At 41.3% G+C, this 72089-nt stretch overlaps 1 protein-coding gene and 1 long non-coding RNA gene across 4 annotated transcripts in view; both read right to left on the bottom strand.

The window, feature by feature from the left end:
- The window catches only part of LOC138412415 (uncharacterized), a 4101-nt gene extending 3645 nt beyond the window's left edge, over positions 1–456 (bottom strand). Inside the window, exon 1 of the long non-coding RNA XR_011244805.1 lies at positions 1–456. This exon is cut by the window's left edge and continues 1725 nt beyond it. This is a non-coding gene — a long non-coding RNA (uncharacterized lncRNA).
- An 18986-nt stretch (positions 457–19442) lies between these two features.
- Positions 19443–59442, bottom strand: bcl11ba (BCL11 transcription factor B a). 3 transcript variants are annotated; one of them, XM_020103058.2, is made up of 4 exons: positions 58569–59290; positions 50494–50961; positions 22932–24797; positions 20211–20784 (listed from the first exon to the last, which is right to left on the bottom strand). In XM_020103058.2, the coding sequence occupies exons 1-4, from the start codon at positions 58621–58623 to the stop codon at positions 20708–20710; spliced, it is 2466 nt and encodes an 821-aa protein (XP_019958617.1). In that variant the 5' UTR covers positions 58624–59290; the 3' UTR covers positions 20211–20707. The 3 variants fall into 3 exon arrangements, with proteins under 3 accessions (XP_019958618.1, XP_069391794.1, XP_019958617.1); XM_020103059.2 differs by having other exon boundaries at positions 19443–24797; positions 58569–59442; XM_069535693.1 differs by lacking the exon at positions 58569–59290 and adding an exon at positions 57236–57349 and having other exon boundaries at positions 19443–24797.
- Between the last annotated feature and the right edge of the window lie 12647 nt (positions 59443–72089).

The following is a 72089-nucleotide window of genomic DNA, read 5'->3' as shown; positions in this document are numbered from 1 at the left end:
TTCATATCAATGATGAATCCTCCGTACATACCAAAGTTTGTCACAGAGTCCCACAAGGTTCTGTGTTAGGACCACTTCTATTTAGTTTATATATGATTCCTTTAGGGAACATATATTATTATATTTTAGGAATCACTCCATTAATTTTCATTTTTATGCCGATGACACCCAATTATACTTATCGATCAAGCCAAATGAAACCAATCAGTTAACTAAACTTCAAGAATGTCTTAAGGATATAAAAAGTTGGATGACCTACAATTTTCTGATGCTAAATTCAGACAAGACTGAAGTTCTTGTAATTGGACCCAAAAACTTTAGAAACTCTCTTTCTAGAGACTTAGTTACTTAGACGGGATCACCCTGGCCTCCAGCTCCACCGTTAAGAATCTCGGAGTTGTTTTTGATCAGGATCTGTCCTTTAATGTCCGTATAAAACAAATTTCAAAGACTGCTTTCTTCGTAACATCGCCAAAATTAGACGCATTCTTTCTCAAGCAGATGCAGAAAAACTAGTCCACGCATTTGTTACTTCTAGGCTGGACTATTGCAACTCTTTGTTATCAGGTTGCTCCAATAAGTCTCTTAGGACTTTGCAGCTAATTCAGAATGCTGCTGCACGTGTTCTAACAGGAACCAAGATCAGAGATCACATCTCTCCCATTTGGGCTTCTTTACGGCTTCTTTACATTGGCTACCGGTTAAATCCAGAATAGAATTTAAAATTATCCTCCTCACATACAAAGCTCTTCATGGGCAAGCACCATAACTTAAAGAGCTCATAGTACCCTACTACCCCTCCAGAACACTATGCTCTCAGAATGCTGGGTTCCTTGTGGTTCCCATAGTCTCCAAAAGTAGATTGGGAGCCAGAGCTTTCAGTTATCAAGCTCCTCTTCTGTGGAACAAACTACCATTTTGAGTTTGCGAGGCACACATGGTCAACACTTTTAAGAGTAGACTTAAGACTTTCCTCTTTGAGCTTATAGTTAGGGCTGGCTCAGGTCAGCCCTTAGTTATGCTGCTATAGGATTAGACTGCCGGAGGACACCCCCCCCTGTGGATCATAAAAAGAACATTTATAATCAAAAAAACCTTGATCTTCCTGCTGGGGCCTATATACATAAATGCTACAATCTCCTTCAACCTTCAGTCTTCTCTTGTCGTTAATTAACACATACTTTCCTAATGATAATGTGCTCGACAGATCTAAAATTCTGCCATGACCATCATCCCCGTGGGCTCTAAGCTTCCCTTCACCAATGTTTTCTCCTGTACACTGGCATGGGAGCTGAACTGATTTCCCCAAGGTCACTTCAACCCTAACTCTTGTCAAGAGATTTGTTTTGGTGTGACCCTTTTCCGAACTGGTCTTGGACTCCTTTGTCTAACTGAATGTCTTGCAGTGGAATCATAGCCCTTTGTAAGCACATACTGGCATTGGCAGCTACAAAACAGAGAGCAACAGCAGCGCAGTAGAGAACTCCTCGACCTCTCCACCTTCAACTCTCAGGCCTCTTAATGAGTCTGAAGCTAAACCTGTGCCTCCAGTTCCACAGGCTCTCAGAAAAGCAGCTTCTGATGAGGATGATGATGAAGATACAGTCAGCATTGTGGAGATTGGCTACCCCATGCTGATCGAGCAGCTGAAGGCCCACAGGTGTTTGGAGCTCTACATGGTTTACTCTGAAAAGTACTTGAAGAAAACGACAGAGGGTGGGGGTGGCAATATATATATATAGTGGTATGTGTGACCAGCACTGTACCTCACAATATAATGGCCCTAGCTTCCAGCTACAGCTATAGGGCTATCAGAACTGACATTCAGTTCCTTTTAAACCTATGACTTTGTTTCTATATAGAATTGCTAAAGCTTTCTATATTTAGCTCAACTATTTCACACACTATATAAACTATTAAATATGATATACATATATACTAAATACACTATTATTCATCAGTGGTGAGAGGAGATCACAGGCTTAAGCAGGGCAAAAACAACTGACTGTACATGAAAAGGACTTTTACAGTGGTAATATAGTCTTGTAAGGGTGTGTCTATACAGCATTTTTTTTTAGCAACGGTGTCTGTTTACGGTTGTCATAGGCCCACTTACAGAAAAGGTGCTGCACCAAGCATCTGTCAGAGCTACCTTTTGTGCTCCTATTTTAAAATCTCTTTTCAACTTTTAAGAAGGCATTGGTTTTGTCACAGAAGTTTGTTTTTCTTGTAACCCTGGGAACCAGGAAAATGGAGAATGTTGAAGTTGTAGCTGTGTCTGTCAGGGCTGAGCAGTATGATGTCAGACAGAAATAATAGAATAAATAATATTTGTAGGATCACATCGTGTTGTAAACTGTTGTTAAAACATTTGACAGATTGACATTGAAACTGTGGCAAAAGATAATTTGTAATGGTGATCCGATATCAGTGTGTCCTTAGTATGTCTTCAACCTGTACTCAGAGCCATTACTTATGATTGGATTTAATGAGTGGAGGCTCAGATTGTGCAGCTACTGTAGCATCATCCATAGAAAATATTGGCCAAACATCTTCCAGTTGGTGTTCATGGTAAAAAAAAAAGCCAGGTAAAATGAAAATGAATCAAAAACGGGATACAACTACAATATCCAAGGCACATTCAATTTGAATTTGAGTAAATCGTGGTGTTATGCTTGTCAAAATATTGTCATGGAAACAGCCTACACCATAAGATGTGGGCCTGAAGTTGAATTAACTGTTATTTTTTGGTTCATTTTGAAAACTTAAAGAAACAAAACATCCTTTACAAACAGTTCAGGACAAACACATGTACGAATTAATCCATGATCTATTGGTTGGTCCATCTCTCTATCCAACTGTCTAGACCAACCTCAGCAGCACTGCCAGATTGATATGAAATAAGCAGCGGGTGTTTGTGGTCCCCTGAGAATGATTCATAATGAGTTTGATGACATGGCAATGTGAGGCGGAAATTTGTGTTCAAACTCTTTCATACATACTTTAATCACTGCCATGCTTTCAATTTGTAGGGTAGACATTTTAGCATGGCTGTTAATTCAAACTATGAAATATTAAAAAACAAAACCTATTCTGTTAAACTTATCCATTTGTATTCGATACATGTTTTAACACCAACAACTGTCTAAACCTCATCCATGTTGACAACTTAGAGAGACGTCCCACCTTTTCAGAAACAATCCATCAAAAAGGAAATGGAAAGAAAATGGGATGAGAATAAATAAGTAGAGGAAGAGAGGAAGAGGAAGAAAAAAGATGAGAGGAGGAGGAGAAGGAGAGCTATTTATCAGTCTAATTATGAGAGACAGATCAGAGGCCCCAGTGCATAGTGGGATGGTCTGAGTCAGGGAAAAGACTCTGGTCGGTCGCACTGAATATTTATAGAAAGAACAGAGAGGGGTGGAAGCATTTTATTAGCAGACTAATGGTGGATGTGAGTAAACCTCTTTTCCAATATCTGGGTTGCTCTGACCTCTCTCATCTCCGTGGCCTCTTTTGAATAGAACAGCCCTCAGATAAGCTGGACCACTGTAGGGCGACCTTCTCAGATTTCAATATCAGACACCCAATTTTAACCCTCTGTGCACCAGGGCGCAGAGTATAGGAAGAATTGAGATCTGGATGCAATTCGAATAAAGATTAATGTGGTTCAACACTCACATTTGCAAGATCCTTTGATTTGCTGTCCAAACATGAAATAATAAAAAACACATGTAGTTTTTATTTCTTCTGTTAATCTTTATGAACTGCAAAAATTTAAATAAAATATTCAACAGAAAAATTATGAAAGGTGAGGCTTAATTTAGTGACCTAAATACAGAAAATACATGAAGTGCAGTCAATAGAAAACAATTTGTTAAGATAAAGCATTCAACAATTGCCTGCAGGCATATATAAAAGCAATATATTACTAAAAACAATAAAATAAAGCAATAAAAAAAACATGTTAAATGGTTTTTATAATATCAATTGTGAGAATTGTCCCTCCATTGACTTTATCCCATCATTGAATGAAACAGCCCAACATTTAGTAACCAAATCAGGAACAATATTTTTCATTATATTTATCAATTAGAATGATTTGCCTTATTTAACATTGGTTTTGCTGGATGTCTATATACGATTTATGAGACATGAATAAAGGAGGAGATGATTCTGGCAAAGTGGTTAAAGCAGTCATCCAAGTATTTCCCCCTCAGAAAAGAAAGCTGCCCTTAAATCAACCTGAAAACTGTCTGGTCTTGTTGGGCTGGAATGTGGCAGTTACAACCAGACCTGATGGCACGTAGCACTCAACAAAACAGAGAGAGAGGCAGACAGAGGTGAGAGAAGACACAGAGAGGGAGAGAGAGAGAGAGGCTTGTGGGAACTTTCCCTTTGATAGCATGTTCAGTATGTAAAAATACCACAGAGCATTCGCCGAACTGCCCTTTTTCTTTTAATCTCGCTACACAGGAATATTGCAGTAAGCGCTAAATCTGATCACCAGCCCAGATTTCGTAAAGGTCAACTCCTGGAGAGTGAAGGCAAAGAAAGGGAGAGAGGCAGAGAGAGTGGAAAATATGTGATCATAATTTATTGCTCAGACAATGAAAGGCAAAAAAAGATGTTACCATTAAATGTACACACACACACGCACACATACTTTTATATATATATAGGGTTATGGTTAGGGGGTTAGGCTTTTATTTATGTGAGAGTCTATAAAGAAAGAGACTTTTATAGTGTTTACTAGTGTTGAAAATTGCACAGCAATGACTGAGAATGTAAATGCAACAGTTTGTCCACACATACAATGGGAGGGACACTGACAGCTAGACATAGATAGAACCAAAGTGGTCTAACTAGATAATGCTAACTTTGTAAGACAATTTTCTTTTCTATTTGTTGTTCTAATGTTATGCTTTTAATGTTAAATTGCCCATGACGTCACCTGCCAGTTAAAGTGTGTTTTAATGCTTGACACACAAGCATCCAGTTAATGTGATTTTGCTCTAATTCTCAGCATTGTTTGTGTATAAAAGTGATATTAAACCAGTCTTAAAACAAATCAATACTGTCAGCCTAACTTTAGCAATATCCCTCCCTATTAGGCTCATGAACAAGCAAGCTGGTCTGGTGTCATTAATGAAAACAAATGAAGTACATTGGATTAGTTCCTTTGTCAGGAGAGTCACACAAATACATTTGCAGCACATGGTTAATAGTCCACGCAAGCATATCTGGATACCATCAGAAGAAAATGTGTAATGAACAGAGGTGGATAATAACTATTTAGATTTATGGTTTAATTTTGAGGCACTGGCCATTTCCATTTTATGCTACTTTACTCCCACAAAACCTCAAATGGAAAAAACGCAGGGCCGTAATCGATTCTGATGAAGATGATAAGGAAGCAGTTTAAGAAGCCACTGCCAGCTAATGCTTTGGATGGACTACTTGCCCAGATCACACACTGCACTTCCCCTGTTACCCCAAAGAGAGACTGTTGCATTTAAGACAATCTCAGCTCTTACCCTGTCACACCCATTGATTTAGTGCACTCCTGTCTTAAAACCCATAATGTGCATATTGATCAGGCTGACTGGCAGAGTTCTTCATTGGGGCAGTTCTTGTCTTCAGCCTGTTTGCAACCACAAGCCCCCCCCCCCCCCCCCCCCCCCCCCCCCCCCCCCCCCCCCCCCCCCCCCAACAACCTGGTTTGTCCCAAAAACTCTTACCATTACCCGAAGTAGGGTTTCAATAAAGATCAGGCTCTTTCCTTACCTCTTTAGAGACAATATGATTGTGCTATTGGCTTCCTGCCCAGAGCTACACTACCATCTAGTTGGCTTTACAACCTTTCTCACCCTGAGAGAGGCAATGGAGGAATATATCATGGCTGTTGGTGTACAAATTGTTTGTGAAAGCATACAAATGTGACTTCTATCACTATCACTGACAGCAGGCAGGTTAGGGGTTTGCTAACTTCTACTGCTGCTTCATCAGAATGTGGTCAATGATCCTCTGACACCTATAACTTTATCTTTTGTCCCGTTAATCTGGACCTGTTCATTTTTACACCAGTTCAGATCCAGCCTAATCCCTCAAGGTCGAAAGAGGTCGATGCCTCTGTCAATGGGGCAGGAGCTGTTCTTTCACATCATTCTGACTCTGATCATAAGATCAATCCCTGTGCTTTCTTTTCACCTGTCACCTGCAAGGAGAAACGATGACAAGGACCAACCACAATAACCTGTCACATCTTCAGTCAGCAAAAATGTTCAACTCTATACAGGCATGATAGGTTTTTCAGTCAATTTAACTTCACCTTTTTGTCCAGGTTCTATAAACATTGACAACCTAGTTCAACACCAACCCTGAACCCATACTGCCTACATCCTGTGTAGTTGCTGCAGTAACAGTGGAAATTTAAGCAATGGTAAAAGAGGCACACAAATACTAAGAGGACAATCAAAATGATCCATTTGATTGTGTCTTTGTTGTAGCCTCACAGCTCCCATTTTGCTGCTCACCCTGGAGGAAATTACTGTCCTTTCAGTCTATGCCAGAAGTAAAGTGTCACTCCATTCCCCAGCAGGAATGTTGCAACCTCTATTCACTTCACATAGTAGCTCTTGATTCTGTTACTGACCTTCCCCTCTCACAAGAAAATGCAGTAAAACCCTTGTAAACTAACAGATGTTTGTGCAGTGTGACAGGTAACTTGCCGCCGGGGTCCTCCATCTTCCCTGACTGTAATATGTTTTATATAAATATATATCAAATTTAAATTCAGTTGTATTTCAGACATTTCTGAAATAGAAAGTTAATCAGTTTGTGTTGCAGCTGTATATGTGCTTTTAAAACAACCTTGAATGCCTTTAATATCTACTGTTTATTGTAAACTAACAGCAGCTGTCACTTAGGATATTCCACATCACTCCATAGAGTCTGAAAAATGCTGAACTGAACAAGGTGGCCCCTAAGTCTAGAGTATGAACATTGTTATTAATTGCATCCCCTTTTTGTGATAATGATCCTCCAGAATTCTAAATGTCCTTTCATGTACTTACAGGGATAGTTCACAGAAAAATCATTATCACTCATTATCTACTCACCACTATGCCGATGGATTGGTGTGTGAAGTGTTTGAGTCCGCAAAACACTTCTGGAGTCGCAGGGGTAAACTTTGTTGCTGCAGAGTCCAATACAATTTAAGTCAATGGTGACCTATACATACCTCCATACTGCTCGTGTGGTGTCATCCAAGCAAGATATTCATATTTGAATTAAAACAAGGTAATTGACACTGTGTATTAAGCCTAAAGGTCCACTGGAAGCTAGCAGACATAGCTAGATGATAGTGTATCCGTGGGTCCATGAATGCACCACGTAGGAAGATATCAGCGGACATTTAGCAGCTACTTACAGGGCTAGTTGGCAAACACACCAATCAGAGAATACAGGTGCTAGCCAGCTAGCTAACTGGACAATCAGTTCCCACAATAATAAATAAATATATTTGTAATATTGACTTCTGTGCCATAGCTGTCTGGAAACCTTTATTGCGGAGTAGTTTATAGTCCTGCAGGGAAGAGTTATGTAGCTTCTGGTTTCCATCTCGCAAGAAGGAAGCACTTTTTAATTAGTTTGGTAAAAGGTTTAGGCCTAAGTCTATGTATCAAATTTCATTATTTTTTACCTTAACACTTATGCACCCACAGAACTTGTTGACTGCAAAACTCAGGAATAAAGTAAATTCTGCACGCTTTTGTTGCTGATATGATCAGGCATTTAAAATGATTTTAAATAAATTCAAAGGTTTATTACGGTTTTCCCACTAGGGGATTGAGAGTATTCTCAAAGGGGTTGTGGTTGTGGCATTGGGGGCCAGTAGATGTTCGAAAGCTAGTCTGAGAAGAATATGATAGGAGGATGTTTCTTGTTAACAGTATTGTTTGATTGCTGGCTTGTTTGCATATATGTTTGAGGCTTGCCATTAGTCAACAAAATGAATTTATGGAGCAGGATTTCTTGTGATTTTTTTCTGTCTTTCCAATCAGACCAAGTGATCCTTTCACCCGTCTCCAACCCTCAGGCCTCAGCTACATAATTGCTGTGGTTTTACCGCAATATAAAAGATATATCCAAGATTATAGAGAGGGAGAGATCGCAATGCAGTTTTTTAATTGAGGACCTTTACTTGGCGCACCTGTATTTTTCAACAATAAATCCTCCTCTATCCAATGGCGTACACCTTGCAGCGTTTCTCCCTCCCCATTTGACCTCAATTTGTGGACTTCATAAAAAGGTGGACAGATATCTGGCCCTGTGGTCTGGGAGGCAATTACTAATGTTACCACTTCTCCTTGGGGAGGGGAGATACAATGCCTCAGCCAGCACTCCTGTTTGGAGACGGGCCAGTTATTTCCTGTGGAAACGGGCAGCATTAACCTCCTGGATGTAGAGCCATTCGGTTGTAAATTAGCAACTAATTAGAAAGCACTCATCATCTTCCGGAGACACTGCAGATTAAAAACACATCAACAAATGACAGAGACGAAAAAGAGCCACAGTGGATGTGTTTTTATTGTTGGTATAAATTGCAATGTTTGGAGCGTATTCCTTTCTGTTCTTTTTCTTTGATAATTGACAGGTATCACATTGAGTCATTACTTTGGACATAATAAAATATCTTAAATAAAAATAACATTATAGTGCAGCTGATACTAAGTTGAATGGGAGACAAATTAAGATGTGTGTTCATTGAAAACAGTATATTTATTCTTATTTAGAGGCAGGGAAGTTAAATGAATTTAGTGTTTACAGGTTGAGATATGTTTGATCTTATAAGCACCGATCTTATTTTAAAACTTTGAGGGAATAATCGCGTGTATGACAGAAGTGTTACATTAAAAATACACGTACAATTCACACCCTCTCAGCCTGTTGAGATGCAGTGGATTTCTGCTGTGGGGGTTGCCCTGCTGTGTGTGTTTGTGTGTGTGTGTGTATGTGTGTGTGTGCGTGCCTGTGCATGCGCATGTGTTGGGGAACAAACACTAGTAATAGTTCACCCAAAAATGAAAATTCACTCATTATCTACTCACCACTATAAGGGGTGGGTGAATTGTCCATAGAATACTTTTGGAGTTTCAGGGGCAAACAGCGTTACAGCCAAGTCCAATACAACTGAAGTAAATAGTGATCGATTCTACAAATGTACAAAAACAACTGGATTGTAAGGACCAGAACTTTGCCCAGATGACGCAGACACCCGGTGGGCCAATCAAGATGCATCATCTCTTTAAGTGTCTCCAGATCGGACTGGTGGCATAGCCTTTCTGGCCTTTCAAAGTTTGAAATTTTGACCTTTAATTAAGAGACTCCCTACTAGGCCAATCAGTGGATTGTCTGAAACGTCAGAGCACAGCGGTAAGCTATACCGTCAGTCTTGGTTTTGTCAAAATCTAAGCAGCATTCTCAGATCATTTGTGTTAAAATGTTTGACATTTAATCAGAGCGCCTCATTAGGTCAATCAGTATAGTTTTTATGTCAACCTCATGCACAGTCTTTCCAAACTTCCACTAAACTTTCTTTTTTTTTTTACATCATATACAACAGAAAGGCAAATGTTCTCTCAGGCTACTATATTTTACTTTGAAATGAAAAAACTAAAAGAAAACAAATATATCTCGGTGAAAAGGCAGTGCCATACATGTAGAAGGAGAAGACGAAGTCCACCACTTTGGTCAAGACGGAAACATTCAAACAACTATTGCATGTATTGCAATGTGATAGTGAAACAGTGAAGGTTGCAGCTCTGGATCCTGAGAACTGCAGAGAACTAAGAAGCTGAATCCTCATTCAGAAGTGGTGAAGGAGCCTTGTGGAGCTGATTGAACCAGAAAAATTGTTGCAGTGTCAGTTTGTCTTGAAGAAAATTGGCAGAGTAAAAAAATCATATGTAACAAGACAGTTAAACCATCACCAACACTACCGTCTTACATCAGATAACAAAGAGATAGTGTGATATATCAGCTATAATGTTAAAACCTCCTGTTTGATATTATGTATGTCTGCCTCCACCATCAAAACTGTTCTAACCCTTTAAGACTTCTGAAGACCTCTGAAGATGTGCCGTTGTATCACTCACCAAGATGTTAGCAGTGGAGTCAAAGTATGTTCATAAATGATGTCACAGCTCATATCTCATTTTATGTGCATTTATAAAATGTGAAATAACATTTGCAACTGTGGAAAATGTACATGTGCTCAGGAATATAATTTGCACATTTTAATTAATTAATTTTTGTTTCTGTCACTGCTGCTCACATGGTTTTTCCTGGTTACTAGAGATTAGTTAATGTCAAGCTGAAGCAAAGCTTCTTTAGTGCCTCTACCTTTATCAACAACTACTGTTACTGTTACATTTTGGACAGACATTCATGTTCCCCAATAATGAATATTGAAGATTTTTTTACTATTACCTGATTTCTTATCAGTTCAACCAGTTTTTAACTGTGGGCATGCCATGCAATTTAAAAGATAAATGGACTGTATTTGCATAGTGCTTTTCTGGTCATGCCTACCAGATAGTGCTCACAAGTCACATTCACCCATTCACACACTCATACAGCTTCTGTGTGCAGTGCTTTTTTATCACATCCTTCATACACTGCCGTTAAAGCCATCAGGGGCAATTTGGAGGATCAGTGTCTGCAGACCGGAGGAACCCACTCTGCCTCCTCAGTCACAGCCTTCCCAGTGTAGCGTATGCATTCGTGTCACTATATGAGGATGAAGACTAATGAAGCATTCTACTTGGTAGCTAATGCACTTGAAGCTACAAAGAGCTGTACTCAACTGCAGAAGATGACTTGATAATTGTCTTGGCTGTGAACAAGCAAAACTACTTGCAAAACAGTAGATACACTGTTGGGGTTATGCAGTATTTTGCTGGTTTTGCAGGACATATGGAATAAATACAAAATAAAGTGACAAAGTGCTCCGACAATTTGCAAGTATTTTGGTTGTTCATTGCCACGAATTGTCATATTTTTGATTATGCTCTGACTTTTCATCTAGCACCATCTTCAGGTCAATATTTTAATTTGTATGAATGGGCTGTAAAATAATGACAATTAAAAGAACCATTTCTATATGATCTTTATACACAGAGATGCATGATGTGGAAATGCCTTTTGTCCCCTGTGCTGTATAAAAATGTGCTATAACACCAGCCAAGAACACAATATATATTGATCATAAACATGAGTGCATTTGTGTGTGTGTTTGTGTGTGTGTGTGTGTGTGTGTGTGTGTGTGTGTGTGTGAGACCAGCTGGCAAAGGCCTTTGTACAACCTTTCATATTGTCTTAAAGGTCCAGTGTATAAGATTTTGGCAGAAATTGAAAATAAAATAATCCTAGTGATGTTGTCGCTAGTGTGTTTCATCTAACTTGTACAAATTATTGTTTTTTTCACCCTAGACTGGGCCCTTTATATTTAAAAACTTTATATTTACACGGGGAGAGGGTCCTCTCTATGGAGGCTGCCATGTTTTTTACCATAGCCCAAACTGGACAAACTAAACAAATTATTTTTTTAAATAAATGTAATGCACAAGAGACGAGACATTCTCAGGAGGGGCTGTTTGTGAGATCACAAATGTCAGGGTGAGGACTGGACCCTCTCCAGAGTTTCTCTGGCCAGGCTGTGAAGAATGAGCCCATGTGATAACACAGGGATTCACGGCGAGCAAGTCGGTGTGTTGATGACGTCTCTAACACGCAACAGACGTAAAACTGAAAAAAATGTCTCAAAAAAACACAAAAACCTTAGGATGAAAAAACGTACCATACACAAACAAGACACCGACAAAAATGTCAAGAGAGCTTTTGGTGATAAGGGCAGACGTCCATGTTGATGTGCTGTAAACAAAAACATGTGATCTCTGCAGTGGAATTAATACATTACACCCTTCCTCTATGCTGAGAGAGTGAGAGTAGTTATCTCTCTCTCTCTAAGGTCCCCTATGTTTCAAAACGTTCACAAAATACACGTAAATTCACACAAGTAGAAGATTCAAATGATTCTGGGATAACAAGTTGATCAGTTGAATGTGACTCCTGTCCGTGTGTTTGGGTTCTCTTGTAGAGTAGGATTTAACATAAGGAGGTTATGGGTGGCACAAGCTATCATCTCTGTCTGTTAAAGAAGATGCATCATGTATCTGCCTGGACACATTACCCTTCCATTTTCTTCACACTGAGGACAAAAAGAAGGAAAGGTCTCTCTCTCTCTCACACACACACACACACACACACACACACACACACACACACACACACTGTTATCAGAGGAGTCCTGGTCGACCTGTCAAGGCTCGCTGATGGAGGCAGCCAATTGCAGTAGCCCCCCTCCCACCTCCTGATGTAAATAACCTCCCCATTATGGCGTGTGTATGGGATGGGGTACATGTAGAGGAGGGTGTGGAGGTATGAGAAGGGGTAGAAGATGTCTGCTATTGTGAGACTATAGGACAGGGAGGATGGAGATGGGCGAGAGAGATTAGAGGAGACAGTGGAAGAGTGAGCGAGAAATAATGCAGAATGATAGAAAGAAGCAATCTAAAACAGACAAGGAGGGTGACAGGTGTGTGTGTGTGTGTGTGAGTGCGTGTGTGTGCGCCCACGCATGTTGATTCTATTGTTACCAGCTACACCAGTGACGTACGGAAGTTACGGAAGCCACTGGCCAGAAATCCATTCCACAGACCATCTTGTGTTAAGTCTGGACTCTTTTTCAACATGAAGTTGCAAATCTTGCACTATTTGTCAAGCTAACCTCACTGCACTTGACGCAGGCTTCTAGCCCATGTATCACAGTTTTGTCTTTATTAATGTTGCATCAGAAGGGATGCTTATTTTTTTTTGCAGTTGATCAGTTTTAGTTCATTAATCATACTCCCAGATAAGTGGATATTCCAGATATAAGGGTTAGTCATAAATGTATATAAATGAATGTTTATTAACTGTAAGGGCAATGTTTCTAATTAGTTATCTATGTTGCATTCATGACGGAAAAGCAATCAGCAAGAGAATGTGGAATTCTGCGTTCTAATTTCCAAAGGTCTTTAAATAGTGGTCCCAAAGCTCTCAGTTTTAGAGGCTAAAAAACTCAGGAGTTGTGTGGACAGATAAATGTGTGGACATTGCCTAAGCCTGTGTGGCATATTCTCTATCCATGCTACACCTGTGCTGCACTTTACAGAAAACAAAACCTATAACCTCACGATAGATATAAGTTATTCACTGAATACTGTATTATACTGATCAGTTATTATCAGAGGACTCACAGTGTGGTTCTGTGGTACATTCAGTCACGTGAGCTGCTTTCGACACGCACTGAACTCTGCAGTTCCTCAGTATTTCTTCCTCAGGAGGTGCATGTGTGAACGCTAATGTCTGTTGTGAGACGCTCCACAGTCTCTGTGGTCTTTCTCTGCCTGGCCTCCTAGTATAATGTCTGTAGAAATCCTCGAGAATCCGATGTGTGAACACAGCAGGGGATCCCCGGCAAGACTCACCGGTGACATTAAGTGAGTGAGGGGGGGTTGATGACACGGGATAGACAGAAAAATTAAAAAAACAAATATCTCCTGGTGAAAAAGCAGTCACACATGGAAGATGTTCTAAGAGTTTGTGGTGATAACAGCTGAAACCAGTTAATATCTGAGTTAAAACGTCACTTCCTGTCTCTGCCAGCTGCACCCGACGGCTCCACCTCTCGCCTGAATGTGTAGGATTCGTTGCTAAGGTGAACTTATCCGTGCAGAGAACCTCCTGCTGGGTTGTGCATGTGCAAAAGGCAAAATTTGGGTAAACTACGTAGCCAATTCTCCGGATTTTACTTGCAGGACATGTCTGAAAATGGTTATAGAGAACCTGAAACACAATGGTTTGATGCCGTTCTTGCCTTTTGTTTGAAGGCTTCATTTCTATAATCATGGCCAGTGTGTGAAATAAAGGCTGTGAAACAAGGCTGGAGCTTTGTGATAATGGTGCTGATTGTGTCACTCATGCTTCACCTCGCTCTCACTGTCTCTCTTGGCCCATAATCTGTTTTCCCCTGTAACCTTTTCTCTATTTCAAAGCAAAAGGGGAACAAATTGCCTTCAGTGGTCAGATCTATCTGATCCTATGTCTTCATTGGCTTTAATGTAAGCAGATTCCCAATCAGCAAGGATGAATCCAATCAAGGCGAAGGGGGAGGGGCAACAATCCAGGGCACTTTTCCATTGACTGCTGCAGGGCCAGGAGATTAGAGGACAGAGGCAGGGAGGGGAGGGGGGTAAGAGAGGCACCGCAACTACGATAAAGGAGAAGCCTTTCATTCAGCGATGCAACACTAAATCACACATGCATTCATCACCTTCACCTCCATTTGTCTCCCCCCTCCAACACAACTCCTCATGTATAAAGAGATGCAAATTTCCCTCCTCCTTCTCTATTCACTTCTTTTTTTTTTATTATTTCTACCATATGGACGCCAACAAGGATGGGAGGGGGCATAGTGTTTCTACAAATCAGCATGACTACTGGTTGATTTATCCTCAAACTTTCCTCCCTCCCTCCCTCCTCTTTCTTCCATCTCCTCATCCCTCTACCACCAACGCCCAGTGACGGCTCTCCTTCCTCTCTTCTCTCTCCTATTTCCAAAGCTTAACTTCATTGTCTCAAGCTCCACTCCGCTTTCATCTTAAGACAAAGATTTATGTAAATCTTTGGGCCCGACGTTAATGCGGAGCGCCGTGTGAGAAATAGCATCCCCAAATCGTGGCATTGTTGTTGAAAATGACAAGGCAGGCCCGTTAATCCTACAATGCGATCATCCAAATGTGTCATAATGCTGTGTGTAGGCAGGCAAATCTGAATATCAAAAAGACGGCACGCACCTCTTATAAGGCGCCTTCAGTACTTCCACAGCTAGCACTCTACGTCCCTCCATCTCCCTCTTTCTCTCCGTTTCTTTTTAAAGAACTCACAGGAATCAAACACAAAGTGTCACAATCTAAAGTTTGTGGCAGAGCAAAAACAAAAACTCACCATCATATTTGGCTTTTCTTTATTATTTAGCCTGTTTTCTACCGCATATGAAAGATTCGATTCATTCAGATAATTACAAACTTCATCTGTGGAATTGTCTAAGTGGCTGCGATTATGAGTTGAAATAAATCAGCGGCTTCTGCTTTGTCACAAAGATGTATTTATTTCAGAAACAGCAATAGGGGGCTTTGTAGAGGAACAATATGCAGATACAAAGACAAACAAAGAGCTGTATCAACACGTTGAGTTAAGTCGCCACATGCACGGAGATTTTAGCTAAGAGTCACTCACCTCTTATTCCTTTATTAGGAATCAAAACAAGAGGCAGAGCTGCTCCGTCCTCTTGTTCACGTGCGGAGCAGCACTATGGGATCAAAATGAACAAGCACAAGTACAGCACAAGTCTGATGGGAATTCATTTTCCAGTGGAAGTGAAGCAGTGACCGAGGAGATGATATGGGCTTTTTTGGAAAGAGCCATGAAACAGGCATGCCAATCCATTAGACTTGGACAAGGCTGCTGAATGATAATGTTAATAATTAGCAGCCATGTCGAAGGACTCATTTCTGATTGGGCGTGAAACCTGCGATGATTAAACGCCCGGCCCCTGCCCCTCTATCCTTTCCCTCCTGGCTTTACCTCCTGACATGTGACACCTACTCGTCTGACCCCTTCTCTCTTTCTCATCCAAACCGCCTCCAACCCCCTCCCTCTGTCATTCCTCTGTCATCCAGTCAGGGAGGAGCCCTGCAGGGGGATTTTGTCAGGGAGAATAGCGGCGTTGATCTTGAAGGTTTAAGACCCTACTGTACCTGTCAACAGTGTGGCTTTGGTGCTGACGACCAGCGGCTTAAGTCATTTGAAGTTGCTTTTTTTAATGAGTAGGGGAGGAGGTGCAGCGAATGCTGACAGCCAGTCAGGGTCTTGAAATAATTCCATACCTCTGAATAACCAGAGGTGTCTGTCTGACTTAATCCCCCCCCCCCCCCTTCTCTTTCTCTCTCACACACACACACACACACACACACACACACACACACACACTTTAAGGTAGTGGAAATAAAAGCAGATTGCAGGGCTAATAATGAGGAAGTGATGGCAGAGGGGGGGAAATCTTCATCCTGACATTATGTGAACTGACTCAATGAATCAAGTCAACCAGGATATATTTCTTATTTGAAAAATGTTAATCAGTCATTACGCATGGTCACCTTTTATGATATCGGCATTACTGAGATCCAAATGGATCCAATTACCTGCAATTATACTTTTGTAAATTTAATATTTTAAGGTCCAGTGTGTAAGATTTAGGTAAAAGGGATCTATTGGCAGACATTGAATACAAAATAATCCTAGAGATGTTTTCACCAGTGTGTTTCATCTAAATTCTACAAATTATTGTTTTCTTTACCTTAGAACGGGCCCTTTAGATTTAAATACATCATATTTTTTACAGTGGCCCAAAATGGACAAACTAAACACCTTTTGAGTTTTTATGACAACTGAGGGCTACCACAGGTTCTCTCTCTTGTTTGGAAGGGGGGGTGAGGTGAGGGGTATTCAGCTGCAACATGCACCACTAAATGTCACTAAATTCTACACACTTGAACCTTTAAAACTCATCGTTTGGTCAGAAAACAGTATGAATGGAAAGTGATATATGTCATCCAATGTGTGATTCGTCTGATCAACAGTCCAACGATATTTAGTCAATTATTGTAAGATGAAGAAAGCATTTTCATATTTGGAGCAAAACTGAAGCTGTGGCCAAGTTTAAAATGTGACAAGAACTTTGAATCGAAATTGGAATAGTTGACTTACCAATTAATCAACTAATCATTTCAGCTCTAACATTAATCTCATTGCTTTCTAACTTGTCTCAGTCAGGGATTTGTTCGGGCTGTTGTTTTACCTGCGTTGCAGACAAATGTGATTTTTAATCCCTCTTTTAAGCGAGGCTTCACTCCTTGCTTCTCTCCCACTCTTATTGGGTCTCATTACTTTGCTCTCACTTTCTTTCTCTTGGCTGGGATAATCCCCCCTGTAGGGGACTTCAAAGTGCAGGCCAACCAGGGAAAAGCCTTAATTACCCATTTGCCTTGAAACTCAAGCCAAATCACAACTCGCCCCGGTCTGTCCGACTCCGTACTCCTGCCTCCCACAGACTAATTGTGGGTCTGGATTTCTCCTTCTTTTTTCTTTTTCCTCCTCCGCAGTGAAAATGGAAGGATGAAATTAAATCAGAATCAGAGAGAAAATCTGAAATGTGAAGAAGGTGATAAGAGAGTTAGTGACCTTATTTTAGGAAGCTGATTTACCTCCATGTGCCGTTTTTCTTCAGAAAGTGAGATTCAATGATATCAAAAATAGTTTAGTATTTTCATATTTTATTTTTACAAATGCTATTATTCATAGTTATAGGAGTGAGATAAATGAAGTACCACGTTAGCTGACAAAAGGTTGCTTTTATTCTTCTAAGAATCAGATTTAATTGTCATAACTTGTCATTTATTCATTTTGATCTTCGAAAGGCATTAAGCCCCATAGATTGATGGCAAGGTTTAACATCTAAACATTTACCTCTGAAGTGGTGCACAGTTTCTGACGAGGGACGTCAAACCGAGCAGGAGAAAGGACAGGTGCTGTGGTTGATTATGGTGATCATAGTGATTTAAAGTTAGCTCTTGAATATTTGACACAGACCAATCTTTTTGCTACTTCTCGATTTACGTTCAGTAAACATTAAAAGAGGACAATGCTCGAGGAGATCAACAGCTAAATAAATAAAGATAAATAAATGTGGGCAACTCCGGACCTGGGCACACAACTTGTCTTCTACGCTCTGCCTTTTCTGTCGCTGATGGCGTGCTTGTGATGACTCGGTCAAAGACTTGCCACCAAGTGGGTATTGCATCTTGAGTACATGTTTCCAACCTTGCATGTATTATGTATGGGTGTTGTGTATTTATTTATTTCGTTTTTAAAAACCTTGGGTCATCAATGAAGTTGAACTTTCTCTCTCTCTCTCCTTCGCTACTGTTAAAGTTGATGAGGAGCTCATGGGTTTGGTCAACAGACTCCAGCCACTGCATCTGTTTTCCTGTTTTCTTGTTTTCCTGTAACACAAACAATGTGCTCACCAGCATGTGTGGTCACAACGACTGTTGGCTGTGCTCAGTTGTGTTTGCACCAGAACACAATGTGTTGATGTGATGTGTGAAGAGGTCTCCCTCTTCATTGTCTGATCAAGGACCTGTTTTAAATGTTTTTACTGAAGACTTCAGTGTTAATTGTAGATGCTCTAAAGGAATTCAAATAAATCTGTTGTATCTGTAAAAATTATCTTGCAGTGTGTCGTTGTAGATGGAGCATGGCCATGTAGGAGGCTTCAATGGAAACACCGCTCCTTCACTTTGAATAGTGTCACGTGTTGCCAAACTGCATTGTGGTTCCATTGCTTTGCTCTATTTGTGTGTTGTAAGTGGCAGCGCAGGCATCAGCCAAACAAATTACTTTCATGCCAATCCATGTCCTGTCTGACATCAAATGTCAAAATTAGGCAGGGACTGATTATTGATTTTTGAAGTGGGGAATCACCCTGAATAATATTCAGACATTATTTACTCACCAGGACACAAACCAAAGAAGCCAAGCTTGGGCAGAGGAGGCAGAGACAGATAGTGAAACTCACTAGCATTTTTTCAAAGTCGACCAGAAAGATAATGCTCTGGTTACTTTTATCAAGATGACAGATGATTGTCATTGTAATGATTGCGCCAGCACCAAGCATCAGCGATAACGTTTTACAGCATTATGTATGTGTAAGTGCTCCCTAACAGGATAACAGTAAATGATGGTGTGTTGAACTTTACAGTAGGCCTACAGGATATACACTGGTCCAGACATTCCAATGAACCGATGGTAGCACTGATTGTTTCATACAAACATATACACATATTTCTTCAAGTGTCCTGATAATGACCACACTTGGAAGTGGTAGAAAATAACAGTAGAATGCTTTTTATTTGTATTGTTGTATTAACATGATTAAATCTACAATAAGTTGTGACAATAAAAGTCTGCTGTCATAAGAAATACATGAAATACCCTTTACTGGATTAGTTCATGGGTGTAATCTTATCACCAAGAATTTTTTTCGTTTTTGTCCATATGATGGCAGGTCTTGTGTTGGCGTTCAGCAGCAGTAAATGTGCCTGTAGATAGTAAAACCTCAGTGCATGAAATACATTTTTTGATTTATGTTGTAGACGTGTTTTTCTTTTTGTGTGATCAGCTCAAAGAACAAAATGAGACAAACAAGCAGAGGGTGGAGAATTGTAACAGCTTGTATTTGTGCTCTGTTCTCATGCTGAGAAATATCAACTGGGGAGGCATGTGCCTAAAAACTGACATGGAGGTCACAAAGGTCAAACAGAAGAATCACCCCCCCCCCACACACACACACACACCCACCCCCCAAACACAGGAATTCACTGCCAGTGCCAGTTAGAAATCACAAACAAATAAAAAGAAAAAAAAGCAATTGAAACAAAATTAAAACAGTGTAGTCATAGAAAACTATGTACAACCAATGTAAACAAAACATCAACTTGTGTTTTTGTCACTAAAAGGCTGTCAAACAACCGTTTTAACCCCACTCTGTACAATGTGATTCATTACAACAGTACAAATGAATTAGGTTGTGTTTATCCTGCCCAATGAAAGGAAATAAGATCATGGCAGCCTGTAAGTTGTATCTTGTCACTGAAATGAAGTCACCCTCCCCTTGCACCCAGTGTAAGAGCAAGACGTCCCCAGGTACTCAGAGTACCCTATTCACAAAGGATGCATGAATCCTACAAGTAAAAAAAAGACAAGCTTCTCAAGACAGCAAGTGCCTACACATGTATTTCAAACCGTCCATGAAGAACATTCCATTCCAGTAGCGGGAAAATAGATACAAGTTAGGATTCTCAGTGTGATTTTCCTGAAAAGCAGAACCAATGCTTGATTGTTTCTAAGGGAGGAACCCTCCATCCTCCAAACTGACCACCCACCCACACCCCGAACTCCCCCACCAAATCCAAGTGTGTTACAGCTCAGTCATTTTTTATTTCATTTATTTTTTATTTCATTACACCCAAGGCAGAATAAAAGTTACTAAAACTGAAGACTTATACAGTTACAGTGACAAAAACAGTTTAAGAGACCCACAATTTAAATTGGACTGCAAAATAAAAAATTTAAAACAATCTTTTTTCTATTTTTGTAAAATGCCCAGGCATTCTCCAATATTACAAATACTGGTATACTTTTACAGTAAACAAGAAAAATGTAATATATATTCATATATATTTATATATATACTAAAACCCCGTCACCAAAATTAAAAAAAGGGAGAAAAAAAATAAATTAAAAATAGAAACAATACACACGTCGCCAGTATGGCATTCAGAGGAACTTTAGAAGCAAACCTGGAAAAATAAAAAATACTTGTTTGTTCAAAACACACATACACAGAAATATTATTTTACCCTTGTACTTGTTTCAATACTGTAAACTTATTTTAAGACACAGTGCACTAAAATCTTTTTTAGCTTCTGTAGTTCCTGATTTCTGTCCAGGTCTTCCTTGACTTTTTGTGTGGCTTTTGTTCACTCCTGGGATTTTCTGTTGAGGGACAAACATGTTCTTATGAGTGAGGAATTTGATATATATCTATATATATATGTTTGTGTCTTTATATGTACATATGAATACATATATACACACAGACACATCAGTATTGTGCTGGGCACTCCTAAACCTAAACTCAGCATTGTTTCATATGTATTGATTTAAATAATTAGCTGAAATGTCAAATTACACATCAACAAAATTTTCATTTTTTTTCTCATTCAATTTGATGCTTCATAAATTTGTTGCATTTGTCTGTGACAATAAATAGGAAGATTATTATTCAAGGCACACTCATGTCAAACTGAATGGCAGTACAAAAACTGTACTTAGCTTATTTTTTGTGCCATCGTTGGGAAAGCCATGCCTAACAACCCTGGGCACTTCAACATCAGAAGATCCCAAGCTCTAGACCCTTTAAGTACGTTTTCTGTCCATCTTTCTGTGTTTCCGACTGAAAATCATCAAGTGTGGGTCTGTTGTTAAGAGCTCTGAATTTGTATATTGACAACATTAAATTCGATCTGATTTAAAAACAAAAAAGTGCTACCATAAAATAAAACTGGGATTATGATATTTAAAATTACAAAAGGAGCATGGAGCGAGCTGGTGGTGCTTGTTTAGTCCTATTTCAGCACACACATACACATTTTTTCCTTTTCTACACACAATTGTTAAATAATTTGTATTCCTGCAGAGCGATTTAATTAATCAGATTAACCACTATAACAATACAAGTCAAAATGTACTACTCATGTTTTTGCACAAAAATGCATAGGGATATTTTTTTTATATGAATTTGAACAATAAAATGTGAGACACACATTTAGCCCTCACATAAGTAAATCTTATGTAAATATGTTATAACGAACCCTCTTTGAAATAGTATATAGCTTGAAAACTAAGCAGATAGGTCAGGGCAAGAGGACATAACTGTCTCGAATAATGTCAACATATGATGAAATGGAAATGCCTCTGAAACATAGGAATGGGATAAATAAAGAAAAGTCGTATAGCTCACCCTGAGATGTCCCTGTGCTCGCTCTCATGTCTGGTTCTTCCATCTCTCTATGTATTATGCATGGCTTCATGCTCAGTTTACTCCTAATAAATAATATAGCCTAGATCATATGGCTTCATGCAAAATACAATACATGGATGTATGAATGTAGGTAAGTTGGTAATAAGTGGAAGGGGTGTGGAAAGGAGAAAATATTAAGGATGGTTGTAGAGTTGTCAGGTTTTGGTACTATGTACCAGTCAGCAGCTGCCTTATCTAGAATCTGTTTCTTCTGGCTGGTTATGGTGTTTTCAGGAGGAAACCACTTTGATTTTACATTTACTGTCAAATATGACACTCAGTGCTACATTTCCAATTATATTGACATGTTTAAGAATCAGTTCATGCTACAATGCCAAGGATTGTTGTCCGCATATCATCGTCACACAAAACAAACTAATTCTAGCAATCTCAGTTAACGCCACTGCCAAATTGAAGATTGAATTCAGCTTCTCTTAAAGAAATCTAATTTTTAGCTTAATATACAATTTCCTACATGTGGCGGCCAAAAAAGGTTTAATTAAAATTGACTTTAAAAAAAGAAAAAATCTAAGGATATAATGTGGGTTGCTAAAAAAAAGAGTAACGTAAAGTCAAAGTATTTCAAATAGAAAAAGCCTAAATAAAAATTTACCTGCACATGCCAAAATACAAAATCCAATAAATACAGAAATTATTGCACAGTTAAAGGCTCCACATATGTTAAAACTCAAGTGACTGATTGTTTTAAAAGGAACTCCAAATGAGGCAGTTTAAACAGCTTCAATTGGTGTCAAGATCTCTGTTTTCACTTTTTTCTTAATTGGCAGTTTCTTAGGCAAAACCCAAAATTAACCCAAAATGAATATCTCAGAAAAAGAGTATCCAGCTCCCCATTTAGTTTTTTTTTTTTTTTTTTTTTTAAGTCAAAGTGTGGCACAGATTATGGAAATAAGGAACCTGTTTTAGGTTCTCTCTGCTTGTTCAATTTTGACCTCATTGGTCATCAAATGTTCTCCGTGCCACTTTTTCATGTGTTTTTCCAGAGTGCTGTACACGCTGAAGGGCATTTGGCAAATGTCACAGCGGTAGACCTCCTTACCAAGCTGGCCATGTGTCTTCATGTGGCGCGTAAGCTTTGAGCTCTGGGCGCAGGCATAGTTGCACAGCTCACACTTGTAGGGCCTTTCACCTGTGTGACTGCGCCGATGCACCGTCAGGTTGCTACAGTTCTTGAACACCTTTCCGCAGTATTCGCAGGTGTCAGACCTCCTGCTGTCCTTGGAGCTAGGTCGACCTGGTCCAGGACCTCCACCCAGATGTGGTGTGCTGCCCCCACTGGCAGTGCCACTGCGGCCGGAAAGGCCACCGTCAAGCAGGTCACCCGGAGGCGTTGAGAACCGCAGGCTGCCATTCTCTGATGAGTGCTCAGAGGAGGTGGCAAAGGGAGATTGTCTGGAGTCGGTGAAACCTAGGAAAGGGTCTTTGATGAAGTGTCGTGAGGCAGCGTAGCCCACCAACCACTGGGAGTAGACGTTCTCTGAGGGAATGTGGGGTGCTGGGGGAAGGTCCAAGTCTTTCTCAATCTTGATCCTCTTATTTGAAGAAATGGACAGGCTGGGGCTGGTGATAGGTGTGGGCTTACGGGGGAACAGGCCTGAGAAAGAGTCACCAGAGCCACAGTTCCGGCCATTAATGGTGGTCCTCTCTTCCTGATGGTGGTGGTCTATTTCTCCAGCAACTGAATCTTCATCCCCAGTGTCCCGCTGCCCATCTGAGCCCCTCTTAGAGAAGGGCATCCTTTTACGATTGTCAACTATTAAATTATTGTATTGTTGTATAGAGTTGAGGCCCCCACCTTCCATCATCTTCTCAAGAGCGAGTGATGACTTCTCCTCTGATGGTGGTTTAGAACCATTCTCCCTATTGCGGTAGAACTCAGACTCCATGCTGAAGTTGGATTCTGGTCGACTCTCATTCTCAAGTTCCTCTTCTTCTTCTTCCTCTTCTTCCTCCTCGTTGCCTTCCCCCTGGAAGTCCCCATCACGATTCTTCATGCCCTCACCTGTGACATCACTGGTACCTGGCTCTGGAGAGCTTGTGGTAGACAGTCCATCATCTGAGCGCCCAGTCAGGGATCCAGCCTTGTGCATGTGTGTCTTCATGTGCCGCTTCAGTTTGCTTGCCTGAGAGCAGGCGTGGTCACACAGCTGGCACTTGTAAGGTTTCTCTCCGGTATGGCTGCGCCGATGCACCACCAAGTTGCTCTGAAATTTGAAGGTCTTACCACAGAACTCACAGGACTTGACCTTGTTCTGTGTCTGGGGAGGGGTGGTGCTATTTGGGGGCATTGGTGGTAAGGGGGGTGTGCTAAGAAAGGGAGATTTTGGTCCAGGCTGAAAGGGGTTAGGATTTAGTAGTCGGTGCATAGGGTTGGCCCTGCTGGGTGATAATGGTGGTGTGGTACTGTTGTTGTTCCCTGCCAACTCACGTAATCGTCTGGAGAAGTCCATAGACTGGGACTCCATGGCCATAGGTGTTAGACGCATCACCCTCTCAAAGGCACTAGGGTGCTGGGAGATGAGGCCCATTTCCTCCGCACTAAGGCGTTCCAGCCGATGGGGGTCCAGGTGATGGCGGGGAGGGGGGCTGACAAACGGAGGCGTGTTGGGAAGGCGGTTCTCCACAAAACCTGGGGGAGGCTCCCGTAGCAGGGGACCTGTCATCCTTAGGAGATGGAAAGGATTGTTGTCCCCAAGAAAGTTGGTGAGGGGGGACTGTGGGATGGAGTCATTACCCATGGGTGGAGGCATAGTGATGCGTGGAGTGAGGGCTGTGCTGGAGGGGTTGGACTCCAGGTAAATTCGAATGCCGTGGATGTTCTGGGCATGCTGCAGCAGGAACCAGGCGCTGGGGAAGGGCTGTTTGCATGTGGTACATATATAGCTGGAAGGCTCATCCCTGCCACCTGCAACACAGAAAGAGAAAATACATGAAATATTTCAACAGAGAGCTACTCATTTATTTGATGCCATTAAAACATGAGTGACATTATTAAAATTGTCAGGAACAGGAAGTTTAAATACCTACTTTACAATCAAAGACTGAACATCTGCCTTTTTAGACTTCTTTAATTTGTCAGTCAATGACTGGGGGGACATATGATCTGTGATTTTAAGAATTAATTGACACAAATGTTTTAATGGTGCACACACACAGATACAGGACATGTGAAGGTTCCCACAATTCCTAAGGAAGTTGCTACCACCACGACACAACTGAGCTTGATCTCCAATAAAGAGAAGTGCTCCTAAAGTGAATGTAGCAGGAATAAAACACACTCACACACAGATAATGGTAATTGTACTCTTTAACCGCTCTCATATTTATTCAGTGAAAGCTTGCAGACTTGACCTAGTGCACTTATTTCAGGTAATACACAAAACATGTGCTGCGGCAATTGTTTCACCTAATTGTTTTTGTGGCTGTTGTTAGTTCTTGTGGCTTCACACAGACAAATACAAACATGAATGCTGTACATATAAATAATATTTTGTGTTTATATCACAACCAGCACTTCTCTGAGAAGCATATACAATTGAATATTTTTATTCACTCATCTACACTTCTCTTCCATTAACTGCTTCTCTGGAGATGTATTTAAATGTATTAAAGAAGCATACATTTTCTGTACATTTTTCTGTAACAACACAGAAAAGAAGTGTATATTAGCATAAGGCATGACTGAAAAACCAGTCAAGGTCTGCAACCTACAAACAGACTTGACAAACTTCAAACCCACTTGCAGAGATTCGACCATTGACTCATCAACTTGCCTGAAAGAGTGGGTTCAGCACAATTTAACTGGGCTAGCCAATCAGTCCTCAGTTAGTGTTTGAAAATTCAAGATAAAGCGTGAGGCAGGGTTCTGTAAGATGAACGAGTCAACTGTGGACTGCTGTCAGGACACTCATTTATTTATAGACACACTTATTCTTGTGTCTTGTTAATTGTAATGTCTCACTACACTCATTGTACACAAATGGACCTTTATGACGAAAATATTCTGAAGTGGTTTGATAAGCTGAGAGCAAAGTATGACGGGCCACCCAAACACCTCTTCAAGTATTTCAAACTGATTTGTTTTTTCATACCGAAAACAAATAAGTTGTGAACAACCCACAATGTTCACATTTGAAAACGGTTTGTGATTAAATTGATTAAGCAAAGGGCAGGTCACACACATATTATACACTATAACAGAGGAAAGCCATAAAAAGATTGGAAAACTTATAGCATCTTAGAGGATGAATGGGTTAGAGAGGCATGAACACAAACCATCAATGCTTGACTTGAATAATATAATAGTTTTTCCTTACTCTTGTTGAGGGTTAAGGACAGAGGATGTCACACCTTGTTAAGCCCTATGAGACAAATTGTGATTTGTGAATATGGGCTATACAAATAAAATTTGATTGATGATTGATTGATAATATAATGGGATAACAAGAATATACACCACCCCTGTGAAGTAAAATAAAAATATCCTAACATGTGGAATGTGTTTTTGTAATTTCTTAAGGATGTTGAAGCTACTGTGTAAATAAATCCATTGTGTGAGGTAGAGGTTAAAAGCTGCTTGTGATGGTATTACTGCCACAGTTCAGCTACACACAAGCGTTAAATGTGCTAAATATGGTAACTGGTCTGTATTCGTGTGCTTTTGTAGTCTTGATGCTTCACAGTACAGTTTTTTTAACCATTAACACACTCATTCACACATTGCATCTATGGGCAACACTTTCTTCTATGAGACTGGTATAGCCTCCGGAGGCATATTTCAGGCTCAGGACAACCGCTCTATCCCCTGAGCCACACCTGCCCAAATAAAAGAACAAAGATGCATAAGAAGAAGAAGAAGAAGAAGAAGAAGAAGAAGAAGAAGAAGAAGAAGAAGAAGAAGAAGATATCCTTTTTTTTATTGTCACGTTTAACACTTTTACATGCATACATGAAATTGTTCTCCGCATTTAACCCATCCAGTTTGTGCTATATTAAAATCCAACAGATTTAAAGTTCAGTCCCTTTATATTATTATTATTTATTATTATATTGAAACATTTTGTTACAAAATTAAAACAAATGGAAATGTTCAAATTTATGTTAAAGCCTGAAAATATGATATTATATTATATTATATTATGGCTAGCAAAAAGGAAAATTACCTTTAATAATTCAACAATGAGCAGCTCAGTAATTTAATTTACCCCTGTTAGACAGTTAACCTCCCCTCACTGAAACATTTCTCCCAGTCGCTGGCCGTGTGTGTGAGTCAGTGTGGTGTGTGTGCGTATGTGTGTTAAGGAGAAAAGGCAAGAGGCGGAACAGCTGTTCACCTCCACAGTCCTGTAAAGCCTTTTGACTTAATTATAGTGGACAGGACCCCCCCCCCCCATCGCACCCCCAACACACACACATACAATGAAAATAACAGCTCCCCACGCCTCAGCTTTTGTCTGCACCTTTCTGTCTACGCTTTCTATGTCTCTCTCTCTCCCTCTCTCTCTCTCACACACACACACACACACACACACACACTGTTTTACTACTGAAACTCAAGACCCACAACACCAAAAAAGGAACCCGCCCCTTCTGTTACTCTCTCTTTTCGCTCAACCCGTTGATCTGTGAGTAAAGAGACTGAGGATGAAGGGAGAGCTGAGATGCTCCTCCATCCTCAGTCCTTCAGCTGAACTTCTCATCTGCCGACGGTAGTCATTTAGGGGGCAGCTGATGTTCATTTCGGCCCAACAATTAAGAGCTGAGGTGTTTGTGTGTGTGTGTGAAAGATAGAGAGAGAGAGACAGAGCAAGAGTGTGAAATGTGTTTCTGCAATAAAACGCCATTTCTCTCTGGTCACAGTGGAAGGAATGGGTCATGGTATTTGTTTGAGGGAAGTGTGTCTGTGTGTGTGTGTGTGTGTGTGTGTATGTGTATGTGTGTGCGTGTGTTTGTGTGTGTGTGTGTGCCCTCCTGGGGGAAGGGAGTCCAACGCAGATGGCAAATAAAGTATGCAGCCTGAGGCGAGAGCACATTATGCTAATTCTAATGTCAGCTGTACTTTAATATACGACTCTATTTAATCACCCCATTATTTCCTATTTCCATATGAAAAAAACAGAGGGAGAGAGAGAGAGAGAGAGGACTGCTCATCACTTTATTTGGTAAGATGCACATAGCATGTTTTATGGAGTGCTGTGTGTCTCACACACACACACACACACACACAGCACTCAAAGAAAAAAAACACACTACCTCATCAACATTTGCAGAGATACTTTCTTTCTTTCTCTCCTCTCTGTGTTTCTGACTTACACACACACACACACAGTTTGAATTATGAAATACTGAATGTACATTTACAGGTTGTGTGAATAAATATGAGCGCTATGTTGTCTCCATATTACTCATGTTGTGGGAACCTGTATGTCTCATTGAGATTGTCTTCATTATGGGGACAAAAAAGACATATTTTAAGACTAGGTTAAGGTCATGTTTAGGGTCAGGTTCAGTTAAGGGTTAAGGTTAAGTTATGGCTAGGGTAAGGTTAGGAGAGAGAGAGAGTGTGTGTGTGTGTGTGTGTGTGCTTGCTATTAGAAGAAATAATATAAAAGTCATGCCTTTCTTTAAAGATGTGAGTCTAAAATGTGGAAATATGTAAAAAATAAAATTAATAACAGTAAATAATTTGAATACCATTCGAAAAAGTCATGAATTACTAACTGTGTGATGCAGTAAGACACTAGAAATACAGATCCATCAGTTAATCAGTGATACCAAGTTAACTAGTGTGCCAAATTTGAAAGAATTCCTTTGAAGTGTTCCTAATCTGGACATTCATCAGTCCGAGTGAACTGTACCAGATGTAATGAAATTCCCTGCAGGCCTTTCTCATATATTACATTGAAAGAAACACGAGGTGACCGTGACCTTTGACCTAAAGGCACCAAAATCGAATCAGTTAATCTTTGAGTCATTTGTGCCAAATCAGAAGAGTTTCCCTTTCCCCCTTCTTTATATATCAAATTCAAGAGGCCAAACACGTAATTTGGGAGTTTACCTTGTTCTTAATTATTTTATCTTTGAGTTAAATTGCCACTGGCTGGTGCAGACATGAAGGCATTATGCTGTAAATCAGGGCAGAATGCAACACTAAACAAGTCTAGGTCCATACACTGTGTGTAGAGCGGATTGTCCTCTAACCAGAAGGTCAGTGGTTTGATCCCTGGCTCCTCTGCGCTCTTTGGGCAAGATATTGAAACCAAAATTGCCCCTGACAGTTGTGCTGACAGTGTATCAATAGTGTTTATGAGAAAAATTGCTGCATATAGAAGCCGTGTATATATGTATGTGTGCCTGAATGAGTGTATGCAACGTAAAGCACTTTGAGTGATCGATATTACTAGAAAATCACTGTCCAAATATTGTCCATTTGACAAACACACACACACACAAATATATTTATATATCTATATATTATAATATATATATATATTTATATTATATATTCAATATGAATCAGTATTTATGTAACACTTGAAATATCTACTTTCACTGGAGATTAATTCTGCTCAAAAAATGTCACTAGATGACATAATGAGCTAATCAGCATGACATCATGGCATTGTATTTGTATCTGGCTTGATATCTGCTTGCATCTCTGCTTGTCTCTGTTCTCACATATAGCTTACAGTATTTTAAATCAACTGAAATCCCAATAAAACTGTTCTTGTTAAAATGTTTTTTTGTGTTTTCAGACAACAGAACCAATGTGGAAAAACTAAAACTGATTCTCAGCCTAAAAAGACTAACTAGTAGTTACTTCTAAGCCAGTAAGTTGAATGAGCCAAAGAGGTGTGTCTGTGGAGGGAAAACCTGAGCTTGAGATTTTGTTCGGTGGAAATTAGTGAAGGTTTGTCCCAAAGCTGCATGATTAGGTGTTCTTTAGAGAAAAAAATCAGTGAACAGGTCTGAAAGTTGCAAGGACTGCCTATAAACGCTGATGATGACGTAATAGAAGCTGATTAAACCAATAACATGTTCCTTTGCTCTTTCAAAAACAATGGCTCCTTCATCATTCAGTCTTTTAGAAGTGAGACAGTAATTAGATGATATCACATTTGAAATGCTTCAGAACATTTTTGCATGTAAAGCCACAATGAGAGGAATGTTTTCCCTCAGAGGATTCTGGAATAAAACTAGCTGTGGTTTTATTGGCTGCGGAAGAATTACTTGTTTTTGAAATGATCCCATTTAAGTGTTTAGAATGTTCAGCTACAACTGATTCTTTCACCACACAGGGATGTGGCTTTTAATATTTGAATAAATAAACATTTTATCACCAACATTAGATATATTTGTATTGCTGTTGTGGTAAGATTACAACATCAGAACTGTAGATTGTTCACAATATTATGACATTATATAAACTGTCAAATGTTACAATTACGAGTAATGATAATAATTGTTGTCTATAGTTTAAAGTAATCAGCAATAAAATATGAATATTAACTAAATATATTACGGTACAACATAATATACAATTACCAACATTTGTAAATACAGCACTAAATGACCTAATTCCAATTAGCTATTATTGTATGGTTTTACACAATATTCTATTTCATAATAATAGGCTAACTTTTCTATAGCATCTAATTATATTGCAAGTACAGAGGAAGTTCAAAGGAATATTGTCATTTCTACAGTTTCAAATGGATACAGAGTAAAAATAGTAAAGTGGTAAATAATTAGTTTCAGAGGACTAATACTACATACAGGTGTTGACAAAGGGAAGTGACCTCAGTCTGTCAGAGTCTCTCTCTCTCTGCTGCTTATTAGAGTCTCTCTATCTGTGGAAGTGCAGTCTGGCCCTTTGCCTGTGTTTTCTTTGGCTCACGCTCTCTCTCTCTCACACACACACACACACACACACACAATTTCTCTTTCTCTTACACACTGGCAGCACAACCTGTTTCAACAAGTGTGAGTGAAAAGGAAAATGTGTTCTGTTGTGGATGATAAAAACTACTTTCTTTTTTTCCCCACATTTCTTTAAAAATATTAATAATTTTAGACACGTTTTCATAGCTGAAGTTGTGTCACCGCTAAGAAAAAAAAATGCGATCATGCATAGTCACAGTGTGTTAGTATCTGACATTATACATGCTGCATTGGTGTGTGTGTGTGTGTGTGTGTGTCCTCCAGCAGCAGCCATATGGAGGAGAAACAATACACACTGACATCCATGTCTCCCTCCTCATTTTTCCATCCTTCAGTCCCTAGTCTCCTCTGCGTGTTGCTCCTTCCTGGTTTAGTTTCACACAGCATAAAACTCTCATTACGGACTGATTCCAGTTTTCACTATGATTCAATTTGCTATAATTACTGTGGCTGTCGCTAATAAAAAAGGGGAGAGAGGGAACAGCTAGAAATCCGGTGCGAAGGTCAACTGGCAGTTAGAGCCATTCATTTTCATCTCAGTGTATTCATCTGGGGCGGCTAATGGCCCAATTTTCTCCCCCTCACTACTCAATAAATATTGCTGGAACTACAGGTTAAATAGCTAAATTAAATCACAGCTATTACAGATTTGGGGGGTCAAATATGTAGAATTAAAGAGGAAGCACAGATCACCTTAAAGAGTGCGATTAATGTGTCGGAAGAGGGACGTTGGATTATTGTGTTAGATGATTACATCGATGATTTTTCTCTGGAGCTAGCGGCTCAGTGGAAGACAGTGGACTGTAAAGAACCAGAGCAGACTCACGATCTTTAACTGCGCTGACATGGATGCTTTTACATTCACTTTCATTAGTCTTTATATTGTGTCGGCCAAACTGTTACTAGTGTGGTAATGATTTACTCCACAATTTATTGCAAACTCTTCAATTTTGTCACATGGGAATAATGTAACCCACTGAAATTCAAAAGTTCCAGATTTACATGACTGCAGTGATTAAGTAAACTTTGCCCAAATTATTTAGACACACAGATGTGATCCTGGCTCAAGAACATAGTTTTTCTACTGTTTACTACTTTCAAGTGTTTTTTTAGATTTTAGAAGACCATCAGTGTTTTAGCGTCGAGTTTATTTATTTAGGGATGTCTCCACAAATGACCCCAAAGCATCTTAAAAAAACACTGTCAGGAAGGAACATCTGTCTTTAGTTGAAAGACACGAGTCGACAGGGAGGAAAGAGGATGAATGGGGACAATTCACACAAAGAGTTACAATTATTACCAAGATAACAACAGAGGCTACATCCATGCTAATACTTTGAGTCCACACTTTTGGGCCCCGAAAATGGGAACTTTTGGAAAACTCCAGGATAAAAAAAGCTATTGCACAACAATAATTGGTTGGTCGGTTGTTATCAGTCACATAACTCGATTACTTGCTGTGAATGCAATGTGTTACTAACATTCACTGTCAGTAACAGTGCCACATTATCGCCTGTCAAAGAAAAGAAATCCCTGCTACAATATCAGCGCTGAGACATTTACATACAGAGCAAAGCTGACATGAGTGTGTGTGCATGTGTGTGAGCATGTGAAGAGTTTCCTGATATGTTTTTTGCATTACTAAGCCAGAAGCATCTTTACCATTTGTGTGATCTTGAGGTGCCCCCCAACCACACACACACACACACACAAACACACACACACACACCCTGCATGACTAATGTCTTGTTTGTCACTATCATAGCACAGCAACAATTCCATAGTAATCAGTTACTTCGTGTGTCTCCATCTCTGCAAACACACACATACTTAACCAGAACTAGAGGAAGATATTTCTTGCTTGCTTGTAGAGAGTGAAGAAATGTTTATTCTTTGCTTGTCCTGTCCTAATGACATCATTAGGTCCTGGTATTCTTTAAGTAGTTTGTTAGTTTTGAATCATGTGGTTTGAGAGCAAAGCTTTAACCTCATCCAACAGGCTTTTAAATCTGCTTTAACTGTAGTGAAATTCACTCCAGGACCATACAGCAGCAGCTTTAATGAAGACACACAGACTGTACCAGTGTGAAAACCCTACACAGGGTCAGCACCGACAGAGCCCAACACTGGAGACAGGGTGGGCTTTATCTGCCGCGTCTGAGTCTGTGATTCAGTGCAGCTACTTCACAGCTCCCACAGCTCCACTCGGCCACACTGAAAACTCCTTCTGGGGAAACTGAGTCATCTCTGAGCTCAGTTCACAGATTTGGCTCATGGCTAAAGACCAAGAGGCAAACCCTTACCTCTTGCTGCTATTCAGAAGGTTGCTGTCAGCCTATATGCCATGAGCTGGGTCTCCATCCAATATTTGCTTCCTCTCTTCTTTTTTTCTGAATTATGATGTGTTGAAAATGAAAAACTCAATGGAAAACTGGGGAGTTGCCTTTGAAAGACTTTTATGCTTAAGTTTAAACTAAGGAAAATAAAGAATTTGGGAGAAGAAATTCTGCTATGTGCCTCTTAGCTTAAGAGCTTTTGTTGTTTTTGTCAAAAATCAAGGTTGGAATTTCCAGAAAGCCATCACACAAAATGACACTGGCATTTGTCATAACACAAACAAACAAGCTATAAATCAGAGAACCTCACTCCAGAGTTAATAATGTGGTTCTCCTCGTATGTCTGGTGAACGCCTTTTTATCTCTGTTGAAGTCTCCCGCTTCTAGTTAACATTTTCTGCAGGTTTAATCTGAAGAAACTCCAGTGAGCATTTTCCATGACAATTTGTTACTGCCATATTTTGACTTAAAACTACCTTACAACTACCTGTAGAAAGGTGTCACACTCTCTTTCATACCTTTTTGCTTTCTGGCTTTAGACCAGGAATAAGAAGATCCCTGGGCTCTGTTGTTTTACCAGCCATCAGTGGATACATCATCAGATCTGCAGATGTGAGTCAGTTCACAGATCTACACCCAGGCTTGAAGAGTCTGCCACAAGAACACTTCATGCTATTGGCAGCAAGAAGATTCACGAGGATGTGTTTTCTTTTAAAGCAGCTGAAGTGCATGTGTTTTCATTTTAAAGTTAATGTTTCAAAGGGTTTGGAGAAAATTATTGGAAAGCTGAATGGAAGCAAAGTGAGTGTTGGTATCTAGCAGAGCTGGTGGATGTCAATATGCAGGACTGGCCCAGACAGAGACATTAACATTCAACATGAGCATAGATTTCTTGTATTCTCTCTCCCTCTGTATTGTCTTCTACTCTGCCTCTGTCTACACAACCTTCATTCTTAACAGAATGTGTTGAACTTCAGCAGGAGCCCATCGTCTGCATGTTATCCAGCCAGCAAAGGATTATCATTGTGCAAGATATGTGTGTGTCCATGTGTGTGTATACAAGCCTTGACAGTGAAGACAAGAAGTGGCGGGAAGAGGAAGGTTTTGATATTCTTATCATATGTATTTTAAAGTAGGGCTTAGCTGATCATGGCTTCATCATTAGTGGGTGAGGAGAAGCAAAGGAAGGAGGAAGAGGAAGAAAAGATTCTCTGTCCCTAACACCACTTAAGTAGTCAAAATTAGGAGGTGCGGTACAATCCAAAACAAACTACTGCAGCAAGTGCATGTACGTGTGTGTGTGTGTGTGTGTGTGTGTGTGTGTGTGTTTCTGTGCCCTGTTAACAAATTAGAGGGATTACCAGGAGAGAGTGCCAGAGCATAGCAGCTAATCCCACAGACTGGCCCACACCACTGCACTGGGAACGTGTGTGTGTGTGTGCGCGTGTGTGTTTGTGTGTGTTTGCTATTAAAAGAAATATTTTCACTATAACAGTCCATGCTTTTCTTTACAGATGAGAGCCTAAAACAATAAAGCCACTCCCCCTGGGCCATTTAATACATTTGTTTTAAATAATCTACTATCAGATTTATAGTAAGCTCACCAGGTGTATTTCCAATATGTGTGTGTTCATTCCAACAAGCATCAGAGGCCTAAGGTTGGTGCTATTATATATATTTGTTTACGTATGGGAAAAGCTTGGTTCTGAGTTGTTTGTCATGGTTCAGGTGAGGCAATTATTTAGGTCCAATGAAGGGAACGTTTAATATAGTATATGACAGAGTGACAGGATACACAGTCTGGTCTCTGTTATGTCAGACTTTCTACACGAACACCTACCACATCAAACTGTCGCTTTTGTCCTCTTACATACAGCGGACAAAACTTCCAGCACTGAGATAATAAGCATTTCAATAATTGAATTGTTTTGAGAGGTCACAGTTTAATTGACCTTTGACGAATTTGAAAATTCTGACTAGCTTGTCCTTGAGTCTAAAGCTGCTTTAAGACATGCACTGAACTCTGGAGAACCTCCGGATGCTCTCTCGTGGGTGTGTAAGCACAAATTTCCAAGTGAGAGCCTCCAGACTTTCTGTGGACCAATTTCTTCAGACATTCTCCAGAGTTCATGTCTGAAAACGCCTGAATGTTTGAGTCAGATGTAATGAAATTTCCTCTCGGCATGCCTGATAAATCGCATTCAGAAAACGTGAGGTCACAGTAACCATGACCTTTGACAGCTTAAATCGAATCGATTCATCTTAAAGTTCAAGTGAATGTTGGCGTTACATTTGTATACCTTTTTTTTCGTGAGGTGAGATGAATGGACAATCAACTATAATCGTGATGGTGAGGTCAAAAAATGCCTTAGGGAGAAAAGCTGTTCGAGCTGACAACGATTTATTTCAAGCAGAAGGTATAAGACAATAACTGGGTGTGCTGAGGCAGATCCTCCAGGTTCAGTATCCTGAGAGGATACTCCTCTGTTGGGACTAGCAGGTTTAGTCACTGACATGTTGTCAGGTGAAGAGTTGGCTTGGTCTCTGTAGCCACAACACACAAACTCTGCCATGTGCCTGATTTGATGGGATAGCAGTCCAACACATTTTTGGATCAACCCTCTCTATTGCCTACGTCTCCCTTACGCCTGTCCTGTCCAAATCCAACCCCCCTTCCCTTCCCCTATATGAAGCTCGGCCAAAAGTACACTGCCAAGTTAGTCTCCTGGAACACACCAACAACCACACACACACACACACACACACACACAATGCACTCACACCCTAGCCCCATCCCAATCTATGATGTAGCAGTGCCCCTCCTGTCTGAAAAAGACATATTACAACACTGCCTGACAGTGGCATCAGGAAGAAAAGATGTCTCTCCCCTTCTCTCTGCTGTTCCTGCATATGTCTCTCTCTCTCCCGCTCCGCCAGTGAACCACAGAGTTGAGTGCAAGCCCAGGTTTATGAATTCAACATTATGCCCTCTGATCAGGTTCACCTTTTCAAATTTCGGCAGAGATCTCCTCTTGTAAATGTAACCTTTAGCAGCTATTTAAATATCTTCCTCCACATAAAACAACAGAATAAAATAAGTCATATTTGACTTGAATAACTTTACCCGCAGAGAGAGAAGTAGAAAGAAACTGTTTGCTGAGGTGGAAAGAGAGGTGAAGCAGGGAGGAGAAGAGGGGGGAAATGAAGGAGTGTATCCTTTGCTCTGAGTGTTATGGTCAGACTCCACTTGTTTATATAGAAATGGCAGCAAGAAGTGTGTGTGTGTGTATGTGTGTGTGTGTGTGTGTTTGTGTGTGTGTGTGTGTGTGTGGGTGGGTGGGTGGGTGGGTGGGGGGTGGGGGGCAGGTCGAGGACAAGAGCAGATCCAGACCAGATGGAGGTTAGAGGAGGGCATGGATAGAGGGATGGAGGGAGGAATGAGGGGACAGGTCTGTCTTGAAGGCCCTTATAAGGCTTGGATGACTGGTGAGCTATGGAAAGACAAGCAGAGACACTGAAAATATAAAGGGACAGAGTGCAGGGGGAGCCAGAATGAAGTCAGCTCAACTCTCAGTACGTCACACTGAACATTATTTATCAGTCAGGCCGTCGAACTGGTTCTCTGTCAGTCAAACACTCATCCAGTCAGTCAAGCTGATTATGAGGCTATTGGGCAAGAGCTCAAATGATGTGGTGAGAGAAAACAGTTGCATGTGACCATTAACACTGGTCTGCTGCTCAGGCTTGTTTTCGATAACATGCTGTGCCACATTGACCCCCATGTTATCAAACTGACCCACACCAGAGTCTCCTGGAATGTTTCCTAAATTCCGTATCTATGCACTTTCTTTTGTACATTTATTGTTGACTTTCAAATTCTCACTGGTGATTGGTGTATGGATTATTCGAAACAAAATGCTTTAAAGGTCTAGACTTTTTTCTGGAGGAGAGAAGAGGAGCTTCTCAGTTCCCCTGCTGTCTCTACAATAACTGGAAGCAGGCCTGCTCCTATAACCACTCCAATCTGTTTTCATTTGGTGAGGCACAGACACACACACACACAGTCTGAAGCACAATAAAACAAGACTGCCTCATCTCTTAAAGGAGAAATGCACTGGTTTGACTTTTTCTTATTTCAGATTGCAACATTGTCATCCAGTCAGCATGATGGAAAAGTATTAATGCAGCACTCTTATGTTGCTTTAACGCTTAGCAGTGGGTGTGGCTGATACTTGGTGTCATAAGGACAACAAACAATCACAGTTTCCCGATTGGGACACACAACATATCGGCTTTTGTGCTAACATGCTGATATCGATATGTCGATACAATGCTACAGGGAAAAACACAGGAATTAAACACAACCAGGTTCTCCGGCTGCCCCTGCCTCTTCTCTCCAGTTAGACGTTAGACCTATATTTGCATCATTTGATTGTCTGGTACCTGCATGTGAATATTGGCATTCATGGTGCCTGCCCTGCACTTCTACTGCATGCACCACAATGCTGCGGTTTGGCAGCACGTGACAGCACATCATTCAAACTGAATGAGTAGTGTCTCCTTTAAACATCCAATGAGTACATGAGTCTGCCATGAGTAAAACAGTGTCTTACTATTTAACCAATATATACCAACAAAGATCACACATAAAGTTGCCTACATGTTTTATAGTGAGATGAGTGCACACACTAACACACAGCATCATGCCGCAACATGATGCGACATGAGCCATTGCAATGACATAAAATTGCTTACACAAGTCTGAACATCTTCCGATCACACCAGCACATTTCCTCTGTACATTTGAAATGCACAGCAGCACAATGAGTGGAGGGAGAGCTGAGAGCTGCAGCAGGAGGAGATGAAGTGTTGGACAGAGAGGAACTAGAAAAAACAGGAAAAACCTCTTTGTCATGTGAGGACATGACAGTCTGAGAGGCTTGGAAGGAGAGAGCTCGGCAGAACTCATAGTCATATCTCAGTGGTCACACAGCAGCCAAATGCTACAAAGACATGAACAGAGTGTGGGGAGAGACAGTTGATAAGTGAGGGCAGGGAAAGAATGCTTTTAACTCATCTAACAGACACACGTAGATGAAAAGTCTTTTGGTTATAATGAAATGAAGCCTGACTGGTGTGTGGGGTGATGTCACTCTGCCACTTCTCACTGCAAAAACTTTTTTTAAGGGACTCAGGAACCTTGTTTGCATTTCAGGCCAAGGAAGCTAAAGCAAGTTTTGGTTCCTGGGTCTAAGTTCCTGTCCAAGAATACAATATTGTATACTTGCACAGTGAAATCAGCACCCCCTTAAAAATTGTTATTAGCAATATTTCAGGTTTCAGATCACATGCTGAGCATTTGCTGGCTGAACAAACTCAAACTGCAAGACTGCTAGAACACGTGTATTGTGTTTTTATTTAGCCTGCAGGTATGTACTGCCGGATATTATTATCAACATTAATGGTAGGGCTGAGAACATTCTTATTGGTATTTAAATAAAAAGTTATGACTTACTGAACAGCAATGATGTTATGTAGGTGTTATGTAGGGGGAAAAACAGAAGGCAGCTTCAGACACAGACAATTGTTGCTTTACAAACATGCATCTTACCTTATTGCTGTTTCAAAGCCTTTCCACCCCTGCACATACTTCTAATTCAAACCTCACTACAGACACATTATATTATGGCTGTTGTCTTGACATACGCCACACACACACACATACACACACACACACACACACACACACAGAAGTAAACAGAGTCTCCTCAGCTGCTAATTAAATTCCAGAAGTGACCGTTAAGGTTAACACATGCACTGTTGGATCAGCTCTGCTTGCATCAGAGTTTCTACATGTGTAAATGCGGAGTCTGGCTGCAGTAGTCAAGCACACATCAAGCTACGCAGGATGCACTGATCTGATTTCCCTTGCTAGCGAGACTTCTCACCACAGCCAGACATGCGGTGATGCTGTGCTGGCAGCCATAACGCGAGGTCTGCCGAGTTCCAAGTCCAAGCTGGTGGCCAGTCGCACTGTATACACTGGCCAATCACAGCTGGGCAGACACAGAAACTGCCTCAGGTCCTGGGGTGGGTGTGAATTCCTGCATGGGTGGGTGAACAGTGCTGCAATGTACCTAAGCATCTAGATGACATAATAACGTGCTATGGGGCCAGGGGAGCAAAACAATGCCGGAGCCCTCTGGTGATTAAGCAGTCTTAGTCAGGGAGAGAGAAAACGCTGCACCTGCCAACCTGCTATTTCCTCCTAGGTCCCTTTTATCTGCAAACCTTCAAGTGGTGCCAAAGGGGCATTTATCTTGTGGCTGGCTGTGAATGTCGCAAAATGGGCCAAATATTTAGCCGTGTGTGATGCACGTGTTCAAATGTGTGTGGAGACACTGTTGGTCAGGGAATATGGGAGAACATGTGAATAAATGAACAATCACTGTAATCCAATATTCCGTTTTCAGGGATGTAACACAGAGTGGACAGGTTATCAGATGCATTGCTTTTACAACGCTTACAGAAGTGAAAGGATCTGCTTGTTCAGAGATGTATGACCAGTTATTAGCTCTCACACCATTGTGCACATGTTCGACCCCACAATAGACAATTTTAGCCAAACTAACAACAAAGACTATTCCTACATGGCAAGGATCCATAGATACATGCTCTAACTACCTAAATAACAAAGCAGAAATAATTTAAATGCATTATTTGCTTTCCTGGGGAACGGGACAGGGGCTACTTTCTCAAGAGAAAAACTGCACATATTATTGATTTATTTACAGATGAAAAAAGAGAGGCGGCAGCAGCCCAGCACCTCTCCTCCGGCCCTCTTTTTCTTATCTGTGATGTTGCCAAGAGAAATCAATAGAACAACTGTAGCTAGCAAGCTTTGTTTATCTTTTCCTTTAAGTGAATAATTCAGGGGTGTCAGCAGGGGTGAGGCAAAGCTTTGATACAAACCAAAGGGTTTGTTGTTCAGGGGGGAAATCTAACCCCTCCTTATCCCCCTATTCTCCCTCAAAAAGTCTCCAGGATGAGAGATGCTGAACGCCGCTCAAAATCTGGGTGTGGGTGAAGGATAGAGAGAGGCCGCTGCTCTGGCTTACTTCCACCAAAAGTGTCCCTCGCAACAAACAAATAAATATCAGCACTAAACACAGCTGCTAAATATTGGGTGAAAGCAGAATAAATTGGTCAAGCTGCAGCAGTGGAACAGGTTGTGCAAAGAGGTGGTAAAGGTTCAAGCAGTGTGAGGGGACGCTTCAGGATTTCCAGGGCAGCAGTCTTCTGTTGTGCGTGCAGGCTTGATTTTAAGAGTCTTGAATGAGGTAGAAAAGGATGCCAAAGGCCGTGGATCAAGCTGGCGTCTTCCAAACATTTTTTAAAACATGAGTGTTGTAGCTTTGCTAGATGACCATGGAATCATATAGTGGATGAGATCCTGAGAGGGACTAATCATTCAGTATGAACAATGTTTGAAATGGTCTGTCTCTGTGTTTATGTAGAATTTGTACATACAAATAGTGAAAAAAGTGATTTGAAAACCTCATGCTAACTCTGAAAAAAGTTGCAGTAGCCAGATACTACTACTACTACTACTAATAATAATAATAAAAACAACAAACCATCACCTGTTTCCAGGACATGACACAAACAAGAAGGATTTTATGTCATAGGCTTTGATTGTAAATCCTCCTTCCTCATGTGTGTAGCCTGAGTAGTTATATGAAACTGAGGAGGCTAAGACCTTCCTAAACAATGGGATCAACATGTATTTGTCAGGCTATGCCACTCTCGGGAACACGCACATACACACACTGCCGTGGGTGTGGATGGCACAGCTGCAGATATTTCCAGCAAAGTTTCTAAATGTCAGTGTCCCACCTTTGCCGTGGACACACAAACACCCTCAGTCCCTCGTAATTGAGGCTTACATCCTTCCATAACATCCCCCATCCCTCACTCTTCAGCAAACACGGATTGTGCCGACACAGGGCCCCTAATCCTTCCCAGTTTAACCAAGTGAGAAATTAGCTTTTGTTAAGTGGTGATTTGGCTGCTGCTAAACGCCAACAGCCCATTGTAAAGGAGAGGGGCAGTCATGAGTCCCCCACAACGAAGCAAAATACTGTTGTAATCCCATCCTGTCCGTGCGGCCAGGCTGGATTTGCTGCTGCCTGTTATTGTGCACTGACGATAGTGCCAAGTTATTTTTATGTGTCTCTCTGTTGTTCAAAGTGGTTTTGGAGCATCGGCAGGTCAGCTTGGCTACGAAGGCTTGCTCTATGTATTACCTAGGCGCTGTCTGTGCTGTGTGTGTTCTGCAGCATATACAAGTCCTCCTAACCCCAACACCCTCACTTCTCTCACTGCCATCTCTCAATTTAACAAAATAAAATCTTGAACGCAGAGTTGTCGTGGAAGCCACCAATGTCAGGCTGATAGATGACACAAGAAATGGATGCAGATTCAGATCCTCAAAGCCGGTGAGACAGAGCAGACTGCACTGGCAGGAGGAGGCAAGACAAAGCACAGCGTCGTCTCTGAGACTCAGCGGGGAGAAATCTGCCACAGAAAATCCCTGTGACTTGGTCTCAGTCCGAGCAAAACTCTGCAGTTAATTCAGAGAATTCTGCAATGGCGGGGTGTTACAACAGAGCTGGGAGGCAGGAGATATTTTCAGGCAATAAAAAGGCAGAAGAAGAGCAAAGAGCTGCGAGAGAGAGAGTTGGCAATGACCTGCGTGCCAAACATTTTTTATGGCCAATCCCAGGCCAGACTGTCACGTTTATTCCCCTGCTGTGGCAGGAAGATACCACAGATCTACTGAGCATGGAGTTACACACGAGTTTGATGTCTTTATGTGGAAAACGATAACTCTTATTCATACAGGACACATTGTGTATCCTAGTCCTACAATTGTGGTATTCTAGAAGATTCACTTTTTTTCTCCATCTCATCTACTAAGAGTCTGCATCACATGTCCAGTGGGCACTAGACATATAGTGCATCTCATCTTATCTAACTGCTTCTTTTTTATTTATTATAGCCTAAATGGAACTTCTGGTTCACTGCAGTGTTGTTTTTTTACAGTGTATGTGCACGGCCTGCAGCCTCCGTCATCCACTTTTTATACATTTCAATTTTAATTGAAATTAAAACTAGCTTGTTTTACTCAATGTGATGGTTTAATGTCTTTATTGTCAATAAGTATCAGTGAAGTGAAGAAATAAAATGCATCAGTAAATGAGACGAAAACCGGCAAGCCTAAAAAATAAGCTGAAACTAAAAATAAGCAGCAATATCTTTTGATATATTTTCCTTTTCTGGTAAACATATCTGTGGCTGGAAACCACTGCTTTATTTCCCTCCACACACATTTTGATAATTTACGTGTCAAAGTTCTCTCTTGGAAATGTTAGTTTGACAAAACAAAAAAATCTTTTTCCAAGTTGGTGAGGCACTGATGTTCAAGAAAGAAAGAAAAAGTACCAATTTCAGATTATTTGATCAAAATATGGCAATTATATGCCTGTTTCTCACTCCATCAGTGTAAATGAGCAGCTTACAACACAGAGCTTTTTACAATGGCACACATATAGGAATATGCCTGGTTGGTAAGATCATATTTATATTTCATATCTGTAATGTCTGAAAACCCAGATTTTCTTCTACTTTTCTAAACAGTTATATTCAATTTTTTAAGCATAGTATATTTTATTTAGGTTTAAATAATTATTTATGCATTTAATTGCAGATGGGCTATTTTCTAGCTGGGTTTTCTAAGTATGTTGAACAACTAGTTACATGTGTCCACGGTCAGACTGAATGAAATGTTCACAAACTATAGAGTGCAGCCTTTCCTGCAGGGCTGCGTTCTAAAATATCATCAGCAGTGAGTCCACATGAATGCAGACAGGAGTATAGCTTTGCATCCAGCTATTGTCACCGCCACAAAGATCTCCAATCAGTCCTCTTCAGCCTCTTTCTATTCACTTTCACATACTACCTGCCTGACTACAGCTTCCTGCTCTTGCACACAATGGGAAACAAACGACACGTTGTGCTCTATCGCCTGATCAGATCGCTCAGAGTCACAAAAGCCAACATGCGGTAAGAATGCCTCTCTCAGCCACACAGGGATTATTCACGGAGGAACCTATATTTTATTCAGACATTGCATGTCCCTCATAATCATTATGGCTCTGGTGACATGCTGTTGGTGTCCTCAGTTCTATCAGACTGACTTTACAAAACTGTTTATTTAAAAAAAAACAACTACATTTTCTTTGCTCTGATTTAACTATGAATATATTTTTAAAATATGAAAAGCAGATTTTTTGCTGCTTTTATAAAGTGATTCGAACCAGAGCTAGTTTTATTACGCAAAAGATTTAGGAGATAGAGAACAAAAGTGAAACTACATCAAAAAACAATAAAAAGCTTAATTAAAAATCCCACGGACACAAATCCAGCTCACTCGAAGAATCGAATCAGCTATTGTTATTTTAATATTTCTGCAAAAGACAGGTATAATGCAACACTAGATAAATTACACATTGCAATATTACAAGACAGTAGTTTTATTAAAGTGTGTTTAAAAGCAGCAGAAATGAAAGGTCGGACAACTTCAGGACTCATTAACTTCCAAATGAGGAAACAGCACCTGTCACTTCAAAGATAAATATTTGCTTCACAGTTTGATTTTACCAACTGTCTGTTTTACACTTAACCAAGTAACACATGAACAGAGCGAAGTTTGTTCGGTTGGTCTGAGGAGTGGGAGCTCCAGTTGCATGGCTAAACTAAAGTGAGTGTAAACGGGAAAAAGCCTTGAGTGTGACTGACAGGTGATCACTGTGCTGGGCCGAAAAGAAACCTCTCATGAAAGAAAACAAACAGAGATGAGGGGTCTTAAGCGTCACCCCTTTAGACCTTTATCCATGGCCGTTTGTGATTCATGTCCATCCTGGTGGAAATGTCTGTGTTGGCCGGCGCCCCCCGACTCTCCACGCTGCTAAAAGCTGCCTGCTTTAATTCTGTCGTTGCATTGCAATGAATCAGAGACCACCAAGAAAAACACACTTTTTCTCTCTGTTTCACCAGGGCTCTCAGTTTCACTTGATTTTTGCACATCTACCGTAAGAAAAACATGACACACATTGAAAGCGCTGTGCCAAAACCACATGCAAAAGGCCAAAGAAATTCCATGAATAAATGGCTGAATTGTGGAGGGACCATAAAGAAAGTTGCTGGGTTTAACAGGTCTGTTAAACCTGATCAGCCCTGTGGGGAATTCAAACGAGCTTGTCCTTGAGGGAAAAGCTTTAAATAAATGGAAGGCTTCTAAAATCAGCCTTTGCTCACTTAGATGCCATTTTCATCAAAGAAAAGCTCAATTCCAGCAGCTATTAAAAGCCAGAAGGCAAAATAGATGTCCTCTGAGGGTATTTTACCTCAAGTACAAAAATCACAATGTGAATTATATGGCACTAAATCTGTGTGGTTCTGTTTAAAATTCCACCAAAACAGACACAAACAAAAAAGTTCTGGAAAAGGAAACAAGGAACAAAGAAATAATATTGTGATTAGAACCCAAATAATAATTAAAAAAAAAGATTGTGTGTGAATCCGACACAGTGTGAGAATTTGAGACCACAATACATTCTCTGCTGTTTGAAATGAAGAACTTAGAGTAAACAATGACTTCAGAATGGCTTCCAGCCATGTGTGTGTGTGTACGTGTTTGTGTATGTGTGTGTGTGTGTGTGTTACTGAAAAGCCTCTCCTGTTACTCTCAACAATTAAAGCAGATTTCATAAAAGTTATGTACAGACATAGAGAGACGCTACATGAAAAACAATCCACAACAATCTGGCCCAACTACCCCAGCCCCTCGCCTTCATCATCTTCAACCTGTCTTTATCCACACACACACACACACACACACACACAAACACACACACACACACACAGATCCTCTTCCACAGTCTCATCCCTGACGCCAGGACATCAATTTTCGCAAGTTGCTGAAAATTACCATGCATGAATGCAAAAAAGGCTGATCAGGAGTAATTAACATGGCTTCATATGCAAATTTTATTAATGCAGAACTACAAAGTCATTATGCAAATGAGGGCTTCGTCGAGCCTCTTGACAAATACTCCCAGCTCCAGCCATCTAGCAGCCAGGATGGATGACAAGCCTGCTCGCTCAGTTTGGACTGGAGGGATGCCTGTGCTTTTTAGTCTAGTTAGCGGATTAGCAGTAGTTAGCGCTGGTGGCTAGCTGTGTTTTTGTATGTGTGTGTGCGCTGTGTGTGCGCGCACACATACGCAGGCTAGTACGTAAACTGTGTGATCAGGGAAGTGGCTAATGGCTACACAGAAGAGTAATGAACCTGAGATCCAGGGGATGGAGGGATGGAGGAGAGGGGGAGGGAGGGTAAGATGATATGAATATGCATGATGTTCACTGGCTTTGATGATTAAAAAAAATTTAATATTTAAATGAGTGCGTGCAAAGTGATTAACGTGGCAGAGAGGCGACGAGGCGAAAATCGCAAAAAAGGATTTTGAAAATGCTAAGAAGCAAATGAGATGCTGCTTTGCCGTTTTATGCTCTATTAATAGTGAAAACTCTCTCTCTCATTGTGTTACCGTATGTCTCTCTACCACCCCTCTCTCTACCACCCCCACCCCTCTCTAGTTCAGCCTTCATGTCTCACTTGTTTTTGCTCTAGGTGTCTGGTTTGTGTCCAGGATGCTGGATTTACAGAAGAAATATAAAGCAAAATTTAGAAGAAGTGGATGAGACGCGCACACACACTCTCGCAAACACACACAGGCAGATCTAAGCTAGTTAGTGTGTAGAGTACACACTAATGTACCCACTCTTTGCAAAGGCACACTCACTGGTCACAGATTGTGCTTCTCTATCTTCATATGTTCAACACAGTGCAGAGATTGTTTGAAATTTTTAATCAGTGCGACACGTGAGTTTCTCTTCATTAAATATCAACATGTCACTCTGCAAAACCTAATTTGACTTTTTACTTTACTCTTACCTTTTTACTGTGTGTGTGTGTGTGTGTGTGTGTGTGTGTGTGTGTGTGTGTGTGTGTGTGTGTGTGTGTGTTTAATAGGCCTGAAAGGACGTGGACGCACACAGACACACGCCAAAAACCAAAACTATCCAAAAGCACACAGGATACAGAGGCTGTGAGAGGTAGAGAGAGGGAGAGAGAGCGAGCAGCGATACAAACCAGAGTAATTACCACTTCAAAAAGGCCAGCGCTCCATCCGAGAGGCCTCCCAGCTTTATTGAAACAACACAAAAAACAAGAGCAGCGGGCGCCGTAATGCCTCTAAAGTACAGGCTGTTATATCAAACACACACTCACACAGGCCGACACTGCACCGCAGCTCTTTGTTAAGTTTGTGCACTTTCATTTGGAAGATAAATAAGCATATGGTAAATATTTTAAGGACACACCGCTGTGCTCCATTATTATTTATTTAAGATGTGTGTGTGTGTGTGTGTGTGAATTGTTTCCATTAGATTTATGCATAAAACATTTTATTGTGTGTTTTCTTAACTCTACATATTGCAATTAATTATTATTTTTCTGCCTGATAATACTTAAAGCATAAAGCTTAGTGAGTGAGTGTGTGTGTGTGTGTGTGTGTGTGTGTGTGTGTGTGTGTGTGTGTTGTGGCTGTGCTGAGATGGAGCATCACCCTGTGGTGGCCATCATTAATGTCCAGCAGGCACGATTAGACGTGGAGGAGGAGGAAATGGAGAAATACTGACCTGAAAATATGTGTTGAAAAGAATCATAAAAATTGTGACCATTAAGTTGGATGATTGCTGTCGACAAAGGAAATAATAGGAAACAACAGGACTAAACAACACAAGATGGTGTGGAACCTCAGAGAGGGAGAAACCGTCCGTTCTCTAAAATCACTGGAAGTTTTCATCAGCACCGAGAAAAGCTCTGTGAGCCTCTGCTCTGCTGCTGCAAGAAGAACACCTTCTAATTTAGAGCTACAAAAAAATCTGTCCGGATGCACATGTAAGTGTGTGTGTGTGTGTGTGTGTGTGTGTTCCTTTTAACATGGGGAACAAATGGAAGTGAAAAAGCTTGAGAATAAAGGAGTCGTTTGACTGGGAGCCAATTATGAAGCGTTGTCGTCAGTCGTGTTCTGAGCTGACATTCAAACTCCCTGATCACTTTTCCCCTTCGCTCGCTCTCTCTCTCTGCTCTCCTGCTTCCCCTATGTGTCTCGCCCTTTTTTCCCCCATTCCGCCAGATAATGAAAGGTGTAAAAATCTACGTGAGGGAAAGCAAAGTCTGAGTTACAAAGAGAAAAATCCACCTGCCATATTTCAATCCCCCGGTGATTATGAGCCGGGCTGAGCATGTTCTCACCAAATTAAACTGCAGCTCCATTAATAAACTCCTCTGTCCTCTCCGCGTGTTAATAAGGTGCTAGTTGGACATATTTCATGTGGAAATTGTGAAATACCGAGGGTAATTTTGGAACATAAAATGTTATTGCAGCAATATAGTTTACAGTTGCCATAGTGCGCGTCCAATTGAGCCGCTAATATGTTTTTGCTATTAATGTGAAAATTATTGCGCGTTCTGTTATGAAGAAATATTGAGCAATTACAATTTGAAGCTTTCCAACGCTGCACATGTGGAGTTGATTTCACAGGAGGATTACAATTAGATATATTGCAGGCATTTAAACACAGGAGGAAAAATATATTTGCACATAAATATGAATAATGTAGACCTAATACTGTGCCCACTGTCGCCAAACAGTGAGTGCACACGCCCAAGTGCAGCTCTGCAGATGCTCAGATAAGTTGTGTGTTAAATGTAAAGTGGAGGCGCAGTTGGAGAGCTAAGTGGCGGGCTTTCTGAGGTTCAGGTGGCGGTGCTGTCCGCAGGAGCCCTGTGCGGCTGCCTGACACAGTTGTAACAGCCTGGTTAATTATTGATGAATTTCAGGCCCAAACACAGTGTTTTACAGCGCAGGCCAAACCGCAGAGTGACACGTTCAGAACAGCTCTGTGCTGCTCTGGCAGAGTCAGGGGCGTTACCTGTGAGAACACTTCTTCCCCTGGCTTCGAGCCAGCTGATGATGAATTTACTTGTTGTTTTTGTCTAAATTTCTGGAAAAGCTCATCAGCACTGGCTGAGCTTTATTACTGACGTTATTCAAGTAACATGCTTGTTTATGGATTACCATGTAATGATGTGTCCATATCGTGCCCATTTTTTTTAGGGGCACCTCTCACATGATGTTAAAACACTGATTTTCAAATATTATTTATATCAGGTTATTCTTCGATAGAAACTTTATCTTTTATCATTTTTTAATATGTGGCTGTTTACTCTGTAGACCAACTTGTATTTGTTTGTTTATTTCCCTCCTCACTGCTAAGTGCTAGTTTGTCTGTGTCAGGGTTTATCTGTGTATCAAGTTACTGTAAAAGTTGCCATATAAATAAACATGACTTTCCTTGGAAAATATTTTTTCTAGTGTTCTAAAAAGGAACATGAGCCTGTGTGAAAGTTCCCAGGTTGAGGTGCCGGGATGGATCTGATGTTAGACTGAAACTATGAACATGAAAGGAAAGTATCACAATATAGTAATATCCAAACATACCTACTGACTACAGGACAGAGCCAATACAAACAGCTCCGCAAAGTACAGAGCTGTGCAACGCCCAACATGTCAGACTGGACAAATATTCTTTGTCTGTGTTCTCATCTTTGAGAAGTTCTGATTTAACTGTTGGCTTGTGGGTAATTTCAGCAGCTGCTGAGCGCTGAGCTGCAGCCTTGTTCTTCTAAAAACATTGACCTGTAAGAAAGCAGGACAGCTGAGAGGTGCTCTCCTGGCAGACTGAATATTCTGCTCTTCCCCTCTGGCTTCTTTTGAGCATATTGACTGGTTTGAGAGATAACTGCTGCTGCTCTTCCTCCCGCTGCAGCTCTCCTGCTAAAATGCCTCTTTACAAAACTGAATGGCGGAGAAACTAGCCTCTTTTTAATCCCCCTTTCTCAGTTTTTTTTCTTTTCCTCTCATAGTGTTTTTTCCTCCTTTGCTTATTTGAATTTTAATGAGCTTTTCACCTTTTTAAGCAGACGGCTTAGGCTGGATTTCTGCATGAAAGTCAGGGTGAGTCTCTCTGTCATGTTTTGCACAATTTGTTTCAACCAGCCGAGTCCTTGAGGGGGTTTAGGGCTTTGAGTGGGTAATGTGCCTGTCTCTCCCCTCTCTCCCTTCTTTCTGTTGTCCTACCTTCTAATGGAATGAACATCACTCTGAAGAGGATGGGCTATGTTTCCATGCATTCATGTTGTGTAAGAAAAGTCCACTATACTTAATGGGATGAAAAAACTGCAGGTTTGATATTGTCCCAAACACCTCATTGCCCCATGTACTACTTCCCTCTTCTTAAAAGACAACTTCAAGAATTTGGAAAATAGGCCTATGCTGAGCAATTCTTTCTGAAAATGATATACGAAGATTGATACCAGTGTCATGTCAGTGCATTTGGTACGGATCTGGAGATGGTTAGCCTAGATTAGCATACAGATTGGAAGCATGGGGAAACAACTAGTCAGCCCACATCTCTAAAGCTCACTGATCATTGATACTCTGTTGTCTAGATCAGTAGTACTACAACTTAATGTAAAGTCTGGGAGTATTTATTTATTGACAACAGTCGGGTGTGTGTGAATCATCCCGGTTGCCAGGTTTGGTGACTTTACAAGAAACACACCTAAAACTGTGCTAACCACTAACTGTATTTATAACCAACACTACAGCAGGAAACACTGCACAAAACATGGAGCTCAGCAACACAGTGCTGTAACACTGCACAAAAATACAAACAAAGAAAAAAGAAGTGATGCTTGGTGTCTCCCAGTTAAAAGAGAAAACACCGATTTGAAGTGATAAGATGCAAAAGCTTGGCTTAGTATGGTGCAACTCTGTTGGTAAGACTTCTGGCTCTTGTTTTTTGGGGGAAAAACACCACACAGTGATGTTACCTTAAAGGTGCCAAATTAATAATCTACTCTAATCTAATCTAATCTAATCTAATATGCCATAAATGGGTAACTGTTGTTTGTGAAGAAATAGTTCCACCATACACACCCCACAAATACATGTAAAAACTTCTTACATATCCACTCCAGGTCCAAACTCCAGCTCCGTACTTAACACAGAAATTAGACATTTACATTTTCTCGTGTCACTCTGTGTCAGAGAGTGTGTTCATCATGCCTACCTGTCAGTGCGTTTTCCTGCTTGGGGCAAATTCCTTTGATGGGCGTCCTCTCTCCCCTCTCACCTCCATCCCTTCCTCTTCCTCTTCCTCCCACCTCCTCCTCCTCCTCAGGTGTCACCTGAATGCCGATCTCCACTGGCTCCAGCACCTTCCTCAGCTCCACCCGCTGGCCGTGGTGATGGAGGCCCTGCAGAGTGGGACTCCCTCCTCCGCGGTCGCTCATCTTGTCGTAGCAGCCATTGGCCAGCAGCGGCGTTTGGCACTGCTTTTTCTTGTGCTCAATGAAGAGAAGGATGTCGCCCAGCGGGAAGGTCAGCTGGCACTGGCCGCATGTCAGCAGGTCGTGGTCGGCGTGAAGTCCAGGTGGCAGGGCGTGGACCAGGCTGGGCTCCAACGGGTGGGGAGGTAGGCCAAGCGACTGTGGGAGTAAGGAGTCGGAGAGCAGGCTTCCATCTGGATGCTCAATCTCTGCCATCCCATAAGAAAACAGAAGAGACATGTCAGAAGATTTAACACCTGTAATTTGTTTAGTTCACACATTTTTTTGTTAAGTGAGAAAAAAAGATGGTCTTTGGGTGGAAAGTGACACTGGGCAATTTAATAAAACACTGAAGGAGATGCTGTTTCCATTTCTTTTCACCTGGATAACTGTATGACTGTTCTGTTGTCATGTGGTGTCCCAAGCTAACCGTGAAGTAGAACCCATCAATGAAATGATCAGACAAAAAATGTGTGTCTTTGACTCTCTAAAGTAATACAGCAACCAGGTCACAGACGGACGTACAGATGTCTGAAGAATAAACATTTTAACGTCCCTTTCAAGCTCTCAACTCATTTTTTAAATACTTTGTGTGCACAACTGAATGCAACACATTTAAATCTTTCCAGGAGAGATTGAGAGAGTGCTGCCTTATTCCCGCTTGTATGTTTCATGATGTCCTGTGACTCTCTGTGATACATTGCGCTCCACCTTTGAATGTGGTTCGACAGAGCAGGTGCCTTTAAACACGATACAACCTCGTTTGTACGGTCATGAACATCATCTCTCTGAATAATATGATGGATTAAAAGCAGCTTGGTCACCCCACACCTCAGTTAGGTCTGTTTTTAAATATGACAGATAAGGTGTGTTCGCCTCTGCAACTATCACGGAACTAACTCTCAACAAATGAATCACTTAAATAATGAAAAAGGAACAGAAAAATGAAGGAAATGTAATTAATAAATATATACTTATATGTATACACTTGTTAACACTTATGTTAACACATAAACAAATATAACAAATGTACACATATACATAGACATATTGCTAAACATAATTTGTATGCATCTTAATCATTAGTCTAACCATTTTTATAATTTAATTCATAATTCATATAATTTAATAATAAATCTTAAAAAACTGTAAAAAAAAAAAATAGAACAATTGTCTGTAATTTCCTGTAGCCGTAGCTACAGGAAGTGTGTGTGTGCGAGCAGGTGTACAGTGTTTGAAGCTCGGTCGGCCCAATTTCCACAAACCGCCTCCTCCTGCCCTCCTTCTGCATGTGTGTATACATTGCATGTTTGTACTGCAATGATACATGTCGTATCATGTTTGTATGTGCATGTGAACCATGTGAACACACACATATGCATTGTGTAAGTTATTTGTGTGTGTGTGTGTGTGTGTGTGTGTGTGTGTGTGTGTGTGTGTGTGTGTGTGTGGCCTGCAGGCTGCTGCCATCTGTCCACCGCTATTGAAATGAACAGCCATGAACAGTGGAGTGTGTTACTCCAGTCAGAAACATTCGCGAGAATAAAGCTAGTGATTTGACCTGGAACAAACACAGGACCCCGCAAACCAGACTACATCTGAGAAATTAACAATTATAGAAATATGATTTCAAAAACTGACAGACAGCCCTGAAACACACAGCTGACTGTGTGTGTGTGTGTGTGTGTGTATGCACCGATCTACCACTCACAGAAATATTATTACATTTACACTTGAAAGTTGTAATATACGCATGTTATCATTATAAACATACTGTAAACACTAATTACAAGCCAGTTATATTCAAAGACTAGTGCACATGTGGTGCGCTGAAGTCAACAGCGTGCCTTCAAATGACAGATGTAAAAGAGGAAGCGTCACTTTGGCCTGATTTGCCTAATAAGGCTCGGGTGAGTCAGGCAGGAGCGCTAATAGGATTTCAGTTAACCAGGGCTGAAGATGAACAAAAAAATCAAAGGAAATGGAGTGTCTAAAAATGAACAGTTCAAAAATAACACTCTTGATAAACCATGGACAGTATCTGCAGTGAGGCTAAAGCTACAGGTGTTTATTTAAAAGATATTGTTTGGCTCATGTCAAGGCCAAAAAGGCACCGCTTTGAATTCCTCTCATCAGGGGGAATAAGTCTCTGAGCAGGCTACCGTCATTGGGGTCGGCTTCCTTTTCCTCCACAAAACCGTCACATTAAATTCACAGACACAAGTGGCGTTGTGTATTAGCGGCAAGCTGATTCTAAAATATTTGCTCTCCGCTATTTTTTGACATCATTTTACAATTTTTCCTTGAATCAATAATTTCACCAAAATCTTTCCCAGAACAAGTTTTGCCAGATAAGACCAATGATAAGTGTGTAGACGCACACGCACCTGCAGCATCACAGTCATGTATCACTCGAAGCTACTACCACACCCCGACATTTCCAAACCATGCACTGCACACACACACGCAGTGTGATAATGTACGATGGTATGAAGGAACACCAAAGACACTGTTAAATTCAGGACGTGAAAAATGTTCATTAAAGTGGCTCGCTCAGTGGCACAAATCTAAAAATCGGAATATTATTTTCATTTGCAAATTACTAAAAACATTTCAAATATACTTTTATAGCCTTCTTTTCTTAATGTGCATGGCATTGTGTTGGCACTGGGAATTAAGGTTCTGATCAGGAAATCACAACGTCGCCCATCTGAGTTATTGTAGCTGTTTTCCTCACATCTCCGCATCAAATAATAACTGCACTGTACAGTAGAACAGTTACATCCAATCTATACAGACCCACACATTTTGGGGGAAAAACATAGAGAAGTAGAGACAGACAGAACAAACCTCAGATGCGTTTCACAATAAATGTTCATCATTTTCAATCGCAGTGTATTTGCAGCTTTGACGCTGCAGTAAAAGAAAAATCGGTTTACCTCAAACTTAATTCAGGTTCCTCACCGCTCTCTGAAGTCTGGATTACCATGTCAACATGAGACATGCATCAGAGGAAAACGTAGAAATACTGCAACTCTGAGCATTTGTTTCAGTCTGACTGTGGTATTAGCTGGGTTCATGTGTGATGATAGAGAGTCCCGACGAGGGGAGGAAGGAAAGTGTGACGAGCACAGAGCCACCGTGCTGCCCCGGTGCAGTGGTAGGAATGAAGCGCTCTTTACAAACAGCAGAACAGCCTTGTACCTGCAGCCCCACAACCCCCAAAAACTAACCGGAGACGGGGGAAGTTTGAGTGGCTGACACGACTTTATGATTTAGTTTACTGACTGAATAAGAGTGTGCAGAGTGTGCAGGTTCCAAAATGTGACTGAACATTAAATTCATGAAAACTAAGATATATGTTATGTCAATACACTGCAGCACACACACACACACACATACACACACACACACACACACACACACACACACACACACACACACACACACACACACACACACACACACACACACAGAGGGCTACAGTTGTCAGTCAGTGTTGAATTTACAGCACACGGGTGTAAATTGAAAGTGTGACGAAGACACAGACAGTCAAGTACAGAGTGTGCAGGTGTTGACAGTTAAGAGGTGAATGTGGTCTTTCAGCACTGATGACATCTGATTAACACACACGTACTACGCTGCACATTCACACGCTGCTACCCCTCTCAATGGCAGAGCGAGCGAGGCACTGACAGCCTGAGAGCTCCCCCTAGCAGGAATAGAGAGAGAGAGAGAGAGAGAGAGAGAGAGAGAGAGAGGGAGAGGGAGAGAGGGAGAGAGGGAGAGGGAGAGAAGGAGTGAGACCTAGAGAAATAAGGGGGTGCGGTTGAAATGGTTTGAGGGGCAAGTGACAACAGACAGCTCACCAAGTCTCAGCTGATCAAACCAACTCTCTGGAAGGCAAGCTACAGCAGGTGTGTGTGTGTGTGTGTGTGTGTGTGTGTGTGTGTGTGTGTGTGTGTGTGCAATTGTGTGTGCAACTGTGTGTGTGCGTGTGTGTGTGTGTGTGTGTGTGAGTGTGTGTGTGCAACACAGTATCAGTGTTAGGAGAGTGTGTACAGCCTGCTGATCATCAACAAGACTTTAGGCTCGCTCATTGAGAACTGAAAACCCCTCGTCCTAAGGACTGACACACAAACACATTAACACTCACACAAACTAAAATGGGCGTTCTAAATATTGTCTCACATTTTGTGGAAGACGAAATTCACAGCTCAGAAATGACATTTCAAAAGCTGCTGTGTAAAAACCACTGAGCTCACTGGCAGTGTTTTTTTTACAGAAACTATCCCTTAAGTTACGATGAAAGCCGTTTACGATGAGAAACAATATGCTTTGATAATTAGTGTGAACAACATTTGTGAAAGGAGTGAATGATCCGACAAAGAGGAACAGCTTCATGTATCAATTCCAATCAGCAGACACCTTTATGAATACGCTAGAGCTTCATTTATGGTATTTTAAAGACAGCTCATCCACACAACATTTCACAGAGGATAGACTAGAAGGAGATGCCAGGTTCTCTCACTCTCTCTAACAAAGACTTAGCCCCAGCAGGGTGCATGGCTATTTGACAAGCCAAAGGGAAACATGCATCTCAAGTGGGCGACTGCAATTTACACACAGCCCTGTCTCTCTCTTTCTCTCCGTGTGTGTGTGTGTGTGTGTGTGTGCAGCTACAATGGGAGCTCTCGTCCTGTTTGCGTCTCTTCACACTAAATCAGCCTCTCGGAGGAAAGCTCGGGTTATTTGCAGTGAATGAGAAACAGAAGGCACGTCTGCACCTTCGGGTGTAAACTTTCTCAGCGTGGTGACACCAAAACACACACTGAATCTGCCTGACAAACACACAAAAAAAAAATCGAGATTTCCACCGATTCATCTTTCTCATGTGTCTCTGGGGAAGAAATTGCATCAACTTCTTGTGAAGATTAGCCATTCAGGACGGACTGTTTGATTCTAATGTGGCAGGAAATGAGTGTGATGGAAAGCATGCAGTACTGGATTTGTTTTTCGCAATCCGACATGTTAACTGCAGAAGAAGGCGATTAACACGTAAATTATTATTTGGTGTTCATGAAGGGCACTGAGAAGAGGATTCCAGGCCAAGTGTGATCCCTTATTGATCAGTCTTACAAATATATTTTCTCTTCACACAGAAACAGATGGAAACAAAGGGAAGCAGTTGAATAAGCTCTCAGACTGCATGGGATGAAGATAGTACAAAATAGGACTGCAACTCAAAAAGATGACGCCCGTAATAATTTTCCATTTTTACTGTTAGGATGTTGCTTCATGACTGAGGCCAAACTCCATTAAAATAAATCCACAATTTAACGTCCAGAAAATTGCGCTACTGTTCCCAACACTTCCTCCCGCTCAGGAAAAGACAGTAAAAGGAAAAAAAAGAGAGGTGGAGTAACACATGTTCCTGTCCTACTGAAATCTACAATTCAGGCACAATCTCATTGTTTTGGAGAGTGTGAATCATCATGTTGCAGAGAGACAAAATGAAAGTGCCCCAATTAAAACACAGCTCAAACAGATTTTATGACCTGATACTTCGAGACGCAGAATTTGAAGGAGGGATTCGCATGTGTTCATTTACATGTAGGTCTGTGTTGATGTCCACAAAAGCCTACATACATATTTAAGTGTGTGTGTGTGTGTGTGTGTGTGTGTGTGTGTGTGTGTGTGTGTGTGAGAGAGAGAGAGCACTCAAGCATACTAAATTGGGGAGCATCTCTTACACATGAATTATGGAATGTACAGCATAAATCAGACAGACAGTTCAGCGCTGCTCTGAGGACACAAATATCAAATTGCATTTTACACCTCTCTCCCTCACACACACACACACACACACACACACACTGATTGAAAGTAAAGCAGCTTTTCCACAGAGCAAGCAGGAGCCTCATTTATTAACTTTTATTTGCATGTTTTTTCATCTCTCCACACTTAATGATTGTCTGTCCGTCTGTCTACCTGCTATTGTGTTAGTGTGTATTTTAGCTCGGTGCTACAGGAACTAAAAGTCTCAGCAACAACATGCAGCGTGCACAATGTGACCCATTTCTGAAGGTAACCACGTCCACACCGCAGGCCCGCTTCTGAGCTTCCACACACACAAGTTGTAGTTGTATCAGCTTTCCTCATGTCAGGAGGTGATTTGGTTGGTGTCACATGCAGTGTCTTCAAGTGTGTGTGTGTGTGTGTGTGTGTGTGTGTAGTAAAAGTCAGGCCATGCAGCAGAGGACAGCACCTACACACAGCCAGGCAGGCTGAGTTTCTACTGTAAAAATTGTTGTTAAGTTATATATACCAAGCCACCAAGGTGCACACTGATACACTGGTGTAAGTGATCTGATCTGGCAGACATCACTCAAGACAAATCTCCCCAAACATCCTGAAGCAGCAGGGAAGAGAGCGGTGATATTCACCCAACATAAAGTCCTGATACAGAGCTGCATCACGTACCTCAGTAATGCAAACCTGTAAACCAGTGACAGATTGAGGATTTTAGCTGCATCCATCACTAAGTGTCCCTTCCTACTGTTTTCTCCAAAGTCCTGCATGAAGACTCGCTGCTCCTGTCAGGACACATCAGCTGTAATTATATCTGCCGAGGAGTGTCAAGCGTCAGCGCAAACAAGTGTTGGCGTAAAAAAAAAACACGGAAGCGATGCGTTTCCTCTGTGATTTCATTTGTGCAATTTACGCTGGGTTTCATTTTAAAAAGTGGAACAAAAATAGTTGATTTTCTTTGCAAAAAAAAAATTAAATGAGAAGTACGTTTCTTTATCATAATTTTTCCAAGAATAAACGCATTAAATGTTTTATTTCTCCTTCACATTAATGTAATATTTATTTTCAACGTAGTTTCACTTTAAATGCCGTCACTTATTATGCTCTGCATTATAGGGCCGTGAGGGAAACCCTTGAATTCTGGCTGTCGGGACGCGCAGGGTTTTAAATAATCCAGAGACAGCATTAATATTACAAGCAGCGGAAGTATAAACTTTGCCTTCGTGCAGCTGAAAAACGGGACTAAACAGCTCGAACCGTGAGGCTGGATTTTTTTCTGTTAAAGATTTAACAAGCTGCAGAAAGAGAAAAAGAAAGTGAGGCTGCCCGTGCGCACAGAGGAGAATCGGGTCAGCTGGATTTCATTCATCACTTTCACTGTGGGGGGAAAAGAAGCGAGTGATGCTTCAAATAAGGTCCAACTATCGAAGCAAAGGACGAAGACACGTTTTAAAATTAAATAAAAGAATACAAATAATTCAATTGGAAAATCAAAAGTCTTTTTTGTGTGTTTTTAAAACAGCTGCTGTTTCATATGTCCATCTATATCTGCTGACGAAAGTGCGTCTTAAAGTAATAACGAATTTAAATCGGAGGAATGATAATTGTATTATAAATAAACTGTCATTGCGTCCCCTGTTTAAAACTCCATTCATACAAACAGTGGAACGACGCAGAACTCACGTCAGTTCAAAAGTCCGACTTCTCCGTGAGCTGCTTGTTCAGTAAAAGTCCAACACATTTCCACTGTCTCTGTTATTCAAGTTGATTTCTACACCGCAGTGATCACGTAGGTACATTCGAACTTTGTCTGAGATTGTTATTCATCTAAAAGAAGAAAAGAGGCCTTCGGGGGGCACTTTGAAAACTTTCTGTTTGTTTGAAATTGTTTTTTCGCACCGAACGTCCGGAAGAAAAATACCTCCGAATGACAAGAGAAAAAAAAGGAATAACGAAAAGCTGATTGTTGTGAAAATATGGTGTGAATCTTTGCAGGTATACTCACGTGTTATTTCTCTCTGGGACAGGTGCTGCGGGTTCCCCTGCTTGCGTCGGGACATCGCCCTGGCATTTACACTGGCATCGCCCGGAGAGCGGCGCTGGATTGGTCGGCTCTCCTCCTCCTGCTGCTGCTGCTGCGGCTGCTGCAGTTGCTCCGGTATACCGACTGCAATCTGGCCCCAAAACCGGCCGCTCGCTGGCCACCCGAAACTGACCGCACGGCACTGGCCCCAAATGTGGCCCTCGAATTGACCCCTCTGCGGCGGATCTCCCTCCAGCGGGCAGCGGTCGCTGCGCGTTGCGGTTACCGGCCGTGGCGCAGCGCTGGGCGGCCGGGCGCTCGGTCGGAGCTCGGTGCCAAAGTGGTTGTGCGCCTCTCTTCTTCGGTCGTGGCGGTGGCGAGGGAGGGAGATAGTCCGGCTCTGCCTTCGGCTACTTTCGCACCATCTGTGAGAGGAGAGCGGAGGAAGGAGCGCAATGGAGTGGAGGGACGCAGCGAAGCACGGGAGGTCGGCGGTCAGCTCCTGGTGGTGGGTCACTACCTGTGTCCACTCTCCGGCCACTTTGGACAACGTGCGTACCTGCTCGGACAAAGCAGGTAACTGGACACCAATTAATGTTGGAAAGTGTTTAAAATAGGGATCCAATTTTCTCCTCGGCACTTCACTGGGTGTCGCCAAGTGGTGGGCACTTCTTCTGCTGAACTGGCAGTGCCAGCCAGGCGGGCGGGTTAGACTTTAACTCTTCAAGTCAAAGCCCAGTGCTGGTTTGAGGACAGACTGCCACCCTCTTTTCTCTTTGTGCTGGCTGCAGCGTCCCGCATCCCCGGGCTGTGTGCGGCGGTGTGCGGCTGTGTGCGGCTCTCTGGCTTCTACAATGGGAGAAAACTCAAGTTCAAGTGCGGACGTGACGTTCAGTCTGCGGTGAGAAGGGAGAGTGGAGACTGAAGAGCACTGGGGGCGACTAGTGGTGGCTTTCACACACACTGACACACACACACACACACTGACACACACACACGCCACTCTCACGCCCTCGCACACACTCGGGCGCGTGGCGCGCACTGCGCAGTGGCCATGGTCGCCCCTGTATCTCTGTCCCGTCTTTATTAGACCTGGAGTTATTTGTGTTAAATTGTGACCCGAGGGTTTTCAGTACATCCTCCACAGGATGCCGGACACTTTGCAGGAGCCCATGATCGTATTTTTTAGAGGTGAACACGCACAGTGTGTCAGCGCGCCCTTCGTTACGCACGCATAGACTGTGCCGGACAGTGTGCGCAAATGTCTCTGATGATTAAACTCTGTTTAAACTCAACATTTGACCCTTTGAAACACTTCCACATGCGCGTGCAAACACCTTCTCCACAGCACAGGCCTGTCATTTCACGGTCCGTGTAAAAAATGCATGTCTCTCAATTTGACATTTAAATGCAACAAAAATAAATTATACGTAATTATTGTACGATTTTCATTGAGTCACTGAGTTAAAAAAAAAATTTAAAATCAGTAAATAACAGGTCGGTGTGTGTTTAATCTATTAAGCCGCTGAATATGTACCCGACTCGGAGTCAGACAAATGCGCCGTCTTGGTCCAGATAAGCGCTCTGGTTTGTGGATCATTCAGATCATTTAATAATATCCTGCATGTAGCTTGTAGTTTATGAAAACACACCTCGTTATTTCAGAACAGTTTTTAACATATTAATTAACATTAACATTAACTGTCAGAGAAGGAAAAGTCATTTCAACTGGTCAAAGATGTCAGAGTTTAAACAGGGCGAGTGTGTGACCTCATGATGACCTTACACTACCTGAAGTGGAAAATGATCATTTCCAATTATGAAAAATATTTCACAGACCTTTCATCAAGAATGCCATTGTATTTCCAAAGTAAAATTATAATGAAAACAAAAGACAAAAATGCAATAACTTCCACATACACACACTTTTACATCACAAATAGGTGCAGTGTGTGTGTGTGTGTGTGTGTGTGTGTGTGTGTGTGTGTGTGTGTGTTTGTGTAGCGAGGATGTGGATGTAGGCTGATGATGGATAACTGGTTTGGTGACAGAAAGCAGCATCTCTGCATGCAGGCTGCTCACTGCCTCCCTGCAGCAGCCACTGTTTAACAGAGAGGAGCGTCTGATTCTCATCCTCACACGTCCCTGAGGGAGAGGAGGAGGCTCAAACGCAAAAGTAGAAATTTGGTGACTTGGAGAAGATGTGTGTGTGTGTGTGTGTGTGTGTGTGTGTACTGACAACAGAAAGTAGGTGAGAGTGAATGTCTAGATTGTGGTGATGATGAAACCCCACCTCGCTCAGATGTATTTGGAGGAACGTCAGTGTTTTTTAAAGCACAGGTTTGAACCAGTGGCCAGTCAGCAATGACTACAAACTCCAGCTGCCAGCCCCTTCATCCCTACAGAGCGGCATCTGAGCGGGATTAGCTGCTATCACATTCCAAAAACCCTTCTTTTTTCTTCTTCTTCATCTGCATGTCTGCATTTCAACTTCGTTCCTCCATCTCTATCCTCAACCTCGTTGCTTGCAATAGAAAAAAGCGAGCTGGGGGGGAGGATTGCAGGCCTCAGGGTTCTTTTTATCCCTCTCTACCTCGCATCTAGACAAGCCTGTAGTTTGTTCCACGGCCAGGTGTTGTCAGAGCGGCAGATCATCCAGCGAGAACGCATTTTCCCGTCCCTCATCCACCCGGCTTTGTGTTTGGACTCCTCGCTACTTTTCCTGCATTGCCTCGAGTGCTGCCGCTCCTTTCCACCATCCTTCTTCTTTCTTTCTTTTTTTTCTTTCTAAATATCTTCACGGGGGCTTGTTTCGGCTGCTCAGGCTGTCTCTCAATAAGCCAAAAGCCTCTCCTTATTTCACCAGTATACTGTAAAAAAACATAAATAGATTTCCCATGCTCATTTGCAAGAAAAAGGAGAGGATGGCAGGTTCGTCCAAATGTCTTTGTTGCACACATAACAGAACACCCACTTTCATTTGGAAGGGATACATGCAGCACTTTGTCACAATAACAGCCGACAGAGAGCATTATGTTGAAATGTAAATCATTGTCAGTTTTAAGGCGCAACTCTGTGCCAGTGATTTTTTTTTTCATGAAGATATGGGATTAAAACTGCTTTGAATGGACGGAGGGAAAGACATAGAAGCTGTCTTCATTGTCGCTCATATTCTGTCCACACACACACACACACACACACACACACACACATATTTTTTTAAGGTGTGTTGTTGCTGTTTTGGAGTATTTTATTTCACCTAAAGCTGCGAAATCTTCACTGCTGTGGAATCATGAGTGCATTCTGTGCCAAGTGACACTCCAGGCCAACTTCTCTACCCGGATATGCTCCTTGTCCTTGCTACCTGATTGGCTCATTAGTCAGACGGGCGACAGGTGCATCATTCCCACTTTCTTATTGGACGTTTTTCGAAGGCGATCTCTCACTTAAAGGCCATCAGTGTGAGTTATGGCGGATGGCTCCTGGCATTCTGCTTTCGCCCTTCCTTCATTTGCATATATATATGCGGCTGTTTGTTTTTATGTTAATGCTAAATAAGCCCCTTTCCCTCCCCCCCTCCTATCAGCCATCGCCTCGGCTGGGCGGTTAAGTTTTAATTAGAGGGACGTGGAGGTGTCCTTTAGAGTTTTAAGATCACTTTCCCAACAACTGTTCGCCACTAAACTGCTAATATTGATGTTTATGTGTTCAGATGCATGCTGGGACATAAAGCAGGGTGTGAGGAGAAACAAATGTGCACAGTGAGTTCACAACGTTACTGAGAAGCTGTGATAGGAATGCTAAATATTTTAAACGTATCAACGTTTTTCACAGCAGGCCAATCAGAAGCCAGAGGTAGATGCATCTGATGAATCTCCTTGTAATCAAGTGAATTTGATTTGTACATTTGAGTAAATCTCATACACTGCTGAAGAAATCCTGGCAACAGAAGCCACGAATTGTTTTGTTCAGTACAGGGAAAATGTAATTTTTTCATAGTAAACAGCTGATTTTGACTTTGGAAACAGAAGCACAGGTTCCTGTTCCAGAGACTTAAATCATATCACATGAGCTGCAGAAGCTGACGTGTTGTCATGGAACGGAGGTATGAAAAAAGAAAGGTCATTATATTTTGTCTTGAGTCAAAGAGAAAAAAACTGAGCTGCTGGTATTATTTTTAAACATTTCTGAAATATTAAATTGTTGAATTGAGACAGTAAAAGATTTTAGACACAACATCCAAGTGAGAAAGTCGTGTTTATCAATGAGCAGCTGACAGATTCAGTTGAGCAACAACCATCACGTCTTCATGTCAGCATCATCCATTTAAGTGCTGCGTTCCTTTTCTCTATCCAGTGATCAGGAGTGAATTGCTCATTAGAAAGTCAGGAGATCCGCTTCAGCTCAAAACCGCGCTGCTCTGTTCTCACACTTGCGATACAACACCACCCTCTGTTGGTGGGCCACCGCCACATGCAAATACAAAGCCCGGTGTGTTTGTGTGTGTGTGCGTGTGTGCGTGCGTGTGTGCATGTGTGTGTCTGTTAATGTCTCTGTATACGGTTGTGTGGTGTGTGTGTGTGTGTGTGTGTGTGTGTGTGTGTGTGTGTGTGTGTGTGTGTGTGTGTGTGTGTGTGTGTGTGTGTTATGAGGGCCAATACAATCATTGTGAGGACATTTGGACTCTGTGAGGACATTTGGGCACGTCCTCACAAATTCTGAGGTTGGTTTTAGGGTTAGGGTTAGACTTAGGTTAGGGTAAGTGTTAGAGAATGTATTATTTCAATGAGTGTCCTCATTAAGATAGAGGTAGAAACAAGTGTGTGTGAGTGTGTGTGTGTTTTGTGTATATGCACACACTGTTGAGTGCCGCACGCTTCTGATTCACTCAACATTTTGTAATGTTTTTTTAAAGCCGTATTCAGTGGTGCTCATTAATACAGCTTGTGAATGAAGGGTATAGTGAATAAAACGCTGCTGTGATCGTTTCTACGTGGGCTGAGGAGCGAGTGTGTGAGGGCCAGTGGAGGAGCAAATAAGCCCTTAAGCACCATTAGGGATATCAAAGTTTAAATGATTTCTTTTAAAGGGAAAATGCTAATCAGAGATGTATTTAGAGCAAGTTAGCAGCAGCACTGCATCAACACACACTTGCACACAAACACATGTGCACGCTCACTTCAAGACTCTTTACTTTCACGCTCATTTTTCTACCTCCCTCCTCTCTTTTCAAAGAGAATTATTTTCAGAATAATTTATTCCAAAACAATTATACCAGTGGTTAATGTATATGTTCGTCATTATTCAGATTGTCTTATAATGAGGCAGAGAGCGGAAACAAGAAAAAAGGATGTGTTCTCAACTCAAAGTGTAGCATGCAAATTAGCTTTGCTTTCAATTAGAGACTAGAGATGAGTAGGCCACACCCCCAATGGCGTCATATACTCCTTTTAAATATTCATAGTGATGGAAACCCAAAGCCACATTTCTTAAGTGTTTTACTAAACAGTTGTGTTTAAGATGTAGAGTTGAAGCCAGGAAAACAGTTGTCACTTTAACTTTAACTTTTTTTTATTTGTAATGAGTATTCACAATATTATTGTGAATAGGGGAGAGGGGAGACCAGCACAGAACAGAACAGGGAGAGAAAGCATAAGATGGGGAGAAAAGGAAAGAGACATCACGGGTCACTTAAAGGTCCAGTGTGTAAGATTTAGGTGAAAGGGAACTATTGGCAGAAATGTAATGTAGAATAATCCTCATGATGTTTTCACTTGTTCATTTCATCTAAATTATATGAATTGTAATTTTCTTTACCCCAGAAAAGACCCTTTATATTTAAATACTTTATATTTACATCAAGGGGACCCTCTCTACAGAGGCTGCCATGTTTTTTACATTAGTCCAGACTGGACAAACTGAACACCTTTTGAGTTTTTATGACAACTGAAGGCTGCCACGGTTTCTTCTTCATGTTTGGAAGGAGAGGGTGAGGTGAGGGGTGTTCAGCTGCAACATGCAATTTCAACACTAGATATCACAAAATTCTACACACTGTATCTTTAACAGGAGGAGTCACTAGTGTAAGATCACCAGGGGAAGTGAACTGAGGCTGCTCCAAATGTGAATGTGTATGTCTATTCAATCATCCAGCCAACATTTTTTTGATTATGTCATTCATCACTGCTTTTATTTTATTTTTCCTGAAAACAGCAATGCCCAAAATGCTCAAAAAATAATCTCAAACAATGATACAGCTATTCTCAGAGACAAGTCCAATAATAAATTGACACAAAGTTTATTTTTAATTGTTTTTTAGCCAGTAAATTATTATGTACGTGTATAAATTATATCTAATAAAACGGACCTTAATGCAAATGAAACATGAGCTTTATATGGCTGGTGTAGCCCTTCAAATAAGAGTTATATTTTTAAGTACAGTTCTGTCAAATCTAGGCACCTTTGCCAGCCTCCAGGCATTAACACACACCTGTAGTGTGTAGGTCTGTCTGTCTGCCCATTGGTTCCACCTGAAGATAAAAAAATATTTCAACATGGCTTAAAATATATAGTTTATTTGTGTTAATTTAGAAATAAAGCTCGGTAATTTCCTTAAACAGCTGCTCACTGTGGTTGTTATCAGGTATCTCAAACAGGAGAAAATACAGCATTTGTTGGGAACTATTTTACTAATAATAACTTCAATTTATAGAGCACTTTTCAAGAGACCCAAGGACACTCTACATGTGGTAGTGGGGACAAAAAGAAAAGAAAGTCATTTGCAAAAAAACAGGACAGAAATAAACAGCACTAATGGCAGGGTGAAGCGTTAAACAAGGCCTTAGTGAACAGGTGGTGTTTGAGGAGTTTTTTGAAGCTGCCCAGAGATTTCGGCGAGGAGAGAGTTTCAGAGAGTGGGGGCTGCGACACAGAAGGCTCTGTCCCCAAAGGTTCGCAGTTCGGTGTTGGGGATGGAGAGCAAACCTGTGTTTGGGCCTGCAGCCTGTCTGACAGCTTTACTGTTACAATGTTCAGCACCTCAGTGCCATTGTGAAAGTGGAAAGGCCCAGATGGGAAGAGCTCTTCAGCGCTCAATATAAAAGTAATAGTAAGAATCTGCATCAGAAACACTAGAGTCCAGCACTTCAAAACACAAGCAGCTAAATCACTGAGGAGTCCGGCCATGGGCAAATCTGTTTCGCTTAGAGGCAGACTGGGCCAGTGCGGGACCCTGCTGCCTGACAACCGTCGGCCACCGGCCACCGGGCCAAACATGATTGTTTTGCAGAAGAATGGCAGCCAAGTGTGACTAAATCAGGTTTACTTGGCAGCCGGACGGCAGGCCTACTTTCACCAGAGTCCCCGGAGGAAGCAGAGAGAGTGAGCAAACAAACGAGTGAGGGAATGCAAGGCCCAGAACATGCACACACAAATGCTGGCATCTGATAGAGGAGCATGCCGCTGCCAAAGCTCTGTATTCACCACAATTAGCTCTGTCCTCAGACGCTCATCCTAAACCCAGCAGTGGTGAGCCAAGTCCATGCTTTTGTTTTGAAGAAGCTTTCGTGTAATTTTTCTTCTCCAGCCCTAACATGACTTTTGGCTGCCTAAACCAGAACTTTGTCCTCTCGTTGACAAGCACATACACATATATATCCTCACATTTTCTCATAGAGACAAAGTTTATTGGGGTTAATTGATGTAGGATGACAACAGGATATGATTTGGCTGTGGAAGTGTTCTTTCGCGCTGTGAGCAAAGCGAATTAGTAAATTCATGGAAGCTGATTCTCATGATAGAAAAACAAATACAGAGACTAAATAGCTGCTGCGTTTGTTTGTTGGATTATTTGTTTATTTGTCTGTTTTCTTATTGCTGTTTTTATTTTATTTTTTTTGGCACTCTCGATCCGCAATGTGGGAAGGGCAGTCTCTTGTCCTGTTTAATTAAACACTGTTGACTGGCAGCTCTGTAGTGCTTTTGGGAGCTTAGGATACTACTCCCCTGCCCTGTCCTTTTTTCTGTTATTCTGTGAACTACAGAGTGCTTTGTGCCTGTTTTGTGAGCTTGTCTTATTGTGAAAAAAAAGGTGCAAAATAAAATAATAAAACAGCTGCAAAATCCATTTAGGTGAGGAAAGCAGCACAGTTTAAATCCTTGTATCTGCACTGCAGGAGTTTGGGGTTGAGTTCTGGGAAACATAATGAAACATGACATGATGTAGTCAAGGTGAGACACAGCACTGCCATGAATATGAGCTGGACCGATCCGAGAAGAGTTGTCAAAATGATGATGGCCACCACAAACAAAAGAGAGAGAGAGAGATAAAGTATAATTTAAAGCAAGCTATACAACTGTTATACACAGTAATAAATAGACTTTGAATCCACATTCACAGAATCCGAATCGCGTTGGCAAATTCCTGAAGATCGGTTCATTGTCTACAGTAAAGCAGAGTATGTCTTTGTAACACCACACACTGGAAGCTCTTTCTGGATCCCTCGTCACTCTGTACTGATTCAAGTCTATTTGTAGAAGAGCCCTCCTTTGACAAAAATAAAGACAACTTCATTATCTGCAGATACATGGCCTTCGGAGCTCGCCTTGTCCTCCTCCTTCATCCCTCAGCAAATACAGCACAGTGCAGCCAGTGTCAGAAGGAATCAACAAGGAGATCTGGACTCATTCAGCTCAGTCATGAGTGGCAATTAAGCCTGATTGGATTTGAAAGATTAAAACAATCTTTTATTGGTTTATTTGTCGTCATGTGCCTGAATTCAAATCACATGAAAATCAGCTTGTTCTACTGAGTAGACAAGGCTTAAGTCTTGACTTTATACCCATGACAAAGACATGCAGTGGAGGATCCTAAGTGGCCTCATACATTTTATCTCTTCTTAATAGTGTGTGGCATTATGCCAGTCTGCTCTTATTGTTCAGCTGGCCCACTCTTTTGCTATTGTTCCATTTCTTAGAATGAGTGTCACGAATGTCAAACCACTTTGAATCACTTGATTAAGCTTTTATGAAGCACATGTTTATTGTGTTTTTTAAATACAGTCCAGTCGTGTCAGCTTTTAAAGAATCATCAGATGTTTCTACAGATTTTATAGAGGCAGCGGGAGCCGGATGCTCACCAGGGTACCAGAGGTGATTGTGGGGACCACCTCATTTTTGACCCAGTCCTGATGTGAGTCTGGCCCTAATGTGAAAGAATAGGTGTTTGGTCTTTGTAGAGTACAATACACAGTACATGATGACATAAAAGGTTTGTTTAAGATATATTTTCTCTCTAACTGTCTCTCTCTCTTTCTCTCTCTCACGCTCTTTTGTCTCTCTCCCTGTCTCACGCTCTTTTGTCTCTCTCTCTCCCTGTCTGTCTGTCTCTCACTCTCGGTCTCACTCTCTTAATCAGCCTTGGTTAATTAAGCATCTCTGCTTCATTAACTGTCTTCCACTGCCCTCTTCTGGTCACTATGTCCTCATATTGGACATCTACTGACAACACTTATGTGCTCTATTCTATCTAAAGCAAAGTATATTCCACTTATTAAACTCTGTCTTTTGCTGCTAGAAAGATTCTCAGTCTTCTACTAAGTGGGACTAGTTGTATGTAGTTCTTTATGGTTCTTTGTGACCTTTACTTGTGGCACTAATGGTGTTAGATGGTGAATGATGTTGATAATTAAATATACATACAATGTACTTGGGACTTTCTATGCTGTTGTGTGTGTATTCATCTGTTTGTGCTGATTAGCAACCTGACGTAGTATAAAGAGTAATGAACTCAATGTTTGGAGCAAATCGGGGAGGTGGATGGATGTTTCCACACAGAAGGTTCTTAAACCCTAAGGAAGTGTTTATCTTATCCCAAATGATCCTTTCCTAAAACTGACCAAGTGTTTTTTTTTTGTGCATTACAAGTGACAGTTATACAGCCTTAACCTTGTGTTAATTACTCTAACTGTGACAACAGTGGTCCCATACGACTGCCACGGGTATGCTATGGGTAAGGAATAATATGAACACATCTTGAAACTAAAACTCAATTTTTTATTTTCACTACAAGGCCTTGGGTTGGCTTTGATTGACGAAATATCAGACTTTAATATAAAAGACCTCTGTTCGTTTTCTGTTTCCAAATGATGGTATATGATGGTTTCTTTTCACCATTGCCACCATAGGTCCATCCCCTTAACCATGTGCTACCATGTCCGTCAGCTCTCCTGCCCTAACCATGTTTACCTCATCCTAACCAAGTACTGTTATATCTAAAGCTGATCAATCTGAACTCTAGAGTGGTCACAGCAGAACAATCAACTTTGGGATCGGATCAGAAAATACTTAAAGGGGTTGGTCTAAATGACATGCACACAAATCAAAATCGTCACCTCTTCAGTTCCAGCTTCCAGCTTCTGGCAGATGTTCAGGCTCCTCAAATGTAAGCTCAACCGTTATAAACATTCATTTCAATATTCAATGTAGACATTGGCCATAAGGGATGCACTATGTCACCTCTTTGGCAATATTTAATATATAACGGTTGATGCAATATGTCACAGTGCAATATGTCGTCATTATCAGCAGATGTGTGTGTATATATATATACATATAAAATGCCAATATCGTGCACTTTTTGGTAAAATATTTCTGATAAAAACATCAGACATAGGCAGGGAAATGATTAGAAAAACCAGGTGGCATGATGGCACAACTTTTAAAAACATTAAAATGATGTTTAAATCAATAAATACGATCCAGCCTGTCTAAGGACACCCTACTCTCTCTGAGGTGGGACCAGGTGTACTGTCTGCAGTCTGGGTGCATCCTCCTCCACACATCCACCAGGCCGTGGGAGCGGACCAGCTGCTTCAAGGCGTGCTGAGAGGCTGCATGAGGCTCTGTGTGGTTGCGGTCTAAAATGGCATCTTCAGTACAGATAAAATCCTCACCCAAGAATAGAAAATCCTCAGTGGCACAACCGTTGACAACATCATTACCTTTAAGTAAAATCTGCTTCCTCTCGCTCCTTTGTTGGAGCATTAACATTGATAAAAACAACAGTGAAGTGATCGAACTGAGCTTTGAGACACCTCCCCAGGATAAAATGCTGGACCTCCAGTGAGTTCGGTTTAAAAGCCTGTGTGAAGAGGAAGCCCACTCCTGCACTCAGAGAAGTGTTGTGACTTAAAATGGTCCACTCCCCACTCCCTCCTCCAGTCAGACTCATTATTAAAATCACTTCCATGGTGAGTGACATGTTACAAACCAAAATAGAAAACTATAAGTTAATTAAAACACACATTGCTGCTTTTTCCATCACCGCTCAGTTGTCTTTTTGCTTTAAACAATAGCTTCTTCAATCTTAAAACCTCTTGATCCGTGAGGCCAGACTCTTCCCTCTGGCTCATGTGGAGTCTGGCTGAGGAAATAAAAAAGACCTAAGTCTGGGAAGTGGTCTTCCACCTTCACCCCGTGCTGGTTCCTCTTCAAGTGACATATACTGACGGAGAGCAAACACTTGCACTAGCAACTGCACACACTGTGATCAAAGCGATCAAACCCAAATGAGGCAGATCTCATCAGGCATGAACCTATCTTACAGATAGACCCAGATAAAGATCTGCTGAAGGAGCAGACGATACCCTGTTGCTCACAAAATGAATGATCTATTTAACAGTTTAATGGAGAAAAACCTTCAGCGTCCTTTGATTCAGCAGCAGAAGATATGCTCACAAAAGATACAGAAGCAACTTTATAGAGAACTATATATTTTTCATCTCCCCTTTATTTCTCCTCCATCCCCTGTATGTCTCTCCCTCCGTCCATTCTTCTCCCCTCTTCCGATATTTGGCCTGACATTTAGGCTGCTGGGCTGGAGAGCCCACTGTGCCACAAGCCATCATGTCACACACACTCACTCACACACACTGTCCACCTGAGCAGCCAGGGCCCCGGTAATCACGGATGTGGTCAGAGGAAGTGCAAACACACACACACACACAGGTCTGGAGGATTCTGGGTCAGAGCTGGGAGATCTGATGAAGATGAGGTCGGACACCAACAGTGGGCCTCTTCGCTTTCTGGTCAGCACACAAGTGTGTGTGTGTGTGAGGAGATCAGGTCTGATCTGAGCTGATTTTGTTGTCGCTCTGCCCTCTCTGCAGCATCTCCTGACAGGCCATCACACCGTAACCAGGAGAAAGACCAGCGAGACGGTGGTAGAGGTTGGAGGGTGGGGGTGGGGGTCAGGGAAAATAGAAAGTAGCAGGTTGAAAGGGAGGTGCATCTCGATGGCCTGATAATACTGTGTGAATGGTGGTCGGAAAAGACGCTAACTGTTTTTGGCATGAGACTCATCACATACGATAATATTCCCCAGCTCTAAAATGTATGACCCCACTGCAACTTATTTTATACCCGGTGTTATCTTACATATTCATTTACATTGTAAGTGTTTATTTTCAGTGCCCTGAAAATGTTGAATAGATTAATCTCTATTGTTATTCTATTCTATCATACACTTAAATCTTCCATAGCATCTCTCCAAAGGCAAATAAAAAGCACAATCAGAAACCATCAGTAATAGCAGCATATCCTTTTTACAATGATGTTCGAGTGAAAGGCCACGTTTGTTAAATTAAATCTACTTGTACATAGAGCATTTACATATTTAAAAAGGTTGTGGGTTAAGTGATATTAATAGAAATAAATGGATGCTTAATTGTTGTGGTAATTGTGTCTGTGACAGCCTCTGTGTGTGCATGTTCATGTGTGTGTGTGTGTGTGCATGCTGTGCCTCTCTTTACTGTTAATCAAGTGTTGTGATGTAGATATTCATGTAACATACATCTATACACTTACCATATAAATGCACTGTAACTCCTAACATTCTATTTCATTTGCCTTTTGTCATGAAACTGCATGCATTAATTGCTGATAGAGGATTGTTGATTACACTGTTGTGAAAGCAAGTGACCTCTTATGTTGTGTATTGATACATCAATGATTCCCTATAGTTATAACGTACATTTGTATAATCCACCCTCTGCCTTACGACAATTAATTATTTGGTTTTCCCCCAAAAATAAATTTGTTAGGTCATGGTGGCCCTTTATACATAAAGTTACACAATTTAACATTACAAAATCAATACTTTTCCTCCACAGCATGGCCGTGCACAAGGACACACTCCTTTTTCTTTTTCTCTTATACGCTTAGTTTAGTTAGTTTCCGAGATTTTGTGTCATATGACAATATAGAAATGAATGAATCACGCCTTCACAGTCTCATTTAGAGACCCAGTGTCTGAGGAGAAAGCCTGCAGGGAAGTCCTGCGATCACTGACAGAACTCTGTTGCTAGTCAACCAGACAGGACCACTAGGAGACATGACCTGGGTCCAACATGGGGTTACTATCCACCAACCTTGTTCTGAGTTCCAGCCGTAAAGGTCCACAGCACAGCAGCACTCATTCAATAGGCTCGGTCCAATCATTCCATT

Source organism: Paralichthys olivaceus, chromosome 12 (genome assembly GCF_024713975.1).
Source record: "Paralichthys olivaceus isolate ysfri-2021 chromosome 12, ASM2471397v2, whole genome shotgun sequence".
Classification (NCBI taxonomy): domain Eukaryota; kingdom Metazoa; phylum Chordata; class Actinopteri; order Pleuronectiformes; family Paralichthyidae; genus Paralichthys; species Paralichthys olivaceus.
This window is presented reverse-complemented; position numbering and strand designations above follow the sequence as displayed.

Bases quoted from the DNA above. Each gene is read 5' to 3' on its own strand.
- bcl11ba (XM_020103059.2), bottom strand. From the start codon at position 58,623: ATGTCCCGACGCAAGCAGGGGAACCCGCAGCACCTGTCCCAGAGAGAA. The intron at 50,962-58,568 runs GTGAGTATACCT...ATGGGATGGCAG, and splicing joins GTCCCAGAGAGAAATAACAC to AGATTGAGCATCCAGATGGA. The intron at 24,798-50,493 runs GTAGGCATGATG...TCTGTGTTGCAG, and splicing joins GCAGGAAAACGCACTGACAG to GTGGCAGGGATGAGCCTTCC.